We start from the raw sequence: 57,211 nt of genomic DNA on the forward strand, positions 1-57,211 counted from the left end.
GTATTGGCCTGTTTTTGTATGATATAAAAGACATAAAAGACATGCAACGCACCACTGCTCACTGCTAGCCCACAAGGTCTGAGCAATTGATATTCATGCAAAACATAGATAAGATGCCATTGCGCTTCCTTCACAAGCCACACACCACAGGCGTATACAGTGAATGAATCATTCAACCACAGGCCACAGCGACTGGCCTGGAATGCATGCAGAGAGAGACAGTAGAAGCTGTCAGACACAAAAACAAGAACTCAATTTGCATGATCCATGGAGAAATTTGTGTGAAATGGCTGCCTAGGCTCTACTTTTTTTCTTTTTCACCCGGCCATGTTTATTCTGTTATGTAACTGGTGGGTATTTTAATATCAGTCATAAGGTTTCTGATGTTGAAAGACTCGAAACCACCCAGTGACACCAGATTACAATTGCCACCATGCAGCACATCTGAGTATGAGATGAACAGTTATATAAAGGTTTTGTTGAGTGTCTACACGAACACAATTGGTCATTGTTCGGGATAGGGAAGCCGAGCGGGGAAGGTGATAATAGTCACTGCAAGTAATCCCACGGGCTGCGGCGGCACCTGTCAGCAGGGAGTGTTGGGCGGGAGGAGTCCTCACGCTGGGGGCTCCTCACTAACAGGTGATTCAGTAGGATACAACAGCAGTGACAACACAGAAATGTGTGTGGGGAGGAATCAATTGGCATAACGACTAAATTGGGGAGAAAAGGGGGTAAAGAAAAAAAGGACAGGTAAGCAGGTGTTCCATCTTAGGTGGTCTATAGGATGGTGTTCATAGAAAACGGCAAAATAAAGTATCGTTTGCTGTGGTCCGTTTAGACGAGAACAGTGTTTTCAGGGGGTGAAAACGCAACAAAGTGAAACCACCTTCCAGAGTGGAAATCTTTGAGAACGCCGTTTTATCCCTTCTCCGTGTAAACAGGCAAAGCGGTGAATCCGCAAAACTTACGACATCATGGCTCACAGCGCATACTGGTATGTTTATTACATTAATGCAGAGCCATATATGATATAATGGAGTTCCTGAACAAGCCTCCCTCCTCGCCTACAAAGCGCTGCTCATCAGCGATGGTGAATGTAAAACCATGATGTAAATAAAAAGCCTTGTGATAGGCGGCAGCAGCGTTTATGTAGCCGCCCTAATGTATTATAAAATATATAACCATCCCGTGGCGGCTCTGCATGCTCTGGACAGCCTGTCTGTCACCTCGATGCATGAAGGGGTTCTTCTTCTTGTACGTGGACCGGGTGACTGGTCTATTTGGCAGCCCAGCCCAGCCACCTAGCCAAATTATATCGTTTTCATAAAGTGTGCGTTCTCGTGTAAAGGGTTGATGAAAAATGAGAACGCAACGGGACTTTGACGTTTTATCTGGAGATGGTCGCCGTGTAAAAGAGGCCTTAGCTCACTGTCTCACCTGAGACAAAACCTGGGTTCAAATCCCGAAAAAGAACATAGATAATGGATTGCAAGTATCAAAAATGTCAAACAATCAATTTGTGATTGTTTATACACAATACAAATCCATAGTGTTAATTGAACTGTGTAACTGTTTTAATTTAACCCGGAGAGTACTCTCTGAGTTAAATTAAAACAAAGGATTTTACAGTGTAGCGACCTTGAAAGGACCCAGATAATTGATCCATGATACCGATGAATATAGAGGAGCGCATATGTGGGTGGAGACTGGAGAGAGTTCCTCAGAGAAAAGCGATCCTTTTTAGTTTCCATACAAGACAACCAGCCACTTTATCAAACCCAAGCAAAGATTATTCCACCTCCCTCTGCACTTCTCTGTAAGTGTGAGATATTTTATAGGCCTCTCATTCATTCCAGATTAACCAAGCCTTTGAAAATGCAATACCTGATGTGACAGTTCAAATATTGAATCCTTTGAAACCTACTTGGTATTTTTCCAGAGAAGTGTGTTGAAGGGATTCATGGGTTGCCTGTCAATGCTGCAGGTAAGGTCAAATGAAACCAAGAGTTATAGACAGGCGGGCGTCCAGCTCACCAGTCACCAGGTTCAGTACGTGCTGAACATGTTACATGATGCTTGCCACGCAACAGGCAGGAGCAACACAGTTTGCTTTCTATCCGTCACTGCAGCAGTGCAATTTACTGAAACAGTAGGGAGGTGTCACCAAGAAAACAGCTACAGCAGCCCAAGCAGGTAGCCGCAGAAATAAATGTCCTCCATCTGTTATTGTGAGGGCGGTCGGTGGGTGAGTACTCGATAAACAAGGTTTCACAGCAGGATTACTGTCCTTCTGGGCCTTCTCTCCAAAGCGGTAAAATAAATGGTGGAGTTAAGCTAAGCCTTTGTTTATGAGAGATAGCTGCCTGTCTGATAGCAAGAATTCATCTGATCACAAGATCACAGTCATCAGTGAACGTTGTTAACTGCAGCATGGTAGGCATTCTAGGCAAGAGGGTGGCGCATTATGGAAAAGCAAGCACCACTGGCTATTTGGACTTCATTTGCCAATCCAAATAGCTTCCTGTATGGCTAAACAAGGTGATAATCATAGGAAATAATGTATGGCAAACGTTGCTATGACTTTACAAACAATCTAGGGAATTTAGACATTTTGTGCAAGCTGGCCAGGTGTTTTTCACTTAGACATGGTGCATTATTGGAATTTCTTTATCTTAAAAGTACCAGTCTAAAGCCTTTGACTTTGCTAAACTGAGCTCCATTTCCATAATGAGCTGCAACACTAGGAGTAAAATACGGCTACAGTGCCCTCTAATGGCGATGTGGAGAGAATAATTCCAGTTTGGTAGGCCTATGTATTCAAGTGTGGAGAAGCAGATGAGATTAAATCAAACACTAAATTCCCATTGGCCCGCCTGGCAGCAGGCTCTTCACATTTTGTCAGCCGTCATTTAAAGCAACAAATTGGTAATCAATTGCCCTAGTCTTGCTGCCTTGATGATTGTGCAGTTTTCCCAAAGGTCCAATAAATCATAATGTATCATTCATTCAGACTCCATGCAACTGAGGCAACAGAAATAATAATTGATTCACTTCAGATTCAATCCAAAAGTAAAAATCACACCCGTGTGAAGTGAGGGGCGCTGTTATCATAATACAGAATCTCATTCTGGCCAATCACAATGTGCATCCTCACTGTGTCCTCATGGCTTCACTTTTCTGCCCTCACTTTTATCTTCAATATGTACTTTGCTCAGCCAATCAAATCAGCCATTCACAAGCCAATGTTTGTTTTACACAAACCCGTAAAGCTGGCAGGCAGACAAAAACAGATACAGAAATCTCCATATTATGGGCATAAAAGGGGCAGACAGGTAAAATGGGTACTCTCTCTGACATCTTGTATAACTGGGTGGGACATGCGTTCCCAATTAACTTGCATTGCTGTGTGTGTGTGTGTGTGTGTGTGTGTGTGTGTGTGTGTGTGTGTGTGTGTGTGTGTGTGTGCGTGTGTGTGTGTATTGATGAGAACAGGATTTGGTGATTTAATACAATCCATAATTAATATATGTCAGCAATGGGAATGTTTGTTTTAGCTGATGTGAAATACCAGATGAGTGGGGGTTGCCATCTATGACTAGCAGAAACATTAGATAATGACAGTAAGGTATTCAAAAGTAATCTCTGTGAAAATATGAAAAAAACGCTCTCAATTTCAGGCGCTTTGAAAATGTTGATGCACACGCAGATTAGACACAACCAACCAGACTGCAACCAGAAGCTCCACCTCTTTGCTCAACAGGACGCAAGCATTGAATTGCATTTTTTATAGCGCTTTTCCAAGTGCTCAAAGCGCTTTACAATGGTTCATTCATTCATACATGGGAGGTGAAGCGGCAAACAGTCCACACCAGCGCCCTCACTTCCCACAAGCCACAATCCACATTCACACACCAATGGTGGCAAGCTAACACCGACCAACTCATTGGAGGCAATGTAGGGTTCAGTGTCTTGCCCAAGGACACTTCGACATGTGCACAGGAGGAGCCAGGATTCGAACCGCTGACCCAGGGAGCATTGGACGACCTGCTCTACCCCCTGAGCCACAGCCACAAATTCCTGAATACGATACTATTTGAAACAGATGTATGACTGAAAGCACAGATTAAGATCCCAGGCTTATTCTACTGCCTTCTAAAATCAGTAGATCTCAGACATTCAACATTTTTCAAAAATGTTCAAAAATAGCTGCTGTACAAACTCGCTGTGAGCTTATATCTAGGCAACGCAAACATTTACAATGACAGATGCTTTCCAGGTTTTAATGGAATACTGTAACTCTCTCCCAGATACATGGGAAATCATCTGCAGAGGTGCTGCTAGGCACACGGACAGCCACAATGATCAGGACATATTTCCCTGTCCTGAGCGATAACAGTGTGCATTGGTGTGATAATGTGAGCATGTTTAGTGTACAGGTATTTATTGTGAAATGCAGATGAAGATATGGGAATTCATGTGAGGTAGGACGATTGTGCAAACTCATGGTTGCAGAGGTTGTGTTGGAAAAAAATAAGTACAAAGTTATGTCTTAGGGAGCTGGGAGCTGATTATTATGTAGTTTACTGAAATGACGTACAGTATATGTACTGTAAGCAAATGGATGACAATTGGATTTATAACTTGTATAAATCCAAACATGTACATCCAAAGTATGGCCTCTTATAGAAATCTTATTTTCTGTTTTACCTACAAGGTGTCTAAAATGTTGGTTAATAGAATGTACTCAGTGATGACAAAAATGTGAGTGACTTTTGCTTTGTTGTAAATAAAGATTCAGAGCATTCAAGACTAAGTTGCGAGCCCCCGTCTAGTTTTTCATGATTCTGTTTTTGCATTTTGGCTCAGCACCAAGAAGCAGATGGAGTTTGTTTCTTTTTTTCCCCCCTTTTTTCTTCTTATTTCTTTGTTTTAATGTTTGACTTTTGAGCTACCTGCTTATTTTACAGTTGTCTTAATTCTTGAACCGACATGTCTGAGTGAGAGAAAGCAGGATGCAAATCCAACTGCATCCATTACTAGCCTTACTCCCTCAGTCCCTACGCTAATGAGAATGAGTGTATACTATATAGGATATTAGGGACTGAGGGAACGTATCAGGGCTACATCATTACTGTACCTCTTAATCCCTCTTCAATTGTCCTGTGCTTGGTTGGTCATCAGAAGCCTTCAGTTAGCCGATGCCTGCCAGCCATGAAGAATCTCTCCTTGAACATCTGATGGAACAAAGACAATGAATAATACTGCTTAGTTTACTGAACAGTATACCATTATAGCTACAGTTTGAGAATTCTTCAACATAGTGTTTCAGAATCCCAAGACTCCTTCCCTTAAAAATATCACATCATAAATGGACTAGAAAGTAGATGAAGAGATAAGAAATCAAGATAGCCCATCTCATACAATTTAGTTCATTTTGGGGGTTATTAAAAAAACATGTAGGCTAAGCAAACTGTGACAGGGTCTCCCATAGCAACCACTCACGTGTTTAATGTGAAGCCTTTGATCTGCTTTATCTTTTAGGTTTCAACACTGCTGCTGCAGACATTATTTGCTCATTTTTTCAGAATGACTTATTCTAAAGTTAACAATGCTTTACCTTGAAAGTCCTGGTTCCTAGCTGCAGAGGCTTGTGTTTGGCTTATTCTGCAGTCCATCTTCATCTCACCATGTTGAACAAGGTGGATGAGAAGTCTGAATTACAGCATGTTTTGGTCCAGGGCTGCCCATTCATGACCATAAAATAAGACCAAAACAATCAAACAATAAACAAACAATAATAGATAGAAGGCATATTTTGTGTGCATTTGATGTTTTAGTTATTTAAATTCTACTTTGAAGTATTAAATTCGTAATACAGTTTGGTCCAACAGACCTCGTTCCACACCACAGCAGCCAATTTGATTGTAGCTGGGTAAACAGATGTTGCCAATACTAATTCAAGTCCCTTCCATATGGTGCTGCTGACATGTTGGCTCACTATAAGCTCTGCGAACAGAAACGTAATCACCTGTGTTTACCCTACTATTTTATATCATTGCGGCTTTTGGCGGGTGTTACTGTTAGCTGACCCCGTTGTATTCAAAGGCTCGAAATTAGAAAATAACAGCGTTAACTTTAAAGGTATTGTAGACAAGTTTCCAGTGTTTGTACACAGAATTGATCGAGTGTTTCCAAAGTTCCAAACAAATTAAAATCTAGCTCCACCCCCCTCCCCCCGTCATTCTATTGGCTGAGCCAGGTCACTTCAGGCTATGGGGTTGTTGTTGCTGCTGCTGGGAGGGACGCTATGGATATTGCGCTCGTATGGCTAAATATGACATTAAAAAAATATGAATTTCTATCGATATCATAGTTACAACAATGACATTGAGTTGACATGTTTTTTTAACAAAATACATTCATATATATTTTAAATCTTGGCTGGAAACTTGTCTTTAATGACGCTTGTCCAGAGCTAGCACCTGTCCTGTCAACATTTAACCCAATGAACGGGGGTGGGCGGTCCCTCGACCATACACAGGCCTCTTGCTGCAGCGCCATCTACTGCTTATTCTTGGTTAAGCCACTATGCTGGGTTTCAGATTCTGGCTATTATTAAACATGGCAACACAGAAAAATGCTAATTCTCATATTTAAATATGCCAAATAAAATAAAACATGTTAGGTAGCCTATTATACATAAAACCCAATGTTCATCCCCTTATTACTTGAGTCAGAGATCATTTGTACCCAATCCTGCCCCTGCCATACAACTACAATGAAACAAATAATATAAAATCATAATTTGTTACAATGTGTGAACAACTATGGGGAAAAAAAGGTTGACATAATGAAATAGACCAGGTTACATCTTGAAACTGTCAGAGGAATCATTGAAGCACTCCAAAGGCAACGGTCTACATCAGCGGTGGGCAGCGGTTCTTTTCAGGGGGCCATACTGACTTCCATAAAGTGAGTGAAGGGCCACACATTGGACTATTCACTATTGAATTGAAACATACAGTAGTAAACTGAATGAATATGCTGTGCTATATCACTCATCAAACATATTCCCCCTTTTGCACGGCCTCTCTGGTTTTAGGACTACTTATTAGGCTTATTTTATTTAGAAAAGCATTTTAAATTGACAAATATACCCGATCTACAAGCTCACAGCTGTAGTACAGTCATTTTTGCCCACTAAGATTAGTCCTAAAGTCATAAGGCATAAGACGCTGCTCAAAATGGGGCCCATTGCATTGTTATCCATGGCAGACTGTTTCACTGTTTGTTGCATTATACACATTTAACATTTGAGTACATACATATGGAATGCATTCATATACATATACTCATTGTACATATTACTAATTGAAGTCGTTAAATTAATTTCCCCTAAAACATTAACATAATGCTGCCTTTTTAAGATGTAGATGTTTGGGGGGCCATTTAGTTTTTCTTTGAGGACCAGATTGAGACGGTGTGAGGTGTGGTATTATGTACAAATTATTCTTGAATGTGTCATATTAAATGTTCCAAGAACTTATGACACAAATGTACAGGAATATTTTGCCATTTTATTATTTTTTCCACATTATTGCTTTACAGTAAAATGCATCAGTTGGATATGTCCAGTATAGCAAGACAATACATTCATATAAGTTATACAGATGTCCTCAATAATGTTTCATAGGAACTAACTTTACATTAAATATATTATAATTATCATATTTTTTTTATCATTTATTATTGTCGACAAACAACTCCCACATCACATTGAGCTCACAGTGCATCAGGTCGCATTCATTCAAGAGAAAATACATAGTTCCTCTGTGTTCTGTAGTCATAGACGTGTGGTCTCTGTGTGCTCGAGCTTATTTTGTACACGTTTTGATACAATCTGGATTTTATGCAGAGCTACGACATTTATGGCATCTTGAATTCTACTCGTTTATTTTTCATTTTTAAAAAGTGACTCTATAATAAAGACGCACGTCGAGAGGACCGGTGAGATTGTACACGGATGAGTAGAACAAATAGGAGCAGTGTGACCTGCTGTGCTGTTACCATGTAAACCCAGCCAACGAGGACATGACCACACAGGTGAAAACACAGACCCCCGCCTGGCCAAGACCTTCAGTCCCATGTCGACAACTTTAAAGAAACTCACACATACCACTTATAACCACAATATGCATTCTGAATCAATTCTAGGGCACAGCGCAAATCCCCTTATAAATAAGTCACAGAAACCCTCAAAATTTGGAAAACCAGTCAGATTGAAAAAGGTGGCACGCCATCTGAAAGTGACTTGAGCCACAAGAGGCACCGCCAAGCGAGCTTAGGCGACCGTCCAAAGTTATGTCCCAACAGGGACAGAATCTTAAATATTAAATAAATATTCAGAATGGCACAAGTAGACAATGGTCTCAGTGGAGGTTGCTAAATAAACTCTCGAAGGACCCATCTACAATAATTCACAGGGTAGGGTACCAAAAGGTGGTGCAGGGTTGCAGGTGGAGTTGTGGCTGCCCATTAGTAGGACCTGTGTGGTCACCTCCTTCCAAAGAGAACACAGCGGTTGACCCCCTTTTGAGTAGCAGCTTAGAGGCCCCCCACTTTTTTGTGTGTATATAGTTTGGTTTTTAAAGTCTGCTCTCGAGTTCATCAAGGTAGACGTCCAAAGTTATTTTTCATGGAGGAGCCGACTAAAGTTCTTCATGTGACAAAAGTCCCGAGGAGCAAACATGTCCATGCATTCTGTCCTGTTGAAGTCCAGACTCCCACCCCCTCTGCTCCTTAAGCTAGAGTTTGGTGGATAGTAATGCCCTTGCACAAGAGAGGAAGTCATAGGGGGAGGGAAGTAGGGTTAATTCTACCCCTGCACACCAGCAGTTAAGTTTCTAGAACAGTCCGTCTGTCTCGATCCTCAGGCTTGGTTTCCTCAGCTGTCCCGCACGCACACCTGTGAGCTCGCACAATAATACTAGACAAACTGACATCACATCTCCACAGGATCCCCAAACATTATGGCAACCTTGCAGGGGGCCCTCCATCATATACTGTATAATTCTTTACATTGAGATTGCATATACAAGTGCCCTTCTGCCAGCAGTGTGTCAGAGGAATTAGACATGTTTTCAACTCTCAACGATCCCTTTCTCCCCCACAGTAAACGTTTTATAGTCTCTGCACTCCATTCAGGACTCATCACAGGCAATTTTTGCATGATGTCAAATGACTGGAGTAGCTCGTAGCTGCCGGTTTTGTAAAGTGGGCGGTGGGGGTGGGGGCAGAAGCCCCTCAGCCTTTGCTGTGCTGTGGAGGAATTGCATTTTTAATGTCCCAGCATGCACTGCAGACAGAGGCGGGTGTGCTCACGGTGTTGGGAGGTTAAGTCTTTTTTCATTTTTCTTTAAGAATCAAAGTGCCTCAGTGAGAGAAATGGAGTGCAGGCCTTATACTGAGAACGCACACACTCCCCATATGCACACACACACACACCACACTTTTTCCAGACACACACACACACACACACACACACACACACACACACACGCACGCGCGCGCACACACACACACACGGAAAATACACCCTCACTGAAGGAAGCACTAGTTGATTCAGAATGAGAGGACTGCTTGCTGTTAAAGTGCAATATCTACATGGATTTCAAATCAAAAGACCACCACCTCCTGGAGCTGTTGAGCTCCAGGTTTCCCTGATAACCCTACTGTAGGTTGTGGTTGATACCGTGCACGCATCAGGTGGGTTGCATTGCCCCCTGGTGGCCTAGGGGGTTATACTGTAGCAGATCATGACAAGAACCATTCCCGACCTACACACATACACTTTTTTTCTTACCGCAACTGTACTGTACTGTACTGACTTGAAGGTGGCAAAAAAAATAAAAAAGCATCTGATGCATTCCAAAGACTTGGAGCAGGGTGTGGCTTTTCTTCTCTACTATTGTGCATTTGGAGAGTTCAGGAAATCGATCCGTCTCCAAAACGAAATAATACTGAGCTTGAGCACAATAGTGTATGGAATCACAACCACCAGCCAAGTACCCCCTCCTCCCTTTGGAAAGGGGTCCAAATCTCCTCACAGCACAAAGCAAAGAAAAGCTATAGCCCTGAAACATGACCGCCATAATCATGACAGTCATGACGCAACTGAAGCCAGTTTTACGCGATCGCTACATTTACAGTGAAAACGTGTACATAAACATTCAGATTTCAAATATAAAGTACCCACCACGTGTGTTAGAAATTTACTGGGACAGCGATTAGCATTGCTGCATTCCGCGTGGTTTAATAAAAGGCATTTTTATCCAAGCAACCCGGCTATTTTTCTCAAACAGGGTGCGTTCGGAAAACACAGTTGCACACCGGGAGCGCACTCGCCTATTAGTTTGTATTGGCAGTGCGATCAGCGTGCATATATCAAACACACCCAGTGTTTCAGAGTGCAACACTCCTCCCAACCGATAGGGGAGCGTAGTTGAAAGCCTATGGCAAAAAAACAGCTCGGAAAAAAATGCCTTTTATTAAACAAGGCGGAATGCAGCAGTGCTAATTTGGCCCACGTGGTGAGTACTTTATATTTGAAATCTGAATGTTTATGTACACCTTTTCACTGTAAATGTAGCAATTGCATGAAACGGGCGGAAGTTAAGCCATGACGCTTGTGAAGTACGAGCGTCATGTGAACCATGGCTAGAAAAGCTAGTTCAATGTGCAATTTGTTTGTGAAAAAAAAAGAAAGAAAGAAAAACAGGCAAATGTCCCTATGATTGCAACCAGCTCTTGTCTATATATTCACACTAGTCAAAACTCAAGTTTATGAAAAAATAAATAAATACAAAACAAAATGTATGTTTACAAGTTTTTACAACGTTGTGCAGTGGTGCATATAGCCATATACAGAGCGCTCCCCGCACAGTCTGCTCTGATTCGGACTGTGACTCGTTGAGACAAAGCTTCCTGACAAATGTCAATTCATAAAGTGAGAGAGAGAGAGAGAGAGAGAGAGAGAGAGAGAGAGAGAGAGAGAGAGAGATAGCCGATTTGATCAAGCACTGGGCCTAAGAAAGAGGACTGCAGAGAGGGAGTTGCCCTGCTCCCTGATGCTAAAGGCCATGCCAGGGAGTGGCAGGTGGGGTGAGGCCAGGTCCAGGGTGGAGGAGGGGAGCTGCCGAGGAGAAAGATCCTCCTCCAGGGGTGGGGATTGAAGGGAAAGAGAAAAGGGATGGAGGGGTGCACTTTCCACTTTGGGTATACAGTTAAGTTACTTAAATCAGTAATTATTTTGTAAAGAATTTGCTTAAAAAAAAATCTGGTTTTGTATGAAATGAGATCCAGTGTCTTTTTGTTTAGATTTTTACACAGAGACTGGTTTGGTTTATGGAACAGGCTTTGGGATGGTGTGTGGTAATCTACAGTGGGTGAATTGTTGGGAAAAATCTTGACTAAAGTCCACAGGAGGCCTAATTCCAAAAGGTCCCCAAACATCTAAAGCCATGCAAGAGACGGGTAAAGGTAACAAGAAGCACTGCAGGGATGGACGGGGGTAAAGAGGAGGAGATTGCCAGGCTAGGGAGTGCTATAAAAAGACTGGTGCTGTGTGACAAGATGACCATTCAGAAACACGGAACGGTGTCCCACAGTCCTACAGAATGTCCTGCCTTGTGGGAGGAAAAGAATGAGACAGAGACTTGAGATGAAAAGGGACATGAGAAGGTCATAGTGGAATAAAACAGGAGTCTCGGACCATGACCTTGGTGAGAGAAGGAGTCTGCAAACAGACTGAGGTCCAGTGTTGTTGTCAGGGGATTGAGAGGGCTCGGGCGTGGGTGGATTACGGATTTGGTTTTCCAAGGCGCGCTGCCGTGTTCTAATAATCATCCACACACATGGGCAGGTTGACAAAAGTGAAGACGTTGTACTCGATCATGATGGAGAAACAGAGGAAGATGGCGTACAGGACCAAGACATATATGCCCAGCTTCACGTCCAGCCTCCACTTGTTCAGGTGGATGCCGCCCACCTGCACACAAACACACCACGTTAGGACATTACAACTGAGACAACGGTGATTTTGGCACAACTTGCTCAAACCGATCCACTTAGCATGGTACTGTATGTGTTTGACTTATCATGAAATTGGTCAACAAATTGGGTTTGTATTGATGCTATACAAATAGTTACGTTTTGACTTCATAACTTGATAGCTATAGACATGTGCAGTGGTAAAGCTAATACTACACTGGTAGACCCCTCAAAAAGATTTTTTTATTTTAATTACTTTAATCTTAGGGCTGGAAATGCTTCTTTGATAAAGGATTTGGGTTATTTAAGTACCAAACCATGATTGTAAGCCTAACTGCAGTAAACATTAATTGTGCAGTGCATTTATTTAACAAGCCTTATGCTAAGCACAAAAACATATACAGCATTAATAAAGGATTATAATTTCTGAACAACAGTCATAACATGGTACTAGTTTGGTGTAAACAGTAGTGAGAGTTGCTCACCGTGAGAGCCACTGAACCCAACAGCAAGACCACCGAGTACACCAGCCCTTTGCTATTAATCATGACCTACAGGACAGGAGATCAACAGAGACTGGTTTAGAAACACAGGACCTAACACTAAACTGCCTCCCCCTGGCCAGCCGGGGGTGTAAAGGAGCAACTTGGACACTCAGGCATGAAGGAAGCATAAGTTCAAGTCCGTTGCTCTCCCCTTGTCCCCCATATATGGGGACTAGGTTGGTGGAGGGTGTGTAGAGCCCAGGATCACATTAGATGATTGACACAGGGGGTGAAAAATGGGTTACAAAATCGTGGGATAAAAATATATTTAAAAAAAAAAAGAAACGCAGGACCAATGGTTTTCAAACGTGACACTTGGCAAGTCAAAATCACACTTTATTTTAAATGAATTGGCTAATAGGAGGACCGTCCAGCCGGCTGTCTCTCACACGCACACATGTGATTGTCACAAAATCCCAAGGCACACCTAGACCTGTCTCATAGTACACTAATTGCAAACCACTGCTATATCTTTTCTTTCTCAGAGAACTCTGCTTATTCCTTCTCAAGCCTAATTTATACTCTACCGACACTAGATGTTAGCTAGAAAATTAGGTCTTAGCTTCAGAATTCTAATCAAAAGTATTGATAATTGTGTTGACAGTGCAGCGATAAGAACATAAAACAGTGCCTACTGTATGTACTAGCTCACATGTTAGATCGTGTATTTTCTGAGAAGACATTTAGGGCCCTAACTTCTTTGCCTTTTTTACCATTTTGAAAATATTTTTTGAATATTTCAACTAGGCTATTTTAACTATTCAAAAATGTTTTTGAAAATATAAAAAAAAAAGAAAAAAGGAAAAAAAAGAGGGAAAGTAGTTTAGGGATAAGGCGTTTAGCATGGACAAAAATAGAGCCCTTAGGGCTATATCTTGCGCCATCCCTAAACTTATTTATAGTTCAAATAGCTGATCTACAAGCTCACAACATGTAGATGTAGATCAGCTAGTTGAACTATTTTAAAATGATTTTCAAAATAGTGAAACATGGCAAATAAGATTAGGGATAAGGGTGGCGCAAGACGGAGCCAGCGGACCTAGTGTAGACCCCTGGATATGCGGCAGGTCAATACTCATGGACTGCCAAGGACGACTTTTGATGAGCTTTTTCCCTCCAAAGGCACACACTGACGCTTGCCAAGAGGCTGAAAACTAAAAACTGTATTAATCATCAAGGTCGAGTATAAACTGTTCCGTTACCTCTGATCCATAGTTGATACACATGGTCTGCAGAGCCCAGGGAAGCCCCAGTCCAACCAGAATATCAAACACATTACTGCCAATAGTGTTGGACACTGCCATGTCCCCCAGCCCTGGAACACAACACAGGAAAACACATTCAGATAATGTCACATAGCCCTGAGATGAGATGAGATGTACTTTATTATCCCCGCAGGGAAATTGATAGAAAATCACATTCAGATAATGTCCCCCTAACCCTGGAACCAACACAGGAAATCACATTCAGAGAACTTTGAAAGAGGAATGTGATGTATTTTCATCACCTTTTCTTATTTTTGGCTATTTCTAAAGGGGTTTGATGTTTGCGAAAATGATCACATTGCTATTGTGGATGGGATTATGGAATGTGAAGATCTGATCGATAAAGAGCATTACTGTACAGAACAATAAAGAAACAAAACATATCAGATGTGTTACCTTGCCGAGCGACGATGAGACTTGCAATGCAGTCTGGAACACTGGTTCCTGCTGCCAGGAAAGTTATGCCCATAATGACGTCAGGGATGCCCAGAGTATAGCCAATGATGGTTACCTACAAGTATACAGACAACAAAGCTTACCCAGCAAGTTCTGTATTAATACAAATGTTTATACAGTATGTGCACGTCAGGCATGGAAAGAATACTAAACGATGGAGCACCAAGTAGCCTAATATATACCCGTTTCATTATGGGGGGGGGGACTTGTTTCCATTGTGGTCCTATCATGTATTCAATTCATCAACAATTTAACATAAGTTTACACAATACATGTCATCAATGTATAAAGGAGAAAAAGGAAAAACGGCAATGAATGACACCTCCTTTCATGGGAATTTACATTTACCTCGCCCTGTGGTCCCCTGATCGATGTTTTTCAGGCCAGTTTGGACAGAAATAATTGATTGGCATCCTTTAATGGATGGCATCAGGGAATTCCACATTTTGGTGGCAGAGTAGTAGTAGTAGTTTGTTCTAAATTTGGGTGGTACCAGAGGTTGCTCCCTCTGGTGTTGTGGCTGTCACTTTATTTGGAGAAATAGTCTAAGACCATTTGGAGAGTTTTCAAGAAAACCATTACCTCACCAAAAGTTTTTATTTCAGCAAACAAGAGTAAGAGTCTAAAACCCCACTAATGGTTCATGAATAGAGATCACGCTGCCAATAATGTTTTTTAGATTACTGTATCTTGTTTGGGACCCAAATGTCCAGTCTTTTGTCTGCACAATCTGCACATTTTGATTATGAGACATCTTGTGTTGACATTTTGGCAATAAAGGTGGCGCTAGAGAAAAGGCCATGGGGGTCAACAAAATCTGTTGAGCAATTGGATTCAGACAATTTTATTGATCCCAAAAGGGGCATGAATTTGCAGCTTAACCAGTTCTTACACATCATTCATAAAACCCACAAGCAAAGTTTTTCTGTATGTCTCAGAGATAACAGATCAATGGAAGCAAACAACAGGAGTAAAGAAAACATTTCAAATATATAAATAGACAGAATTAGAGGAAAAGGACTTGCATTACTGCAGCAGTTTGTTCCAAGGAGAACATAATGCCAGTCTAGGGCATTATAGTGAATTCGGATTATTTGATATTCCTACAACTTTCAGGGTTGTGTCAGTCGGTGGAGCACTTTTAGACCCCAAGGTTATGCGTTTTTCTTTTTTAAATGTATTATTTATTGTACACTCAAGTATAGGACAATGGCTACAGAGAATACCTATAATTTATTATGAACTCAATGGAGTTAATAATAATCACTTTTGGACTAGGTTCCCATCTCTCTGTAGTGCACACTCCTGTTTAAATACATTTAAAGACTCACCATCCAGACCATCAGATAGGAGAACACAGCAATCCAGACAGTAGACAGGATAAACGAGGCCATGAAGAACTTCTCCCAGCGAGGCTTGGCACAGTTGGGGATGGTGAAGAACAGGACCAAGAGCAGAGGCCAGGAGATCAACCACTTGCACTTGCTGCCAATACCAGCTGAATCAGACACAACAGAGGAGCACAGTCTTGTGTATTAATTCTAGCCCTTTCAATAGAACTTCACTCAATTTAGATGGAGCGTGAAGCGGACAACGGATTTCCTTTTTGGGGGGGGCGCCAGCCCCTCCAACGTCTGGCTTTCAGAGGTTACGTCATATGGGGAAGAAAAGAAATCAAAGAGAACGATCATTATTTTGAATATGAAGTCACTGATTAAATTCAAGGAAGGTGAAGTGTGTGTGTGTGTGTGTGTGTGTGTGTGTGTGTGTGTGTGTGTGCGTGTGTGTGTGTGTGTGTGTGTGTGTGTGTGTGTGTGTGTGTGTGTGTGTGTACTGTGTGCATGCATGCACACAGAAGGGCCTAAAGCCTATCAAAAGAAATATTCTTTGAAGATGAAGCAGAGACTTAAAATGAGCGCTGAAGCTTTTGAAAAGGGACCAATAAGTCCACAATGTGAATACCATTTCCATGTATTTTACTGCTTTGTTTTTCTTTACTCTATAACCATATTCGGCTGTGGATCATAGTTGGCCCTATATTGCATATCAATTTCCGCCAGTTATCTCTATCTCTATCTCTCTCTCTCTCTCTCCCCAGTAATACCCATTGTTGTCAGAATATGGAGATCTACTGTATCTGCCTGTGTCCCTTTCATGCTCATAGTCAAAATAGAGATTAGAGTTTCATGTACTGAATGCATGCACCGATAATTTAACTCTGAAAGGGTACACAAATGAAAGCAAATGGGAGTTTCCTTTTCTATACCAATCTGGATTTTGTTATGTGCATCTGTTTATACTGTATATCCATTATCCATACATAACCAGTTTATCCATATATTTGTTTATTGATTCAAAATTATAAGAGTCACATACCTGGAATATGAAAGGGAGAAACCGTTTCATTTTCCTCCTCCTCCTCCTCGCTAGGCTTGTCCTCAGGAACATTTCCATTCTCAATGTCCACCTTGCCGTCGATCACTTGTGTCTCCACGCCGTTGGCAGCTTGGACCAACTTCTGACGCTTTCACAAGAGAGAAACTAAGTCAACTAGCCCTCCAACGAGAATTGGAAAGATTTACTCAATTACCGTACTCAAGTAAATGTACGTATAGTTACAACAATGTGGTCTGTACCTCTGTGATGATGAGGCGACTGGCCATGCGGAGACGGGTCTTGGGTCCAAAGTGGCTGGTGACCATGATGCGAAGCCCAGCCTCTGGGAAGCGGAACTTGGGTGGGCTAGCGTGCATCATCTCGTCCACCATCACAACCGAGCCTCGGCTAAATTCCTTGGCAGGCTTAACTGGGGGGGGGGATGTCATGCTTGTTATAATTGTAAAGTTAATCTCGATGGACTGTGCACATAACTGGTTACTGGAAATTGCTTTGCAGTCATAGAAGCAGATAGTTATTTCAAGGGTAAAGGTGTTTGTCACATACTGTATAGTGTATACTGTACACCAGGTGTTTCAAAAATGTGTGCCCAAGCCACACCAAAGTGCAAGTAAAAATACCAAAGCACACCTGCTATCCATCTATAAAACGTCCTATGAATTTTCACTCAAGACAAATTCGAAATAATACGTTTTAAATGTATTTTGTAAGTATAACATATTGACTCCGATACGAAATGAGCGTAGACAAAGTATTGATATAGGAAATTCATAGTTTAGTTTTTTTTACAGTTTATTGTAACATTTGCCATGAGTTTAGTACTACCGCTTACATGGTGCATGATATTATAAAGTTCTATGCCCAATTTAACGTATCATACATGCATGAATGTGCCTACATTAACTACGGTATGTAAACGGAACCAGCACAAACATTTCTGCTTGTGAAATTCATTACCACCCTTGAAGTCAGTGGGTTACTTTGGACCCCAGAGAGCAGCAGATTATAAGCAGTATGCAGGCAAAATTAATCACTCACCAACACATAATCTCACACAAACACAGTTAACAATGAGCAACAAGTGGGTTTAGTAAGGCTAAACAAACAGGCATGTCAACATGAATGCAATAAGAGTAGGAAGTGACCCAAGGCCAATAAGAACAGCTATAAATCACTTGTGGGAAATTTTTGCTGGGTTAAAAAAAAATAAATAAAGCAGGAATGTGCCATACATAGTACAGTAGAGATATTTGCCTGAAAGGGAATTTATACTGAAACGGACTTAAGGGTAGATATGAGTGGATACAGTATCTTTTACAAACTCTTTTCACTTTCATGAGTAATTTTTTTTTAAATATACTGTATATCTCGTGGAAGGTTGTCTCTCGCATCTCTATAACGTCTCTAATTGTGTGCAAAATGTTCTAGTTCTAGTGCAGTACCCGGGTACTCAGTGGGGTACTTTGTAGTATGACTTCCGTACCCGTTGTCAGAGCACTTTGCCATCGTTGCATGTAATTGTGGTGCGCACCGTTTCTGGAGAACCACAGACACACAACCAACTTTACAGTTACACACTGTACTGCACTCCCTTGGGCCGTCAGCAATACACACGGCGCATACTGTATGAAGGTGATGGTTCTCAAGCTACCTTTTGTGGAATTTATTGAAAGATGGAGTCAAATATTTCAGAATAAGCACGGAAAAGGTCATTGTTAAAATTCCCTTTAAGTAGGCTCAACCAGGTCAGTTATGCAGGAAGAGGAACGCTTAAAACCACAGTCTTGCAGACCAGAGACCAATCACACAACCCATCACCGCCAAAGCCAGCACCATTGTCACTGCAGCGTAGTGGATACGCGGCGTCTCCCGCTAGGAATGCCTCTTGTGTATCCAAGCCTGTTTGGTTAGCCTTACCTGTTGGGAGTAAAGGCGATGATGGGTCGTCAACCCAAACATAGTCATAACTAGCATTACCGTCCTCCATCTCACTGCTGGCTGCCGCTGCATTACCATTCGCCACGTTCTTGTCTTTTTTCCCCATGAACAATCTCTGTAAGGACTGGTTGAATCTAGGCACAAGAGAGAACGTGAGTCATAATCGGAAATGCTCAGCAGCCTTAATTCAAGGGCCACTTTTCAAAAATGTGGTCTGGCCTGGGTTCAAAGGGAGAAATTGCATTCACCGTTGCATTCACTGTTCTTTGCCTGCTAATGAAATGGAGAATGGTTCATTAGCTGAAGGAGTAAAATTACCACGCATCAATTGATTTATTGATTTATCACTACCCTTTGCCTCCATTTGGTAAAGAAGATATTACTATATCAGACCATGTTCTAGGGCTATTTAAGATTATTTAAACCAAATACAGAGCAGGGGGCACGGTGGCCCAGTCTGTAGCGCTGTCGCCTCAGAGCTAGAAGGTCCCAGATTCGTCCCCGGCCGTGGACACTGTGGGCGTGTTCTCTGCTCCACGTTGTCAGTGCCCATACTCTAGGTGGGGTTGGCGAAAGGGCCTTTCTGTGTGGAGTTTTCCTTCTCTCCCCGTGTTCCCTAGGGTAGGTAACCTCACAAAAAATATACTGTAATCCTGGTCTCTATACTGCCTCCCTCTGGTTAGCCGGGGTGCCTGATGAGAGGAAAGGAACTGCTTGGATTAACATGTTCTTTCCATGCGCTACGTCATAAACTCCCCCGTCAAGTGATAAGAAGTGGCCTGCTCATGCATTGAAGGAAGCATGAGCTCAGTTCGGGGCTCTCCCCAGGTTGGCAAAGGGAGAGTAGCGCCCAGGATTAAAGCAAATGCGTTTGTCATATATGCATTAGCCATCTGTGTCTATTTGTGAATGGCATAGTCCACCGTTTTGATGATTCACCCTTTATGTTGGTTGTGACCGGTTTAGGGAGGTAGGGATCCACCCTGTGAGGCCCAGGGTGGATCAACTTAAGCTAGGCTATATGAACAATCTTTTTACGGTAATGCCCCTGCCTACAGTAGACTAATGCTAAGTTGATTGCAGCAGTACGACACTATGCCCAACCAAATGGTATATGAGATACCAAGAGTCAAGTGCTGTGGCAAGAGTTCTCATACAGGTATTTCTCTTTGGAACGAGCTGCCTGTGTGTCAGGCAGTCTCAATCTAGAGAGGCAATGCACAATTGTCATCAATACAAACTGTGTTTGTACAGGGCACATACCCAGTTATGACTGTGTGTGAAACCACAACTTGAACTACTCTGTGAATAAATTAATTCACTCACAGAGGGATTTCAAAACATTTGCCATGACCAATGCCCATTTAAATTACATGCACAACTCACTTCATAATGATGATGTAGCCAATATACATAAGCACCAGTACCAAACTCTCCCACCTGAAACAGAGGAAGGCGTGGGATAAACATACCACAGCTACACTACGTTATACAGTCCTAGCTGAGTTGGGAAGTAATGGATTACATGTAAAGGAGCTATGTAATTAAACTACAAAATAAATTGCAAATCAAAATTGTTGACGAATGTAATAGAGTTACTCTCGAATAACTTTACAGTAAAGAAAATAAAAACATGAAAAAATCTAAAATGGAGGTAAATCAGCAAAGACTTCAAGGCAGGTAGCAGTAAAGTACAATTTTGAGTAATAGATACAAGGTATACAATTTTGAACTTTTCTTTGAGGTACACAATTAGCCCTTCTCTATGTCCCTCCCCAACCCATCCTTGTCCAATAGGCACATTAGCAACAGTTACAGAGAGGAGACATTGGCAAGCTTTCATTCTCACCCATTGAGATGCATATAAATAATCGATCATTTCAGTAGCAAGAGCTTCAAAGGGTCTTCTAAATCTAGTCAACCAGGCCTGCAGTAGGCTATGAACTGGACAAATATGCATGACAGTATTTCAATAAACAAAAAACAAGAGGAAATGTTAGAGAATCAGTATCCAACTCAATCAACTTTAACCGTAATGCACAGTAAAACTACGGTGATTAAAATGTATTGCCATCACCTGGGTGGGTCAGTCGTGTAACTTTCCCGACGTTAAGCCGTTCAACTACACAGCCATGCAAAATAACATTGACAGCTATGAGGTGACGAAAGCCAGCATATCAGAGGTTGCTAAACTATATTGAATTGGTATTGGGCAATCGCTTTTGGGGTGGGGTTTTGAGTACTGTCAATATGGGTTGCCAGATTTCATGGAGTGCAAAATTATACTGTACACATCTACACTATCTACTTAATACATTTTGCAAAGTAATCAAGGTAATGAAAATCATCATAAACATTAAAAGTTTAGGAGGGTAATCAGACATCTGCTTCCAAATCCTGTTCGTCACAAACTCTACATTTTGTTTGTGTACAATTTGTAACTGAATTTGTAATTAACTGAAGTCCATCTTATTTTAGCTAGTCACAAACATCACGTGGCTCAGGTCAAATTGTCAATTATTTGACATAGTTTAAAAATTATTCCTAGACCAGTCTGATATAAAATGTTATATTTTTGGGTCCTGCACTAGTAGTTCTTAAGAATAAAGCTGTATAGATGACTCACTTACCAAACTATCTTCTCATCATAGATGAACTGTTAAAAAAAAACATGTTTTAGATCAATTCATTATATTTTTGATGACAGTACAATTTAACAAAGTTTTAAAAGTAACCGCTGAGTAATGCTACAGTCAACTTACAGCGATAAGAGCAATCACAGACAAGGTGTAATAGAAGGAGTCTCTGAAGACTGACCACCAGGTCAATACCACCACCTAAAACAAACATACATGGCCACCTTAAATCTTCACATGGGTTTTGCTCTGAAAAGCATTTCACATTAACCATGCACATGAAACTGAATGTATATTGTATACGTATACCTTTACCTGCTGCTATTTCTATATGCTGGACATGATTTCCAGCCGCACGAGAAGCATTTATGCCTTCCGTAGCGCAACCTATCCATTCAACTTTTTAAATGGTGGACCTTAACATTGGATTGTGCCTTACGCATTTATTTGATTGGTTCTGTGTTGTGCTCCTTTTGGCTCTATTCTCTCATCCCTCTTCTAACTCTTCCTGTAAACTGCAATGTTGAGAGATCACACATCTTTTACACCTGTAGTTATGCTACAGATATGTGATCATTTTTATTCTTTGATTCTGAAATGAATTAAAAAACATTAAAAACAGCAATATAATAGACGAGATGTAAAATAATTTAGTTTGAATACCAACATTGCGTTTGCGCATTATGTATACGGTACGTATATTTCAAGAGTTAAACTCACTGACATTTAGGTTTTATTATTTTCCTAAATGAAGACGGAACCCTAGCGTTCCCATTCTGGGGAAAACATTAGGCCAAAATCTAGAAGCTTGCAACACTTGTGAACTGGTAGATAATCCATTTTTGGCGAAGACTTTTGGTGTAGTGGGAAATAACAGCAGATCTAGTATAAAGGGGGACTCCAATCAACTAAGTATAGGGTTTAAAGTCAGATCAAATCAGAATCACCACATGTTTACAGTTGTAAAGAAGTAAGAAGTAACAGTAAGAGGTGGTGAGAAGAAAAGAACACAGGACACAAACAGGTCAAACCCACGTAAACAAAGTATGCAGCAGGGGCAGCGCAATATGTCACACTAATAAAAACACACACACACACACACACACACACACACACACACAAGCACACACACACACACACACACACACACCTGTCCAGCGAAGATTCCGCAGACGCCAATGATGCAGAGAATGTTGAAGACAGCTGAACCCACGATGGTGCCCACGCCCACGTCTCCGTGGGTGATGAAGACACCTGAACACAGGGAGGAAGCCAATCAAAACCGGCTGCTGACAACCACCATCTGCATTTGCCCGTGTATAGGCAGGCACCCAAGTGTGCTCGTGTGTGTGTGTGTGTGTGTGTGTGTGTGTGTATACCAATGACAGAGGCAAAGAGCTCTGGTGCAGAACTGCCAGCTGCCATGAATGTAGCTCCAGCCACGTCCTCACTGAGGTCTAGTTTCTGACAGACGGAGGGAGAAAAGGAGCTGATTTGTCTAAAAACAAAAACAACGCCACCATATACACACACACAAATAAAAAGCAGGGTATACTATATAGATGACAGCACTGAGAGAGGATGATGCCTCAGTACCTCGCAGATCTTCTCCAGCGATGTCACAAAGTAGTCGTCGCATATTATGGCGAGGCCCAGGAACATGTAGAGGGTCTACATAAGAGAGAACAGGAGTTGAGTTTGGAATAGTGTATGTGTGTGTGTGTGTGTGTGTGTGTGTGTGTGTGTGTGTGTGTGTGTGTGCGGTAAATAGCATACACATATAGTGTATACTGCACATACATACTCACAATAACGTATTAGCTGACTTAACACACAATGGCGTTGAGATATTTTCTTACTCAATGACTGAAGGACAAAGCATAGCCCCCCCATTCAAATTTGGATTTGTGGCTCATTCAAGACAATACCTCAAATACCTCATTTCTGTGCCAGGGTGTTTTCTCTACACCGTGAAAAAATCTAAGTAATCCGCACCGCAACCCCCACACCATTACGAGATGAATGGGGGGGGGGGAAGCAGCCCATTTCAGTAGTGTGACGTTGGGATCTATAAATTATAGATCAGTTTGTGACATCATAGCCTCACAGCTCATGTAGTGCTGCTCTGCTCTATGCTATCCACAGGGGGCAGTGCAGGACCACAGTTGAAGTGAAACGGTGTGATTCCTCATCTCAGTATTGCAGCCTTGACCCAATATTAACATACAGTATGCTACTGTTTCCAAGAGAAGGCTGTTAAATTCACAACATACAACTCGCTGGAATCCCATTAAGGTTACACTTGGGACAATCATTTGTGTCGTCGTCCCCTCCCGATATTTATATTTTTACACTTATGCCATATCACAATAGTACAATATCCAAAATCAGACAATATCCAGTCTAATAATACCATGATATGGATAAAGAGATTTCCCGATAATGTTATTTGCTCCCGAGCCGATTCCGATCAATTGAAAATGACGTGATCGGCCCAGTTTTCCAATCACGTGATCGGATCGGGACAACCCTAGCCTCGATAACCAGGCTTTGGACAACCCTAACTTTAAGCAATTAAGGTGGCAGCAGTTGCCAAGATGTCAAGGAGGATATAGTGAGCTTGAACAAACCGTTTCTGAAAGTTCTATGCATATTTTTCATATCCGTCATCCCTATTTTACGGGGGCGGCAGTGGCTCAGGAGGGGTTCTCAACCTTTTGGGCTGGGGACGCCAGAAAATGTCTCACGCCCCCCCCCCCCCCCCCCCCGCTCCCCAACCCACCACCAATACAAATTGGCCACTACAATAACCTTAATAACAGAGAAATTACATCATAAATAAATACTGAAACCAGATATAATCATTAAGGAAAGTTTCCTATGTAAACTATAAATTTCCATTTTCCAGCCATTCAGTTGCAAAAAAGGATCTATTTTTTTTAAATTTATCAAAATAATTTGGGGACCCCCCAAAATAATTTCAGAACCACTGGTTTATGGGAACAAGAAGATTGCCAGTTCGATCCCGGGCTCCGCCAGTTACTGTCGAAGTTTCCTTGAGGCTGAGCAAGACACTGAACCCCTAATTTCTCCTGATGAGCCTTGCATGGTTTCCCCTGCCATTGGTGTATGAATGTGTGTGTGAATGGGTGAATGCAATGCAGAATCTATGCACCTTGGTTAAAGGTACCATGCACCCCATTGCACCATTTACGATTTTATTTAACATTTATTTTGGACGTGTCATTCGTAAAAAAAAAAAGAAAATCTTGTACACAAAACAATTAAATGTATTGCGAGCTTGTAATTCGATTACCTATTTTTGCTATTCATTGTACGACAATTTATATAGAGCTTAACTAGCTAATGTAGCTACTCCAGACTTGTATGCTGAAACTACTACAGATGTGTACACTGAAATGGGCAGAACAACAATGTTCCATCCAAAGACGGTGTCGAGTTTCTGCACCCCATCTCTGGAATCACATCACTCGTTTATTGGCCTTGGGGAGGAAGGTTCACTGCCAGGTATTGTCCATTGTATGGGCATCTCCCCCCGCATTGTTAAGACCGTAAAATCTGGGATGATGTCCAAATTCATCACAGCCAACGACTGGGCAGATGCCACAATCGCTTAAAAAAAAAAAAAAAATCCTCCAATAAAATCCACAGGTGCATAGAGGATCACAGTCAAATCAATGGAGCTGAACATGGCCAAATGTGGGGGCAATGCACCATTTCTAGTTGCAGAGCTACACCTCCAATATATTATTCTAAAACGGCTCATCCCAAATAAATACGATTAAAAACAAAACAAAAAAAGATATCAGCCCTAAATGTATTAAATGGAAATGGATTGTGGATGACTGGACGTGGTACTACAGAAGGTTATGTTTTATGGTGACCTACACAGGCATGTGTAAACACTGCAACAGCCCACTGAGCCCCGTTTTAATTGTTGACTTGGTACTGGATTCTGGGCAGTGGTGGACAGTAACCAAGTACAGTATTTGAGTATCTCTGCTGTCGGGAGGAAACCTCATAACTCCAAAATGTTCATTTTTCAGGAAATGAAAAATATAAATTTTTCAGGAAATTAAGAAAACCATATATTTTTAAAACAAAGCAAAATGGTAAATGGTAAATGGTGCATTTATATAGCGCCTTTATCCAAGGCGCTTTACATAGATTGTGCATTACATTCACCCATTCATACACTGCTGTCAGCGGAAACCATGCAAGGGACTAACCAACATCAGGAGCAATTAGGGGTTCAGAGTCTTGCTCAAGGACACTTCGACACTAACTCTGGGGGAGACCGGGTTCGAACTGGCAACCTTGCGTTTACCATCCAGCCACTCTACCCCTGAGCCACCGCCGCCCCAATACTGCCTCATCAAAGTTGGTGTTGTAACTTTATATATTGTCAATTACTTCCATGAGAGGGGGAGAGTTAGGTGCTTAAGCAGATATTTTGAGAGTCCAATGGAGTTAAGAGGTCTTGTCCAAAGCACTTTTTACTACTTTCCATTGGTTCAATATTTTCGAAACAACACACAGATGTAAAGGGTGTTCAATTGCACCGATTTATGTCAAAAAACCTGGAAAAAATGGAGTTATGAGGTTTCCTCCCGACAGCAACGACATCCAAAAATACAAATATTTTGGATACTTGTGACTTTTCTCAACTCAACTTTATTGATTTGCTCCACTCCGCTACAAAGACAAATATTTGAGAAATAGTTCTGCAATTTAAAATTAATTTTCTTTATCTGGAAGATGAATACTCAAGTACTTTTAAGATCATGTACATTTGAATACTTAAGCATTTTTAAAAGCAAGTACTCCATTACTTTAACTCGAGTACAACTTTAACTGAGCAACATTCACATGAGCTTGAGTAATATTTGAGCAGGCGTTATCTATACTTTGACTCGAGTACTGAGGTTGAGCTCTTTGTCCACCACTGATTTTGGGAGCAGCAGGTGTGTGCCCTCTTACCGCCACAATGTGCAGGAGAATGGCGCCACTCCTTCTCTCATCAATGGAGAAAAGGTCTTCGGGGAACTCGTGTATTGCTGAGGAGATAGAGAGAGAATGTCACAGTCACCACACATCTGCCGCATGACAGCGAGCTCTGCAGCCACCACCCTCCCCGAAGTGTACTGCAGGACCCCATTATGTGTGTCATTAAAAAAGAAAATGTTGAAGTTGGTCCTGCAGGCTAAGGGCACATACAGTACATGAAACCACCAGAACTATATCAGAGTCATTGCCACTCAAGTCTGTCCTGCATTGCCGTTTCTGCCCACTGTGTTAAAGCAACAAAGAAAAAGTGACAGATGTTTAAAAAAATAAAAAAGTAAGGATGTCCGATATTTTCCAATATTGTCCAACTCCAATATTGTGCAATATTGTCCAACGCTTAATCTCCGATTGCGATAACGAGAATCAACCGAAACTAATGTCACTTACCTTGTGCTGTGGAATTAACACATGCTGCCTAATTTTATTGTGATGTCCCACTGGATGCATTCATAAATGAAACAAAGCTAAATTAAAGCTGATACCAATATTTTCTGATATAATTATTTTATGTTAATATTGGCCGATAATATCGGGGGGTGATATTATCTGACATTTAAAAAATAAAAAAATAAAAATAAAAGGGTTAGTTCCTTAGGTTCCTTATATAAATATAAAACGGATTCACATGTTCATAAACATCTCTACAGCAAGTTGGCAATACGACTCGCATCATCCGAAAAAAATATGAAAGCTGAAGAACTACACGGAAATCCTCAAGAGAGATGAACATGCGCTCATTGCGTTGTAGCGAATGAGCAAGCTCAAACAGCTGCTCTACTTTTTGAAAAACAGAAAACATCCCGAGAGCACAGCATCCTCGGCTCACAAATTCACATCAACACATCGACTACAGTGCAATGCAAAAAAGTAGAGATGAAAGGTAGTATAGCCACATACTGTAAGGTACGTTCAAACTAATGCAGAGGCACAGTTCAGATATCTAGGATGAGCATGATCCGAGTTCATTGTTTAATTTTATTTATCTTGGTCTGGTATTCATCTCTAGCTCTCCTGTGTTTCAGTCTCACTGCTGTTGCCAATTACCATTAACACCTGAAATTCCCTTTGGGGACCAATAAGGCTTTGTAAATTGTCTTATAATAGCTTTTAAAAAAGAACCTGCCAGCTCTGTGATAGGGCCATTGTTTGGGGAAGGAGCTAAAACACAGGCCATTAATATCATAATATATTAATATCACCTAAATAATACAAACGAGAACATTAAACATCAGATATTATAGACTATCAAAATTGTGTCGCGATGTGCACCGCATCAAATGAGCACTACATTAGTGGTTCCTCCAGGCATACAACACTAACTAATGTCATCTATTCATGCCCAAGTTATAAAAGGATCAGCCGTCACCGATCTCCTGGAAATCTGAGGCAAAAGCCAAGGCTATATTAAGAGCCTGAAGTCATACAGAATTAAAGCAAGCAGGCAGAAAAATCCTCCCTGCTGAGGAGCCATCATCCATCATCCATAGCCCCAGCTGGAGCACAGTGTGACTGTGGTACCACCATACGGCCTGCATCGCTGGCATCACAGTCACACCACAGAGCACCTGGCTGGAGACAGAAGTCAGCCGTCTCCCTTAAGGGAGGTAGGCGTCTGGAGGAATGTCCCCCATGTGACCTATTCTCGCTGTACCCTACCCCACATGACAAGGTCACGGCTGCTATTTGGAGCAGCTCTACAAGACTATTTTTGCTGGCACAGGCAATAACTACGGTCTAACCGGATAAACCACCCTGGTCGCGGAATTCACATTTAATTTGCTGAAATCAAAGGAAATGTGAATTCCGCGACTAGGGTGGCTTACCAGGCAACAACTACCAGGGACATTCCGATCAATCATCCGCCATAATTTACTGGCTGATGCTCATTCAATGTAGTTAGTTTGGTGGTTTAAATTCGGACTATAGAGCAGTTTCCTTGACATTTTTTATACACACATGATTGGCGTCTGTCCAATCTGAAGAAGTTTAAGTCATCCTTAAACCCCTCTCAGAAGGTGTATTAGAAAGCAGATAACTGTCTTTATAACAGAATATGTTTAACAGTACTTTATAAATGTGGTCAGACATTGTCGATATTTAAATTGCCAAATTCCTTTGGCATACTGTACTGTAAGCTTGTCTAATATGCATGCACACAAACAAACATTATACAGCATGTGTGGCCAAAATCAAACTGTCTTTTAGCCTGCCCCAACAATTCTGTTCACAACTACATTTGGGCCTTTGACGCATATAGAACGAGTAATTGGAACACTGTTCACCTGAGACTCATCAGTGCACCTGTCCCAACCTCAGTGTGGTCTGTTCTTCTGACATGCATGCATGACCCGACTCAGCGCGCCTCTTGGAACACTGCACAAGCAGGAAAATGTACAGTACTTATTTCACAGGATGGGGCCCAAGCTCAATCAAATCCCCCCAGATTGTATTCCATTACATTCTAAGCATGCAGCGATGCTTTGCAGTCGTGTTTATGTGTGGTTTCTGTGTCCAAATTATTTGTTCAGAAAATAGCAGAGAAAACAGAATGCTTATTTTTGCCTGAAAGACAATAATCCACGACTGAGCATATGAGGGGTTTAGAATATTTGAAATCTACAGTAACTGATAAGACCATGAGGCAAGCATATCTGTGATTTATGTCTGTGAGATGATGCACACGATGAAAACAAATTATACCCATGGCTGTTAATGAGCACATAACAGGGCAATGGGATAAAAGTGTACACTGTGCTTGCGACAGCTTTAACAGGGTAAATCTATAAAGCCTTTGCTCAATTTATTTCTGACAGTTTTATGCTGTGGAACGACACGTGTGGGCTTAGCATGCTGCTCTCGACCACAGGTGCAATCAATTATAGGATTTGTCAGCTGTGTCCTTGACAGGGATGGAAACGTAACTGATGCTGATACAGTAGGCTAAAGACACATTACAATTATCCTTGCAGCAATGACTTATTTTATTACAATGTCCTTTCCTGCTACTCTTTGCAAAATGGCAGTTATCAGGCCTGTAGGTTTGCACTGAATCAATCGCTTAATGGTACAGACATCCCTGTCTGGCGCTGAAGATAACTGCAGTAAATTACAAAATAAAAACTGTTATCCTCTGTATGACACACACGGTCGTACGATGTAATTATTAGCCATGAGCGAGAGACAGAACAGAGTTGAGAGGCACATTCAGAGTCACCTCCGAGGCGAACCAGACACCATCTGCAGGGGTTCGCCCCTGTGTGTGTACCCCTCGGTGCCGAGGTCAATCTGAACATGAACATGCTTCCACAGCCAGGAGGAGAGGTGAGAAGATACACCACAGAGGCAGCACAAAAGATCAGAACAGCCTTCTGCACAGTAGATGGAGTCAATTATGCAGCCCACGCACTCTCCCAGAATAGCATGTCAATAAATAGCCTCAACGGGTCAAGGTAAATATGAAGGTGAATATTTCACTCATTAATTGGAGAACCCACATCATAATGATGGATCGTCCATTACAGAAATCTATGTAGCCATCAATATTTATTGCCACCCTGAGGACAATGAACTACCGCTGGTCTTTCAATTTTCTAACTTGTGTCATGTTCCTACAAATGAGGCTGAAATAGAAACATCGACTATATTGATTTAGTAAGTGAATAATAAGGCCATATTTATTGTTATACTTTTGAGTGGTATAATTCAGAGGGAAATTAATTACAGTGTAAAACCTTTGTGAGGTATTGGTTATGCCCCATAAATGGACATGGTTGACATCACAGTATGTATATCAGAGTTGTTGGCAAGTTGACGTCTGCGCAAAATCACTGTTAGGTTTATGAGACATCAGGCCAAAGCTCAATCCGTGAGAGAGAGAAAGACACAGAGTGGGAGGGATGAAGAGTAAAGAGAGAGAGAGAGATTGAAAGGGCGGTGGAGAGAGGCAGAGAACCTATTCCACCCATGCAATAACCCGGCCAATGCTGGGTACCGGAACCTGAATGTGTCGCTCGTCAGCGCAATAACCCTGGCAACGCCAGGAAAGCTAATAACTTAGCACGTTTTCTGCTCATTTATAAATAAACCTCTAGACACCCGACTGTGCTTCTTATGCAAGAAATTAATACCAACACTTGTTCATCTGCCTCCTGTCTGCCTCCAATCTCATAATCAGCCCCCGGGAGGAATTACTTGGTCCACACAGAGTGAGTCCTCTCTCAGGAGGACTCGGGAGTGGGTTAGGTTTAACACAGCTCAAATCCAGCCCTACAAACAGCATAAACATTCTGTTGAATCCAGCATCACTTACAGTGGCAAGTTCAGTTATTTAACAATGTTAACAATAAAGACGACACATTATGACATGAATTTTCCCTTTAGTGTCAATGCGTTTACTAAACAAACTTTGAACTAAAGACAAACATTAAACCTGTGTTGCCCCTCAAAAATCGAATATATTTTTCCTTCTTCAGCGATCCTAGACCGGTTTCGCACATGCAGACTGCCGTTCACTTCCTTGTTTTGATCATAATGCCGATGTCCTGTGGTCACTGCTGACTTCAGCAAGCACCTCGTTTGGAATATTACCGCTTCTAGAGAGACATAAGACGAGGTAGCGTAGGAAGAAGGCGGGGTAAAGTAAAATATCAGTGTTAATTTTTCTTTAGTTTTAGCGATTTTTGACAGGGGGGTGGGGCATTCGAACTAATTTCTTTGCAAGATTATACGTAGATTTTTTTATCATTTACTATAGTCCTAGTAAACCCCAGTAAATTACATCTGGCCACAAAAGATCACAGGATTCTATTGAATGTGAGCCGTTTTTGCTTTTTTGCCTTTATTGATAGGTTACAAATCAATAGCTGTGGTTGGAGTGTCCGCCCTGAGACTGGGAGGTCGGGGTTCAATCCCCGGCCAGGTCATACCAAAGACTAAAAATGGGACCCAGTGACACTCAGCATCAAGGGTTGGATTGCGACATACTAGCGTCATGTCCAGGGGGTGTACTTTTACATCATGTCTAGGGGGTGTACTTTTACATCATGTCCAGGGGGTGTACTTGTACATCAAGCTGCCTCACGCTACAGAACCAGGAGATCGGCTCCTGCCCTATGGGCCCCATGACTCGGAAAGGCTACTTACTACCAGTAAGACGCGCAAACGCGGGAAGGAAACGCAGCTCGTACATATTTGGGTTTTTTTAAGATTTATTTTTAAGTTATTATTTTTTTAAGTTAAGTTATTTTTAAGTTAAGTTTTTAACTTAGCCATAACCATATAAGGAGTCCCCAAAGCAGCTATACGTCCAAATATGGAGTGTGTTGCATCAATCACAAACAAATCACTCAGCTCCATATATGGGCACAAAGGTGGGACACACACACAGACACACACAGACAGACATGATCTGCTAGGTCTCATAGTAAGTGCTCACTGCGTTCGCAACTACTGTATATAGTGGCAGTAAATCTGCAATGAATGAAAGTGACTCTGCCATATATGTGCAGGATTCTAAAAGTCAGGCGCCCCTCACTTCACACGAGTGTGATCTTTTAATAAACTAGAGGTTAATAATAATAATAATAATAATGCAATTTATTTATAAAGCTCTTTACATTCTCACAAATCTCACGGGGAGAAGTTGGGTGTTGGAGGAGTGGAGGCTTCGAGTGGCGGGTTTGGGGGCAATGAGTTCTTTGAGGTAGGGGGGGGGGGGGCATTTCCGTAGATGCACTGGTGTGTAAGAAGGGAGATCTTGTATTCAGTCCTGAAGGTGATGGGGAGCCAGTGGAGAGAATACAGGGTGGGTGTAATATGATCATATTTTCGTACTCATCAGGAGGTTTTGAATGTACTTGGAGCCTCTGGAGGCTCTTGCTAGGGATCCCGATGAGTAGTGCGTTGCACTAATCCAGCCTAGAGACGACGAAGGCGTGGACGAGTTTCTCAGCATCTGGCCGGGTGGGTGTGGAGCGGAGTTTGGAGATGTTCCTGCGGTGGAAAAATGAGGTCTTGCACAGGTGTTTGATGTTTGCCTCGTAATTGAGCTGAGAATGAGATGCTGGTTATGGGACATGTTTGGATCTGGTGGGGGGTGCCAATAAGGATGGCTTCGGTTTTGGAGCGTGATATGCCCATATGTGGCGATCTGTCAGTCCTTCCTTGTCCCTTTTGTGCCCATATATGGAGCCGACTGATTTGTTGAGGTTAGACAACATACTCCATATTTAGATGAGTCAGGTATACTGTATGAGCATGATGTCAGAGGAGCCATGTTGTCATAGCGACGTGGTCATGGTTTGTTTATGGTTAAGTTGTCATAGCGACCACATCTCTGATAGTGACATCGCCATGACACGAGTGTGAGACTGACGTCAGAGTTCAGTCCGCCAACCGCCAGCCAGTCCTCCCTTAAGCCAGTTTTAATATAGGATTACAGAATTAGCTATCCCAACCGAAAATCATTAAGTGAGCATGACTGCTTTTGCAAGAGAATCCATATTTCAATAGACGAATATTATGATATCAACTAGATTACAGCCCTCTTATCTTACTGAAGACTCCATATTGACAGACACACACACACACACACACACACACACACACACACACACACACACACACACACACACACACACACACACACACACACACACACACACACACACACACACACACACACACACACACACACACACACACACACACACACACACACACACACACACACACACACACACACACACACACACACACACACACACACACACACACACACAGCAACTTGCTGGAGTCTCCTGGTTCAATAACCTAAAGGGGACACAACTGTGAAGGGCATGTGTTCAGCGGTAAAAAAAAGAAAAAACTCCCCCTGGGTACGGCACAGCTCTGCAGCAACAGAGGCAGAACATAATCACTGTAGGTGATCTTTTACTGGAGTGACCCATATGCCTCTTGTACGTGGCGCAATTAGACTTTAGCCACTCGCGTAAACTAAATCCCAACAGAAGAACTCCCTGCTAGCAAACAGCATGATGCGAGAGGGAAAATTCATAAATGCCATAATGCAAGCATGCAGTGCTGAAGCGGAAAGGTGCGAGGAGAGAATGTACGGTAAATGATGAATAAATACATGAAGAGGTGTACAAGCGTGTTGAACAAAGTGCTCTGTACAGCTGATTTGGCCCACGCTAACCCCCTCCACCGCCACTCCACAGTATTGTTCTAGTGTTGGCATGCAAGCCAGAAGCGAGGCGAGGTCAGTTTCCATTATGCACAGCAGTATAATCCTCCGCTTGTGTAATTCCCTTTTAAAAAGCCTCCTTCTGGTGTTTCCCTGGAGTCGACAAACCTGCATGCCACCGCGGAGCAGCCGCCAGTCACAGTCAGCCTTCCCTTATCTGTCCACTAATTTTGCAGGCCCCCACATCTGCGCCGTCTTGAATACGACCTTCTTAACACTCAGAAATCTGCATTTTCAGTACCTGTGCCATGAGAATGTTAAAGAGGTCAGAGAGAGACTCCACCACTTGCACTTGCCATGGAAAGAAACACGCAACCACACCAAAAACACGCAACATGTACTGTACACACACACACACACACACACACACACACACACACACACCCCCCCATCCACCCCTGAGCAGATTAGTACGATGCCGTATCTAAAACCACTATAATCAAATCCTGAGGGATTATTGCATAGTGCAAACCAGGCCACACTAAAACCCATGTTTTGTTGTTTAGTTCTGTCCACTTTTAACACACACGCTTAAGCATGTTAATTATGCTACTCAAGTGGGAATTCTCAATATTAGCAACATGCTTATTAGCCCATTTTGGGCGGGAACCCCATTTGGTGTTAGCATCATGTTATGCTTTAGCTGCACTTCAAAAATAGCAGACCTACAAGCTCGTAGCGCGCCACCGAGTGGCGCGCTTTGAGCTTGTAGATCTGCTATTTTTCAAAAATCGAAGAGCGACTGACATAGAAGACATTTTTAGAATCTGATCTCAGGTCAGAATGAAAACTGTCAGGATGTAGAAGACATTTTTAGAATCTGATCTCAGGTTAGAATAGGTTAGAGAGGGTGCCACTGCCTGGTGGCTCAGACAGTTAGTGCACAGACCATATGCTCCTTGTGAGCGCGAGGCCCCCCGATTCGAATCACACCCCTATCTGGTCTTGCATGTCTCCTCTCTGCTTTTTGGGTCCTGTCTCTAAACAGACCCATCTGAAATAAAACGTAGAAATAACAAAATAATAGAATCAGAAGCAAATTATTCCTTCCATGGCAACATTACCTACATTGCTCTTCCCCCACCAAACATGCTGTTATGCTTCTGATTTGGCATTAGTTAGGCCCATGAAAAAAGGAGGGTGGGGAGAAAGAAAAAAAACCACATTACAATACACTGGAGTCTGTATCATTTAGTATTCTGTATTCCATTTCCATAGTCAACCTCAACTACTTTGTCAAGTTCAAACCACATATACGTACTATAGCAGCTCATAAACTTCTACAATAAAAGGTACATTGCCTTTCCTCCCAAGAGTTATTGTGACCTGCTGAATTATAAAACATAAAAGTGAATTTGTATTTTGTACCATTAATCAATAATCACTGGATTGCCATAGACAGAGGATATCATTCTCTGAGCACACACTTTAATTAGTTAACACTACTATGGCGACAGAATGACTCTGCCAGTAATGATAAAAACAGTGTAATGAGCACTTAGTGGCAATATGAGAGTTCTGCAGTATGATTCGTCTTCATAAATTACAAGCAGCATGGTGTGTAATGAACTTGCTAGTGCAAATAAGGGTTTGGATAACGTTGCGAGTTATTGCTGAATTACCAATAACAAAACGGGGCACTTATGATGAATGGCTGTCATCGCTAGCACAGCACAAGACTCAGGAAAAGCTAAACAATATTAGCACCTCATCATGGACCCTGGAAATGGCTTCCTCGCCAAGCAAAGAAATAATGATGAGGAAAAAGGGAGCGAGCAGGCCAAGTATAAATCTATGCATTCCACAAACAGCAGCCTAATTAAGCAGAGCTTTAGATGTGGATACACACTCAGCATAAAACAAGAAGTCTCTGATAATAACTCTCACACAGTCCTCGCCTGGTACATCTCTCTGTCCGAGTCCCCATCCCCCATGGACCAATTCTGAGAAATTAATAGAACCAGGATGAAAGCAGCAAGCGCATCACTGAAGAATGGTGCTGACAGACAGTCAAAAAAAAAAAAAAAAAAAAAAAGTAAATGAAGCAAGCACTGCACACATGAAGTTGCCTCTGCAACCATTTATTTTGCCCAGGCAGAAGTCTGACCTTTCTGAAATACGCTGTACAACTTACATTAACCCATTTATCCTGACAGTGTTCTGAAATACCTATGTTTCTAGGCCTATATCACTCAATATTTCATGTCAAGGACCCCAAAAATTATCTGTAATTGGCCTCCGAGACCCGCCCTCTGAAAAGATGTTGTTCCAGGGACCCTCCAGAAGCAAAGATTTGAGTTAAAAACATTCGTTCTGAAAAAAGAATATTCCAAATTTGAGGCACAACACCAAAAGGGGTTTCAAAACTTGGCCATGATGTATGATTAGGGGATTAGGGGTCAAATGAAGCCTAAGGCATAATGGCATATCATCAGCCCATACTCAAGGTGAAACAATGGGTGGTTCTGGAGAGGGGGAAGTGAGCGGTGTGAAGTGCAGCCTGCAGCCTGCAGTGGGCAAGACATTTGCAAGGGGGAAAAAAGTAATCCCCAAGGATTAGAAAGGAAGACTTCCAGCACATAATCTTGTCAACTGGCACTCATTTCAGTAAGACCCCCACGGAGACTTCAAAAGTTTCAAAACAATAGACAGCATGGATGTACATGAATACAGGGCTTGTTAATGCCACAATAATGTGCAGGGGGGAAAATAGCAATTTGACAATGAAACCTTGAGGCGAGAAAAGGCTTAAATTAAAAATAACAGCACTGTTTATGCAACTCATCCCCTTAAGGATTCTACCTGCTGTGACAAGTAATGAAGAGATACTGTCAGCCCTCATTGGGTCAATAGTAGAACCACAAGAGAGCTAAATACAGCACCTCAAATTACCTTCAGAAATCTGTGTTCCGTGGTGCCACTCTGCAGATGCGGTCAGGTGCAACTACACAGTGCACAAAACCTTAGGGACACCTTCCCAGTTCCCACTATCTGTTGCTAAATGCACTTCTTTTCCTGGACACCTCCCCTTCATTTCTTTCAAGAGGAATTGATTCAAGCATGGATCAAGGCAGCACATTCATTTGATAAGCTTATGTTATGGGCAAAGCAGACGTTACTATAATTGTGTGCAATAAGACTAGATGACTTTAGTGTGGACACATATTTTACTCATAAGGATGCCATTTAGGGTGGACACAGGAAACCAAATGAGTGGATACGTGTTTGTTTTTTTTAAGGTGCTTCAATACATTTGAATATTGTTTTCTTCTATAATATAATTAAATTATATAATTATAAAAGTGAAAGTGAAACTTTCATATATTCTAGATTCACTGTGCATACTGTAAAGTGAAATATTGAAAACCTTTTTGTCTTGATGATATGGCTCATGGAAATCAAAAAATCCTATCTCAAAATATCAAAATCTTATGAGACTACTAAAACAAGTAAGACGCGCAAACGCGGGAAGCGAACGCAAAAAAAACATAATACAGAAATGTCAACGATCTGAAAAGTATGTTTTTGATTGCAGCTTTAAACTAATTTGTATTCTTGAATTTAGTGTCTCACACCTTCCTCTTGACAATACAACCTGGATTCTCTGTGGGGTTCAGGTCAGTTGGCTGGTCAGTTAATTATTACCAGTAAGACGCCCTGAGGGCGAGAAGCGACTTAAGGGCGAGGTTGCGTGCAAACATCCGCCTGGGTGACGGCAGACTGCTGGGCGAGCACTGGCGCTTTGGAATGAATTCTGTACTGGCCATATGTGGAGCGTTTCTTGAGCGTACAGGGCTTGATGAGGTCAGATCAACATATGGAATGTCAGAACAGGTCAGCTCCATATATGGAGATCAAAGGGTGGCAGTGGGGGCAGTGTCTTGAGTGTACAGGGTTTGATGAGGACTGGCCATATATGGAGCGTGTCTCGAGTGTACAGGGATTGATGAAGTCAGATCAACATATGGAATGAGGGCCCAGGTAGGGCCGGGCCTTCATTTTCAGGCATGTTGAGAATTCTAGTTTTCGCCGGCTGCCGGGCGCAACTGCACTATTAACTTTGGGGTGGACCCCTCCGGAGTTTGAATGGACAGGTCAGTCAAAAGGGAGACATGGACGAAGGACGGGTGGGGAAGGATCCACATAATGGAATGTCAGAACAGGTCAGCTCCAAATTAGGGAGATCTAAGGGTTTGAGGTTTGGCCGGCTCTCCATGTCTTCTCTTCTCCATGTATGGCTATCCAGGGTTTGATGAGGTCAGTGTCGTGATCTTCATATACAGTATGGAGACAGCCATATATGCAGGGTGTCACGAGGCATGACGGACTGGCGGCCAAATAGGGTGCCGTTTTCAATTATTATCATTATTATGTTAAAACACTAAACAACTGCTGAGAACTATTTCACGCTAAACATTTGGGGTAATTGTTGTAATTTCCTTATGATTCTTTTTGCTTGGAAAGCAGCTTTGAAATAAATGTACTTCTCCCTAAGCTAAACCAACCCTCTGCAACTCAGACAATCAAGTGTGTCCCACTTAGCCGCTGAATGTATGCAAGATGAGGAATGGTGCTTTATTGTTTCCTTTTACCCAGTGCCGATATCAGGCTGCACTGTTGGTGGAATTGTCAGCACTGTATCCACCATAACAAATTAGAGAGTTCACTGATATCTTTAAGTGCAGCAAGGGTGTACTAAACTAATTTATGTGTGACCCTTTTTATAGTCCGCTCGATACAAATTAAAATGCTGCAAGTGATCTAAAATGATTCAGACTTCAGAGCAAAATAATCTCAAAATGGGGAGGTGGGATAAACCATTGGATTAACTGATCAGGGTGTCAGTGGCTAATAACATTGATTAAATGCTACAAACCTAATGCACCTCCCTCTAATCACACCCATCCACCACCTTGTGGATGGGTGCATGTCTATTAGATCTGCTATGGTTCTCAGTTCTCCAGTGTTATCGTCCCCAAAAGATTAGCGTTCATCCTAGGCATTTATGGGCACTGTAGAGACGATTCCATATTGATATAGGCAGCTGTCAAGGGCTGGTAGGTGTGTGGGTGGGAGTCTTTAGGCTTGAGCCTGCGGTATCTGGATGCGGGTACCACTTTTTATCAGCTATATGGCATGAGAGAAAGAAAAATCGCACCCATGCGAATGTAGCGTTGCTGTGTGTGTTTGTGTGTGTGTGTTCTGCAGGGGTCAAAAGGTCCTGCTCTTTTGTTTGGCGGGTGTTGGACATTGGCCGTGGAGAGGATTTCACAGGAGGGAGGCAGGGGAAGTGCCTCCCTCCTGAGCTCAGGGGATCCTGGGGGGGTATTAAGATGGACACAGGGAGCAGTGTGCACCGCTCAAAAACAGGGTCAGATCCACTGACTGAGACTGTACTTTTCAACAAACAAAATGTATGTAAAATGCTGAACATGTGTTGCCCAATGTCAAGTGTGTTTGTGTGTGTGTGTGTGTGTGTGTGTGTGTGTGTGTGTGTGTGTGTGTGTGTGTGTGTGTGTGTGTGTAAATAATATACACACAGTAAACTAATGAATGTTGGAAATGAAATCTGTTCCAACATTTCCATGCCAAGGACCCCCAAATAGCAATAGCCTATTGCTGCGGCCCAACTATGGCAAAATCACACAACATGATGCAACACACTGTGAGCTTGTACAGTAGATCTGCAATTTGCTATTTTGGAAAACATTTAAATGTTTGGGGAAAACATCAAGTTTTGACAATTATGACATGCCCAAGGGACGCCAGGTTGAAAGTGAAAATGGCACAATAATATGCTAATATGAATTTTGTAATGCATTTCTGGGCGGGAACCCCTTTTGGGGTTCTAACCCTTCTGGACGGGAACCCCTCTTGGACTAGTATACATGTACAGTATTCAAAAATTACAAAAACATTATGCTGCTACAGTATATAAATATTTGAAAAAACGTAGGTTAGCTTTTTAGAATCGGCAGTCCAAAGTGGGTTAAGCGGTTCATTTTGTTGATCTTTTTCCCCCCCCTTTCGAATTGCGCACGCAAGCACGCACACATGCACACCCCCCCTAGCGTACCTGGTTCTGTACAGTTCTTGTGCTCCGTTTCGTTGTCTGGTGGCGAGGCCATGAGTCTTCTTCCCCAGTGTTCATGGTCCGGGTGCGAGTGCCCCTCCACTACCATCCCATAACCTGGAACAGAACATGAGCCGTGTTATTTAGAGTGTTTTTTTAGACCATTAATATAAGCAATTAAGCATGTAATCACAAGAACAATACCAAACTGACAGACAATGAAAAAATAAATTGGGGCACTCCTGACTGCTCCTGAAGTAAAATATAAGTTCTTGTGGGCTTATTTGAATTTCAAATTAAAGACATCCATTATGTGCTGCTGTCCCATGGGTGTTGTTAAACCTCCCGAAAGATGCTAAAAACCAACATGTTTTTTCTAACTCCATTAAAAGTCTGCTTTGTTGATGTTTTTCATTCTGCTTCTGTAAACATCAAAACGCATCAGGTTTTGGTTGGCAAAAACAGATTCTGACTGTTAAATGTTCTACTCTTCAGTTCTGGAATCCATTATGTATAATGATACTGACTGTTTAAACGTGAATTATTTGATAATATCACAGCACAAACAGGCAATAGATAATTATAATGATTATTTTAATGAAGAACAATGTGCTAGAATCCGAGTGTAAGCATTATTAGAAGGAAAAATGTCCCGTTTATGCTTTCTTCCAGTTCTACAATGTTCGAGCATCTGAAAATTAATTGAGATAAGTAGCTTCCTAAATGTGTTCAAATCTCTAGTCTCCCTGACTATTGCAGTCACAACAGGATTTAACTAATTAATTATTTATTAGGAGGACAATGTGGTTAGTGTTTACTGTTTACTCTACTGATTTAATTCTAGGGTGGGAGGAAAATATTGCTAAACCTCCATAAATATATCTACAGTATATTTTACATCAAAACCACTGTTGCACAAAAACATTTTCTATATATTCCATGATTATATTCAGTAAATAACATTACATAATGATAATATCTTATAATCTGCATAATGATGCAACTGAAAATCTAGGGTCTGAGAATTACTTGTCACCATAGTGAATAATGTACATCAAATGCAGAGCATTCTTTTGCATACGGTGTAAAAAAGAATAAACCCAAATCACACTACTCAAACAACTGAACAAAAGTCGAACAACTCTTCGACAACAACACTGGTCGTTTTCCGACAGCTCTAGAATTCCAGTTTGTGTTTTTCCACGATAGGTTCTCAAACAAAAAACATCCTGGTATTTTTAGCACACAGTCATTGAAAGTAATTCAGCATTAAATGGCACGCGTTGAGTGAAGGGCAATCATCTGGAAGAGCAGACTGACGATCCACCGCCTCCCGACACACCCTCCAACAATCACTCACACCTGCGCCGCACATCTCACCGTGTGTGCATAGTTGAGCTGCATGGATGGCTCATTGGCAATGCCAAATTGGGCCAAAATGTCAGATACCGAGTTAAAGATCATGTTTCATTGCCTTGTATTCCAATTTGATGATCAGTGGTAGACAAAATACTACTTTGTTTTTTTACTCAAGTATCAATACCACAATGTAGAAAATAACGACTCTGTAAGTAAAAGTCAAAAATGTCCCTTAAGTACAAGTTATCATGTATAAAATGTACTTAAGTAATTTACTTGTACTTTCCACCACTGGATGATACAGTGTAGTGAATCATTGCAGAAAGAGTGACATACATGACATTAAACAGTCACACAGCCTAATTTACATACTCTTGCTCTCTCTGTGCAACTCAACTAAGTTTTGTGCCACAGCTTTGTTCTGGAGAGAGAAAGACCTTTGTTGTTGTTATAGTCCTGCAGGAACAATTCTGTTTCAGCTTCACCCCAGCTGATGAATACTGAGACGGTTATCATGAGCGCTCCGTGGATCTACATACAGTAGTTAGAGCGTATGTGTCAGGGTCTGGGAGAGACACTACAGCCTGGACATGTAGTCTGGACCGGGAACCAAGGCTCGCAATTTATGTCCAAGAAATTGGAATGACATGAGCAATCACAGTCAAATCCAGTTACATTTTATTCAATTCATTAAAGTCAAATGAACGCTTTCAACTGGCTCCACAGTGGTTAGGCAATTTCAGCTGATCTTGAATGCATAGGAGAAGTCCAAATCAATCAATATATATTCTCAATACCATTTTTGACAATCCCATTATTTATGTAATAATTCTCATTCTTGTACTTTGTTCCTTCATTGTGTCATTTGTTTTGTTATGTTTTATGAAAGACATTCTAGGTCCACTAGTTGGCAAAAAAAGAAATCACACGCGTGTAAAGTGAGGGGCGCTTTACCAACCCTTATCTTCTTAGGCGCGATTCATACTCCTATTTTAGAGCCGAATAAAAGTTGGTTCGGCTCTGTAGAGCCTACAATGTGACGTCATTTGAGGTTCGGGGGGGGCGCCGGTACCGTCCTAAAGTCGCCTCTTCGTTGCTACTGAAAATTTCTGATGAGATAAAAAAAAAAAATTGCAGAAATAATTGCAGCACTACAGCGGATTGAATACATACAGAGTATGAATCAGCCCTTACATCATTGCGATAACATAACATAACATGCATGTGACGATTTGCTCAGTGACAGACAAAACAAACATTAAACTCTGTTCATTGTAAATGCCATAACATTTTTGTGTTAGTGACAAAACAAACCTGTCCATTGTCAATGGCGTTTTTAAGTGGTGCAAACCACTTCCTTAAGTGACTATGTGTGTCGGTAGCTGGCTGGGTATGCGTGAGCACGAAAACAGCATGGTTGTTTTTCACCACCTAACACACACACATTAACTGTATATATGGTGATTTCAGGTGTACCAGTACAGTACAGTGACAGTAGTACAGTACAGTAGAGGGACCCCCACACGGTAACTCTGTCATTTCCCAACCGTTTCGGACACGGGTGGCTCGCCGGAAGCAGGCCGGCACCCTGGGTGCGTTCCCCCACACGGAGTTGCACCACTTACTTCACACGGGTGTGATTTTAATGTTTGTCTAGACAAGACAAACAAACCTGTATATAGGAGTGGCTAGCCCCCTCAAAAATAAATAAAATCACAGACACACAGAGGGGACGGAGGGGACAGCAACTCAGTGCTTCACATACATATCACCACCAGTGTGCATATTGCATACAATACAAATAGCAGTCGTCATCAATATTGTCAGTACATCAAAAGAACATTCTGTTGTGAACAGGGGTGAAAAGTAATTCTAGCTTCACAATCTTGATATAGCATCGTACTCAATTTTTGAAAAGGCAATTACAGAACAGCCTACGGTTATGCTGTTGGGGGGCACACGTTAGTTCGACTACGTGGACGGTTAAGACTCACCCGTGGCTTCCACGTTCGGTTAGGGTTTGGTAATAGGGTTGTATGGGACTCTATGGTCGGAATATTGGGTAGTCGATTTATGGGTGTCGGATAATTGGGAAGTCGAACTAACGCTACACACCCTGTGCTGTTATGGCAATGAGGAAAATCTGTTTTCGTTTGCATGATTAAACCTCTTTTCCAAGTCAATCTTTGAGAACGCTTCTTTATAAAGAAAAAGAAAAAGGTCACTCAATACTTTGAAGGTAATCAATGATTTTTGATTACATTTTGATGGGTAGGATGCATATTGAAAGGGTTATATCAGGATGTGACCATAATGTGCCCGTCAGTGGCAGCCTTGCATGGTTCCCGGTCCGGGTTCGACCCCCAGCTCCTCCTGGCTACGCGTCATTGAGCAAGACACATTCTACTTCTGCGAGCAGGTCGGTGCCTTGCATGGTTTCCTCTGCCGTTTGTGTTTGAGTGGGTGAATGTAATGCACATTGTACAGTGCTTTGGAAAAAGGCACAACCACTGTATGAATGTACCTTTTTTGAGCACACTGTACTGAATGTTTAAGAAAACTCTCCATCAATACATCCTCCTAGTGATATTAGAAAACCATTTCAAGCGATAATCTTCAAGATGTTACACTGTGTGTTAACTAACATGTATGGTATTTGACAATCAAATATTCGCAAAACTGCTGTGCAGAATCGTAACAGTAGATGGCAAAGACTCTGAGCTAAACTGAGTCAAACGCCTTTTCTGCCTTGAAGGAGAAACAAAAATAAATTATACCAACAACGTGGTGACTGTCTGCCTCCAAGCAGCTTGTATTGTGTATTGTGTGTAGGGAGACACAGAGCAACAGTAACCTGGTAGTAATGTCATCCACCAGCTCTGTCCAATCATCTAGGGAGGGGGTGGACCAAGGACGCTCATAAATCACATCCACTTCCTGCACTGTGAGCGTATACTACGAGAGTGCACCTCCTCACAGGCCTCCTGCTGCCAAAAATCATCCCTCGTACACAGTAAAATCCTCAGTGTTCATTTAACTCTACTCTGAGATTATGTACACTCAGTGGCGTGCACAGAGAGGGGCAGGTGCTCAAGTGAAAAAAGGGCACCTTGTGCAGCGCGTGGAACCAGCCGGTTGCCTTAATAGTGTGAGATTTATAGATTTTGGGGCCTAAATAATATATTAGACACTGTTCTTTGATCAATGTCACCAATGGTCCACATAGGCTACTGTACAGTGTGCACTGTACAAGAAAGACGTTTTTCTCCCCTCTTTTTTTTCCAAAAGGCACATTGCCAAAGGGGCAGGGGGTGCTCTTGCAACCCCTAGTGTCTATCTGTGCACGCCACTGTGTACACTCAGTTACAAATGGATAAATAACACTGAAGCCTCCCTCCTCACATCACCATTGATCTGCCCTGCTCAGACCTGGGCATAAACACCTGTTCTAGCCTCCCATGTGGCACCCTGCTACCATACATCCAATCAGCACACCACCACATGACATCCTTCCATAAAGACATAACCCAGAAGAAATGCATCTTTTAGCTGCCAGCCAATATGCTGTCGATAAGACAAGGTTGTCCCTAAGACAAGACTTAAGCAAAGATGGTGCAGGCAATCTAAAATCGGTACCCAAGGCTTGTTGTCCAAGTAATGGTTGGTACTTAGAATGTTTATCTTGAAATGCCTGGTCCATGTACAAAGACACAGCCCACTTCCAGAATCAGGACATCCTTGTGATTGGTGTCAAACAACAACAACATCTGGTGTATTTGGGATGCTAGCAAAGACATGACATGCATAACTAAACCAATCTGGTAGCACTCTTGAATTAATACATTGCTGCAATGGATGGCATACATTGTTGAGCGGTGCCAACTGCCAACCACCTCTATTAAGTGACTGCGTGTCTGTCTGTCTGTCTATGTATGTCTTCATGTATGCATGTCTGTTTGAGTACGACAATACCGCTGGGTGGCACTATTGAGCAGCCTAAATGGCTACACTACAGCTGTAGAGCTTCACACTGACTGAGCACACACACACACACACACACACACACACACACACACACACACACACACACACACACACACACACACACACACACACACACACACACACACACACACACACACACACACACACACACACACACACACACACACACACACACACACACACACACACAAAAGGTCTGACAGTCATTAGACAAATGCTCGTTTCCTTTCTGAGAGATATGAGTACTAACAAGGCCATAAGAGTCATAGTTTGATCTGATTAGTGTTCAGAAACCGTTACCCAGCCCATAGGTCCAGGAGCGTCCCATCCCATTGCCTTAGGCTTAGATCAAACACCTCTCATCTGGAACACCTTGAGATGACCACCATTACTTCTACAAGTCACAGCAGTGCATCATGGCTAAAATGAAAGCAACCCTAGCTCTGTCAAATACCCCTGCATCATGGCAACACTCACACTTGGGTCAGGCAAACTTGATTAAATGAAAAAAAGGCAAGCCATTACTGAGCAGGAGGCTTAGTGTGGGCTCCCAGAGCATGCCTTTTGGATACAACAGATTTTGTGATTTGCACTTTGGTGCATGATATAATTTGAGAATAATCTCTTAAACTTGTTGTTTTAATGTAATTAATACAACTCCCCAATACATGTCCTTTAGAGACATTATAGAGGCCATAGAGTGCTGATTTACAGATGATTTCAAGCCTGGGCCTAAGTGGATGCAGATGGGCAGATCCCACACCATGCAAGCTCTGAGGTTGAGGGTCAGGGTTAAAAGCACTTTGAGGACCAAACAGATTGAAACCACTTTTGTCTTTACAGTAATCCCTGTGTGCTGTGGCAAACAAAAATGTGCAATGTATCCATTACACTGAACATGGCATTCCAGCCCGAGGGGTATTTTCTCCCATGTCCAGCTTTGACACAACACAATATTGTCCCAACACAAACATTAAATGCCATTGAAAATGAATGGCCATTTCTGAGTGTTTGTGTAAACACAAACATTGAAGACAAAAGTGAGGACGCAAATTGTGATTGGCCGGAATAAGATGTATGATGATATGCACGCCCCTCACTTCACACGGGTGTGATTTCTTTAGGCTATTTGCAGTATATAATATTTTGTTATGCTTTTGCAGATATAGGCTTCATGAATACCTTTCAGAGAGGCTGTCACTCATGTTGATGATGGATAACCTCGGTTATGAATGACTAGTCAGGTATTCTTCATGTGAATGTCAAGGTTAATTGTCTTGGCGTCGGCGACGATTACATAACGAAGAGACAGCTCGAACGTACTACTCTGCAGACTGCATGTTAAGTGTTTCACCTCAGACACGTGCAGTGGGTTTTTGACACAGCCCATACAGACACGCGTGTGCGTTCTTCTTTTGTATATGGGGCTTGTGACATATGTCACACAAACACTGTGCATGCATGATGCATCGGTCGTGAATAATCCACCGACCTCACCATGCACACAGTGCATTGCACACCTCGGAGAGCAGCTGTGAATAATGGATCAGTGAGAGAGAATGGGAATGCTCCCCCCTCTCTCTCTCATGTTATTTCCCCCAAATGATCGTCCTCTGCGTAATTGTATAATCTGATCACTCGACCCTCATGCAGAACCTAAAGCGTGCGTTATGCAGGAGGAGAAAGATAACGATTATGAGAGTGTGCGCGATGCTGATGCCAGGCATTGCCACGGCGGGGCAACGCTCCAAACGTATAGTGACCGCTGATGCGCCGCTGCTTGCCATGATTCGTCTCCAGCGCCTGCCCTGGCACAAACGCAGATTTGCCACGGAGAAATGACTCAACCCAAAATTAGGCTGATTGAAAACGCGCCTTGTCGTCGGTTATCTGGCGTCTACAATGAACGTGGATAAGGGCTGTGCATCGTTGGTTTGTAATACTCTTTAAAAAAAAAACCGTTCCGTTGCCACGGCGCGCACACTGCGGCATAAGGACAAACAGACGCATAGAAAAGACATATGACCTAGATCACCGATATGGACGGTTGGACCCATTCAAATATAATAATACAATAGCACAGGCACACCATTCGCTGCAGAGGCAGACGTCCCCTAAAATGACCAGAAAGCCTCATGCATGCCATTAAACCAGAGCCACCGTAGCCTGCAGGCGCATTCGCACAAGATAACATTCCTGCTCCATCCTATATGGACCACCTATGTTATTCCGTATGTGATGCATGCGATCAATTCCACGATAGCTCGGACACTCCTACCAGGCTGCATGCCCTTGACAGTGTGTTTGTTACTTTCCGAATTGGAGAAAGATGGAGAATCATTGAAATACAACGCATTGGTTACACTGCAGAATCCTCAGCTGCTGGGCTCTGTCCTCCATGACCCACGTTTGTCAGCAGTGTGTGAGTGTGTCCCCGGTTCGGTCCCCACACTCACCTGTCTTTGTGAGCAGAGCCGACGCGCTCCACGCCACGAACAGGACGCTGCAGATGAAACACACTTGCACGAAAAGCATCTGTCTCCTCTTGCGAACTTTGAAAATCTTTGCAATGATTGTCTTTTTGGAGGCACTCGACGTGTTGTCGTCTTGCTCCATGCTTGCGGCTCTCCTGTGGGCCGGCGGCCACTTCCTCTCGTCCTCTTGCCTCACTGCGGACGACGGGAGACGCCGAACAAACTGCACCCCCCCCCTCTTCGCCTCCTTCACACAGAACAGGCTCGGGACGCGGTCCTCATCTCAAGTGGACCCGGGGCGCAGATGGAGGAGCGGAGCGGACAGTTTGACAGTGCTGTTCAGCTGCTGCTGGATTGATGGAACGCGGCCGTTAAGGTTCCGTGTGCTGCTGCTACTAGGCTACAGCACGGGCAATGATGGTAGGGCGGGCAACTCCTGTGTCTCCAATCAATTCAGCAATTCTCCAAATCCCAGATTTAGATATCAGCAGCAGAATAGCTCCCACGGCACTGTGCGGAAAAGAAATCCAGGTTTGTCCCGAGAAAAGCCTGCATAGTCCTTATCTTTCCTACTTTATCTATTAAGCATACGCTGCGTCAAAAAAAAAGTAAAAGTAGCCTAAACTGATTAAACGCCAAATCGCCAATACAAAATAATTCACCTGTAGGCTTATTCGCTAACGCAAACTACACGCATCTGTTGTTGCCCCGGTGGTCTATTAAGTGAAACCAATCTGTATTCATCAAGGTTTTAATTGTTAGATTCGGCCAGCAAAGTCATATGCCACTCGCCTCGGTCGGACGGGCACCTCCCCCTCAACATCAATTCTTTAGTGCAGAAAAGCTGTGCACAGACAGTGCTGCTGCTGATGAGGACCATCAACTTAACAGCTGCGGTCCTCCTGCCTGTATCATGTCGTTTTGTTCCATAAATGACATAACACATGTGTGTTCCATGATCGATTTCTAGGCTATACTTTTCTGGGGTGTCATGTGCTAAACATCATCACACGGTCCCTGTAACAACTGGAAGTACAGTAGGCCTACACCTTGAAGCCCGGACATCGATCAATCCCTGGAGAGTTACAATCTCACTCTCACGTTATTTATAGGTCACCATTTAGACCAAATATAGAGGCAGTGCGACGATCGAGGCAAGTGCGCTGCCTGCCTGCTCCCAAAGCAGCAAGTCAAGAAAGAGCCAGTACCTAAACCAAATGCTGTGTTATGAAACCAAATCCATAATCCAATATATATATATCTTACTCCATCCCGAGCACACCCCCTTTAATAAGTGCCTCACTGTGCCTGCAGGTTCTAGTGTCTGCTGCTAAATCTCATTTTTTGATATCACAGAGAATAATTGAGGTTATAGATGTCCAGCTTGAGGGCACCAAAACCATGAAATAGGCCTTTTTACTAATAACCTCTATTGTTTTACTGTGATATGCCTACTGGTTTATGCATGGCTTTGTGGGTTTGAAACAATGTTCTGTCCATATACATTATAATTTATATTTGGAATGTATAGCGCTTTTATGAGTACTCAAATACACATTACATATATGTGTGAGGGCCATGGGGGAGAGGACAAAAAAGAGGATTATTAGGAGAAAAACTCATAAGCAAGATAAGAATTGAAAGCAATAAAACAAAATAAATAAATAACGAGTTGAAATCAAAGTTAACTCGGAAAGGCAATTCTGAACAGGTGGGTTTTCAGGGCGATTGAAGGTGCGTCTCAGCTGTGTTTGGGGAGTGCATTCCAGAGGGAGGGGGCACTGCATGGCAGCCACAGAGAAGGCTCTGTAGTATGGTGTCACCCCAGGTACAGAGCCTGGTCTTGGGGACATCGAGGAGGCCGGCAATTAAATTGGGACGTTAATTTCTAGTTACAGGGTTGAGAGTCTGGATTCAGACCAAAATCAGTCAAGACACGCAAACCTACCAGTAGGATATTATCCTTTGTTGTGGTCCCCTTATGCATAGCTGCTATAGTCCTATACTACTGTGTGTGTGTGTGTGTGTGTGTGTGTGTGTGTGTGTGTGTGTGTGTGTGCGCGCGCTCAAAACTGTAGGCATCTACAATTACTTCACACCATGGATAGGAAAGATCTGAGAGTGAGAGGGAGGGGGAGACTGAGAGCAACAGTTGAGAATGATAATTATTTGAAAAGATCAGTTGAGTATCTTTAAAACTTGAGGTGGTGCAGAGAGAGATGAAACATTATACATAACTGAGATTAATTCAGATGGTATTTTGTATAGTTAGATTGGAAATTCATTATGCTACCAAATAAAAACCATTGCATGTGAGTGAACTCTAGTCCCAAGTTAAAGTAACTACCATCTCAGGGCAACTTTGAGATAGAGAGACGCATTTAATGATCACAGTAGATATTTTTGCACATATCTGTGGAAAAGGCTGTATGGCCCTGTGAACACCCTCTACAACAATTATCTACAGTGAAGTGAGGGCATCCTGAGGGCAGGAGCGTAATGAGTCATATGATCTTCAATCTGAAAAGCTGCTACAGCAAGTACATTTTTATGAATAATTTTATATTATCTATCACTTCATCTCACCTTACGATAAGAGCAGTTTCCTCAATAGCTTACTCTTCTATGTAACTATGTCAAAGTGAGTCCAAAGGCACATGGACATTCTTATCAGTGGTCATAAGTGGTGGGCTAAGTACTTGATAGATACTAAGTTGCTCAATCAAATTTGTAATTGAGTTAAAGTACTGCAGTACAAATACTGTAAAGTACAAATTACAAATAACGTTTTTTGCTGCATTTTCCAAAAATCAATAGTGAAAATAGCAGATCTGATATTTGAACTATTTGAAATATGGCAGTCAATTCCTAATGTAATTGTCCTGTTTCTACTGTAGTGCAGTCAAAAGTACAATATTTGTCTTTGAAATGTATCAAATTAATATCGTATAAAAAAAACTTCAAAAGTAAAGATACTTAAAAGGATCCCTGGCTAATAAGACAAATATGCCTTAAAACATTATACTTGCCCTCTACAACTAAGTTGCACCACTCAGTTCACAGGGGTGTGTACCGTCTTAAAGTCGTCTCTTCGGTGCTACTGACATTTTCTGACGAGCCGAAATCATTTCGGCACTACAGCGCCGAAACAGCGGTAAAATAGGAGTATGAATCAGCCCTAACTCCCTCGATCGTTGTGTCTGTATGGTGCATGTGATGACATTGGCTTGGCATTGAGCCTGTGTATGAAAAGGTACAGGGTGTGGAAAATAGAAGTGCAGCATTTTCTGCTTGCCCACCGGCATTGCTGGGGTTATTGCGCTGACAGCGCATTGAAAAGCAACGTGTTGATCAGGTTCCGGTACCAGCATAGGCCAGGTTATTGTGTGGGTGAAATATGCTCCCTCTCTCCCCTCCCTCACCCTATCTATCTTTCTCTCTCTGTCACTGTCTCGCGCACGCCGAGAAGCTCTGGTCTGGACATCACAAACAACATAATGCCCCTTGCTTACTCTCTCTCTCTCTCTCCAACAGAAGCTCTGGTCTGATGTCTCACACAACAGAAGCTGAAGCTTAACATGGGCAAATTGTGCAGATGTCAACCGTCAATGCCGATTTGAGGCTATTTATATTAAGCATATAAATAGCCTCAAAATCGACTCAGAATTTCTCTGCTGGGAGTTGAAATGTGGCCACCTCTGGTTTAAACAGGCATTTAGAATTTTGAAAATATTATCCATATAATTATGCAAATGTCTGCAGATTTGCGGGTTAGTGTTAGGGCAAAAATGTGTCAGCTTCTAAAAATGCTGCCATACTGTACATTTATTTCAAACATAAAACTATGGATGGAGTACTCAATATTTACAGCTTCACAAAAAAATAATATATGCACATGCATCACTTTTCCATCAGGACACGCCCCCTCATCTAGACTGAGTGGCAAAACATGGAGCAGCATGGAACATTGGAGATGGAGTTTGAAAGCGCTCATTGGAAATCACTCAACGGTCTTCCGTACCACCTGTTTCAGGACATTGGTTTTGTCCTTGGTAAGTGTCATTGGTCATCTATTTGGTGTTTTACAGTAGCTGTTGACACCTTGATGACTACTAGATAATCTATTATCTATTATGTATCCTGTCTGTGTTCTAGTTCTTGCTATGTAAATTATCATCGATAGTCTCTATATAATCTAATGGTGACTATGGTTCTCTTAAAAAATAATGGAATTTCTCTTTTTGCTGATTTTTTCTTTTTCTTTTTTTTTGCTTTGTTTTGTTTCCTAATAAAGTCTGTTCCTAGTATTCTTATGTAAAGCGCTTTGGGTATTTAGGAAAGCGCTATATAAATTTGAGCTATTATTATTATTATTATTATTATAATGCAGCAAGTAAATGAGTAAGGCAAACTGTCCTGTTTTAATGAGGTGCTGTGTGTATGTGATTGGTTGAGAATACAAGCTTGGAACCCAGATTTGACTGCAAAGAGTTTCCTGACTGAATTTACACTGTGCATTTCATGTGTAACACTAATTTCCATGATCCAAATTCCCATTGTTGATCTTTTAATAGCATGCCATTCAATTAGATACTGCATTACCACTTATGAAGGCACGGGCAGTTAAGTACCACCACTGTGACGGGGTGCATACTTAGTTCAGACTAGTCATTGGTTAAGGTTAGGTTTAGGTGTGCTGCCCCGTGGGAGGTTAGGTTTAGAGTGAGGGTTTGAGATAGGTTGTAGTTGTACTAATGACTGGTCTGACCAAACCAAAAACTGTCTAAACTAAGTACTGCACCCCACTGTGACACACTAACAACACACACCTGTCTTATGTCATGAGGGCGAATCATAAACGTAGCTATGAAATGATAAGGAGGTAGAGTTGGGACTGTTTCACTCCCTCCAGGCTTGGGCTCCCTAAGGTCACCTTAACTGTGGATATAACAGACATAAGAGTAGCAGCTCTTATACAAGCAATCTGCAGGTTGACAAAAAACAGCTTGTCAACCGCCCGCTACTAGCGGCTGCACTCTTTGCAAAAACACAGGGCAGAATGCATGGGGCAAGGGTCAGCACAGTCACACCACAAGCTCCTGTAGACTCAGGTTATATAAGATCAGTACAGTCCCCACTGGTGTAGTGACTAGTGACACGCGCACGCACGCACACGCACACGCACACGCACACGCACACACACACACACACACACACACCATGTGTGACCCGTGCCCATGCCAAGGGATTAGTCCCCCGCAGGCCCCTGCCCACAGAGCAGGCAGGCAATCAGGGACGAGTGCCAGGGGCTGCTTACCGAGATTTATCCACTGCTTTACACTCCCTTGTTTGCTCAAACACGCACGCACATGGCTTCCCTTGCATTTCACAGGTCCTGGTGCACGGTCACTGATTGCAACGACAATCAGATAATAAAGTGTGAATTATCTCTAGAGACTGTGAAAGAGCGTGTGAGAGATTAGCCTCATCAGCGTGTTTTAATAGGGGAGATTTCAAAAGAAACAGCTGTATGACATTAGGTGTTGATATCAATGCCAAGTATGTCTCACGTCATTCACAGCACATCCATGATGATGACAATGTCAAGGACATTGTGTTGACAATAGACTGTGACACTCAACAATTGCCATATTCAAGTAAGCAGTGTTTACTTGAACACTTCTATTATTGCTGTGATGATTCATGCAGTTCAGCTATACTAATTTGGCAGCGTTTGCATGTATCTGTATATGCCCAAACCATAACTGTGGTAGTGCATAGCTTTAGCTTTGTTCATGCATGGCAGACATTTTCCATGCTGAAATTAAATGTAAAGTTGAGTTTTACAGGAACAAACTGAACTAAAGTATACGCATTTTGTGTGGTTATGAATGTTCCTAGGAGCTTATTGAGGGCCGCTAGCCCCTCCTATGTCCAGCTTTGAGGGTTTGTGTAAACACAAACATTGTCCTAACACAAACATTGAATGAAATTGATAATGAATGGCCAGCTTTGAGCATTTGTCCCAACACAAACATTAAATGCCATTGATAATGAATGGCCAGTTTTAAGTGTTTGTGTAAACACAAACATTGGAGACGAAGGTGAGGACGCAAATTCTGATTGGCCGGAATGAGATGATGTATGATGATGTACGATGTTAAGAGCGCCCCTCACTTCACATGGGTGTGATTATTTTCTTATCTACAACTAGTCGTCGCCTTCAAAATCCAATGTTTTCATGCATTCATTGCATTACATTTTTAACTATGAAGTCTCCCTGGCCATCTGATCTGAATAAGAGACAAGGACCCCAGCAGTACAGCATGTCCTTTTGGAGTTTTTGCAGCAGCACAGTAGCTAGACTGAGCAGGGATATCCCATGCATAAATAGGTACTCATTCTTCTGAGTGGTGTAACCCGTGTATCCCTGGAGTGTGGGATGAGTGACTGACTAGTGAGGTGAAAGACTAAAGTCTGACATCTTGTGTCAATGCACCACTGGCATCATGGCTAATATTTCGCGATTAGTTGGTGCGGAGAGCATAAGAGGTGTCATCTCATGTTCTGTTAATAGCATAATGCAGAGGACTGTCCCCCCAGATCTCCCTACACTTTAGCACTTTACAAATGGATGCCATGGGCAGTACAACAGCTTGGTGCGTGCAAACAGGGAATGTCCCCTGAGATTTTGCTGATTTTACTCCTTGCAAAAGCTCCTCAGTCAGCTGCAGGAAAAAATGAAATATTCATCATCTGCGTTGAGCCTTCCGTGGCAGCACGAGTTTTATTTGTGTGCCTGCTCAGGTGTGAATAGTAAACAGGGCATGGCGGAGAGGAGCCACAGCAAGCCTAATCTGTGTTCTGGAAACCAACAATCACTTCCTGTACTACTGACTTCATTGCCTGGACAAGTGAATGGCTGCACTCACCCATTCATTTCCAGCCAATAAGTCCTGAGAACATCTATTCTATACTGTTACTGTACCCACTTGTACAACAGATACTGCATTGATGCTTGTATGTACTCAAGACAGACAGACAGGTATCATCAATCTGGTCATCTTTATAATAACCCAATATGGTGCACAAGACGTCTGGGGACGTCTTAGGGAAATCTTTGTGGAAAAAAAAAAGGTTTTTTGTTTTTTTTGCGCGAAGTCTGCTGGGCACTCTATTGCGTCTCTATTCTGAAAAAAAATCCATGGGCACAAAATGTTAATAGCCAGGTCTACTGACTTGGCTTTAGTTTTTCACCCCTCCAAATATGCCCTATGACCTGGGTGGTCTTGGTAACATTTGACTAACTTGAATGGAGAACCAAAACAGACTACTGTATTTGAAATGTTTGATGATTTGTGGCTTAACATGTAACATCTATAATGCCAGTGAAATGGCAACATTCCAGTCATTTAAAATAGACTTTGGAGAACCGCCACAGGGGACACCCTTTGTGCCACACAGACAGGTCTGCCGGGGTCAATTCATTATAGCACTGAAAGCCCACTACCTCTTTACCTACAGTATCACCCTATCACTTCACCTCCATCACTGGAGCCCGACGACATCCATTTAACTAGGGTTTGATTAATTTGGGTCAAAACCTTAAGACAAAGTAAAAATTGGAAGAAGCCTTTACTATCAGTGGCACTCACTGATGCAAGATTTCTCTGAGAGAATCGGGCATTAATATTCAGATGCGCATAAATAACTTCATTCTTTTGTATGCAGAGCATAGAACAAGGACAGTCAAGGAAAGAGCATAATTTCCCCATGCATAGTATAGTGTAGTCCCATTGAGAGAGATCACTGAGATTATGCCAACAGAACCACACAGCCCATTTATTCTGGGCAGATAACATCACAGATGCTGTTCTAGTCCTATCCGTTATCTGGCGAGTTCTATTCATGCAGAGGAATTGCCTGTGCGATAAAACCAGTGAGCCTGTAGAATTTCTTACCGTGTGATTTCATCACCCTCCCAAACTCTGTAAACAAGTTCATCTCTGCATTTTGGTGGACGAGGAGTGAGGTGCGCTGTGTGCGCTCATGTCGGAGGACGTCCTCGGCATGTACAGCATTCTTCAACAAATATTAGATAACTCTGACTCATGATACTGACATCGAGTTAGGACAACGCAACTGCCCCGATGCTGTAGAGTGTGCAACCTGTACTAGTTAGTATATCACTGAGAAACATGAGCAAATATGTCCCATTAAAATCTTAATAACTGAAGTGCAAAAACCAGTGGTTAGAACACTTTGCCAAATGCGGTCACACTCCTTCACATTGTTTACTCGTTTTAAAACATCCTTAATACACAGTGAATAATGGCTTATGGGCAGACTCCTCTCATTCCCCCATGGGGCTGCTATGTCGTGCAGACTTCTGGAGGGGTAAACAAAGTAAGCTAATCCTCATCATGTCGCTGAGCTTGAATTAATCATCGGCAGGGTTTCTCCTCTCAGCTCTCAAGGTAGTGTCAGCCGTGTCACATCAGGTAAGTCTCATTGATTCTGCTGTACAGAAAGAGCAGGCCCGCCACGTTCTATTCTGCTGACTTGCTAGAAACAAATGACAACCTGGCATGCAGTTTGCCACAGGGCTAACTCTGCCCACATCCAGGAATGTGTTCCCTGTCCTGTCACCTCAGGTGACAGAAAGACACCACTCAGGCTGGTTTTGACCTGACCTGGAGTGAGATGTGTCTGTTGTATGTATTCAAGCCAAGCACAATGTCTTGTGATCTGGTGCACACACACACACACACGACACGACACGCACGCTCGCTCACACACACACACACACACACACACCTGTCAGAGGGACAGTCCGACTCAAGTTAACAAAAAGCACGAGAAAAAGGGGAAAACAACAACAAACATAAATATAAAACCCAGTATTGACTGTAAGACTTACCTGTATGTCCATTTGTAGATTGGTGTGAAGGGAAGCAATTTGCATGAAAGGATCACCAAGGAGGATTCTTGAGTGTGGGCGGGCACATCTGGTTGTCTCTCTGTGGACCTGGCTGGCAAACAGGGACTGCCCATTATGGGGAATTGGAGAATTTGAGAGATAAGTCGGAATGTGCTCAAATGAAGATAATCTATTTCAGATCCTGTTTCTGATGATTGAGTGGCAACTCTAAAGTTGAATTCAGCCGAGATCAGCGGTTGTCAATGTTTCCCCAACATTTGTGAGTTATTACATTTCAATGGATTTCCCCCCCCTAAACAGTCATTTACAGTATATATAGTGAGCATCCAAAATTCTACAATGACATGTAGATAGTATTTCCTAGGTAGGTATGGGGCATGAATTTCCTATCATCCATCTCAGGCAATGCAATTTCATGTCACAGAATTGTGTTTTGATTTATCTTGAGAAATTGTGATTGATGTGCATCGAACTATCAGAAAAGGCTTGGGGGATATGATGAAGAAAACGCCAACTTGTGCAAAAATGTCAACTCACTCACTCAGATTTTTGCATTGAGATGATATCGTGCGATATTCTTGACTTTGTCTGTTTTACAACATGACTATACTGCCAGACCTCACCAATGAGCGTGTTACTAAAAAGTGTACACTACTCACAGAGCCAGTGTATATACACAGTAGATTAAACATTGCTCTCCCCAGGTTGGCAGAGGGTGTGTAAAGCCCAGGATCACATTA

At 42.3% G+C, this 57,211-nt stretch overlaps 1 protein-coding gene across 1 annotated transcript; it reads right to left on the reverse strand.

Annotated features, from left to right (window-relative positions):
* Positions 1-11,825: 11,825 nt before the first annotated feature.
* Positions 11,826-47,672, reverse strand: slc24a4b (solute carrier family 24 member 4b; the record flags this gene model as incomplete). The annotated part of the gene is made up of 17 exons (XM_080790358.1): positions 11,826-12,049; positions 12,537-12,602; positions 13,799-13,911; positions 14,258-14,372; positions 15,649-15,815; positions 16,694-16,835; positions 16,954-17,123; positions 18,632-18,786; positions 20,039-20,092; positions 21,283-21,308; positions 21,415-21,489; positions 22,439-22,542; positions 22,668-22,752; positions 22,885-22,959; positions 26,290-26,366; positions 39,696-39,809; positions 47,513-47,672. The coding sequence occupies 17 exons, from the start codon at positions 47,670-47,672 to the stop codon at positions 11,897-11,899; spliced, it is 1,851 nt and encodes a 616-aa protein (XP_080646484.1). The 3' UTR covers positions 11,826-11,896.
* Between the last annotated feature and the right edge of the window lie 9,539 nt (positions 47,673-57,211).

Source organism: Protomyctophum bolini (assembly GCF_963924005.1).
Source record: "Protomyctophum bolini genome assembly, chromosome: 19".
NCBI classification, from domain to species: Eukaryota; Metazoa; Chordata; class Actinopteri; order Myctophiformes; family Myctophidae; genus Protomyctophum; species Protomyctophum bolini.